Source organism: Onychomys torridus, chromosome 3 (assembly GCF_903995425.1).
Source record: "Onychomys torridus chromosome 3, mOncTor1.1, whole genome shotgun sequence".
Classification (NCBI taxonomy): Eukaryota; Metazoa; Chordata; class Mammalia; order Rodentia; family Cricetidae; genus Onychomys; species Onychomys torridus.
In genome coordinates this window covers 157129799-157201887 of record NC_050445.1, presented here as the reverse complement: position 1 = coordinate 157201887, position 72089 = coordinate 157129799, and the positions used below count along the sequence as shown (strand labels likewise).

Genomic DNA, 72089 nt, shown 5'->3' with positions numbered 1-72089 from the left:
AGGTTATTCCAGGCCCGCCTGGCCCCAAGGTCCCACAGCCACTTGTTAAATAATCATTCATAGGCTTAATATTAACTACCAATTGCATGGCCTATGGCAGGCTTCTTGCCAGCTAGCTCTTCTAACTTGACCCATTTCTATTTATCTCTAAGTTGCCACGTGGCTGTGGCTTACTGGTACTTTCACATTTTGCTTCTCCTGGTGGTGCTGGCATCTCTCTCCTCTCTGCCTTTCTTCTTCCTGTCTCTCTCTTCCATTTCCTGCCTAGCTATACCTGACTTGACACAGGCCAAAAGGCTTTATTTGTCAACCAGTCAGAGCAACACATATTCACAGCATACAGAAAGACATCCCACGGCAACACAGTCTAAAAGCAACTTAGGTAGAGGTTAGAGAGATCACTCAGTGGTGAAGGGCACAGACTGTTCTTCCAGAGGACCTGAGTTCGATTCCCCGTGCCCACATGATAGCCTACAACCATCTGTAACTTCTATTGCAAAGGCTCCAATGTGTTCTTATGGCCTCCATGAACAATGCAAGCAAGTGATGCACAGACATTCATGCAGACAAAACACCCATCTACATAAAATAATAAAATTAAAATTAAAAAAAGAAACCAAGATAGCTGGCCATGGGCAGAAACCTCTGAAGCCATGAACCAAAATGAAGCTTTTCTCCATCAACTTGTTTATAACATGTATTTTTATCACAATGACATAAAGCTAAAACAAGCAATTATAAAAACATATTTCCCCAACCTGTAGCTATATTTCTGGTTGCTGTACAAAATACTCAATAAAAGTGACTTAAGGGAAGAAGGGTTAGTTTTGGAATTTGGCTTAAGTGTATCATGATGAATCTACCGAGGCAGCAAGGGGTATTGGGAGGAGCAAGACTCACTAATCACACTGTGCCTGCAGGCACGAATCTAAGAAGATGGCGCTGGTACTCACTGCGCACACTTGCTCTCCTCCCCACTGTTATTCAGGCTGGCATGCTCCCTTCTCAGGCTGGATCTTCCCTTCCCAGTTAAACCTGTCCCGGATAACTTTACAGACATACCCAGAGGTGTGTCTGCCAGGTGATTCTGCGATCCAGCCAACTTGACAAAGAAGACAAACCACCCCATAACCCAAGCAGAGTATGCCTTCCCTGTGTCTGTGTGTAAGCATGCATGTGTCCTTTGCATGTGTGAATGGCACACAGAAGAACTCTATGCCACCCCACAGCTTACAGACACACCAACAGTGCCCAAACTACTGACCACAGCATACCAGTCCTTCCATGATCCCATCAGCATAGACTTCTGCATTCATATCTGGTAGCACCTACCCCTCTAACACAACACTGATTCAGGTACCTCATCATTTTTCTGCCCTTAACACCAACTTCCCAGTGTGTTTGCTGTTCCTTCTACCTGGAGCATGATCATCACAACTCATTGCCTGGCTCTCTTGTCAGCCAGGTTCTTGATGCAGTAACGTGCCTATCAAGGGGCCTCCCATTGCCAACCGACCTTTCGTTATTTGACATTCACCTCTCCCATGAGAAACTGTTCTGCACAAGCCTTGCCCACTGTGTGAAAGACTCTGCTTCTTGCTTTATTCTTCTCACTGTCTTGCCCACATCAGTGTGGGCCTATCTCTTGGGTAGACGTTGCGGCCTTGTGCTCCTAGGGTTAGGGGGGTCATGTGAACAGCATGACACAGGTTATGTGGTAAATACTACTGAGGTAGAACCTTTTACCTGCTCTTTCTCTCTTGCCTTTCTTTTTTTTAACCTTGTAACCAAGGTATCTTTTGGATAGGGGTATCCCCCAAAAGCTTAGACTGTTCAAAGATCAGTGCATCTTGTTACAGTAAAAGAAGCTCATGGAAGAACCTCAGGAAAGAGCTTGGAGTGCAAGAACAGCCTGAGAATGTGGGAATGTGAGCTGGCAGTTCCTCTCCCTGGCCTCCCTTCCACCTCAGTCTGACACAGCTAGGGTACATCTTTTGGGTCAGCTCTTCTCTCAGTGTATACTTGGAATGGCAAATACATGAATAATTGAACGGTCCAGGCACCACGGCTGCGTAATGAAAGTTGGGGGCAGTGTGACTAAGCACGCCATTACAGCGACATGGCACTCCCTCCTCCGAAGTGCGAGGGACTCCGTCAGTGAGTCACTCTGGGAAGGGGTGAGGCAAGGCCAGGCACACAGCAGTGGGGACAGCTCCCCCAGCTCTGGTTTTTCTGCCTCAGAGGCAGAGGGCTGAAATAGAAACCTTTAGCTAAGCAGGAAGGGAGGCAGGGAACAGCAGGAATGGGGGAGGCCCATTCTCAGCCCCAGGCTGAATTACTTCCATTATTTCTCAATTTGAGTTAGGGTAAAAGCAGTTAGATTGTCTTCTTTAGTCCTTTTCCTACTCAACTTTCAATAGATATCTGAAGTCCAGAAATTGATATAATTTAAGTTAATGAAAGGAAATCTCAACAGCTGCATTGAATTTCATGCCATTCTTTCCCTCTCCCTGGGTCCAGCCTCCCCCAGCTCCTGTGGCCTCCTGTCCTGTTGCCAAGGGCCCAGTGTGGAGCGGTGGAGACACTCTCAGGCCACCGCCAGCCGCCCAGCTGAGCCCACATGAGTCACTTGCTAAGATAAGCTGGAGCCAAGTCCTTTTTTAAAAAACTTCTTTATTTTTAAGTTGAACAGGTGAAGAATGTCCCTGGCCGTCCTGGAGGCACAGCCAATGACAGTAAGAAGGACCACTGACTGCGTTTGTTTCTCGCCTGCCTCCTGGTCCCAAAGCCTGGTGTTTTATCTTTAAATTGCTTGTTTGGCCCCTCTCTGGAAATAGTGGGGAGAGGGAGCTCTGATTTCTTTGTGCAATGAACACAGCCCTCCCTTCTCTGTCAGTGTATGTGTTGAATGTGCTGCATTCATGATTCTAAGACAGACAGACAAATAAAATCAGAACCAGAAGACAGTGGCCTGCAGCATGGATCATGGGCCCACTGGACCAGTTCCTTCTCCTTCCTGGCATTAAATGGCCTCCCAAATGTATCCATGGCAGACTAGTTGTCTGTCACTGAAAATTTTGTTTGGGTCCCCCTTCTGCTTTTGCATTGTCTTAAACTACAGGTGACCCCTCTGTGTGAGCAACACACTTCCGTAAAGGATGGCTTCAGCAGAGATGTCTCCTGCTTGCCCTCCTCACACAGCTGAGGAAGGCTGGAGTGGACCCCAGAACTCTTAGGAAGTCTGCAGGCATTGCTCTCTAGAGGATAGTTCAGCTTTGGCAAGGCCACCAGAGGCACAGTCAGGGGCCTGTGCCACAGGACCCAATGTCTGTCGGCAACATGAGAAGAGGCTGAAAGTGAACCCTGCTTCTGCAGATGAGTTGGAGTCACTGTCTTCTCTGGTCACAGTTCTGCACCACAGTGAGAAAGGCTGTACACACTGGCTGCAGACAAACTCATAAGGACAGCTGGGAAGTAGACTTACAAAGGATGATGTCATCCAGAGATGGCTCTGAGGCAGAGTGCTCTAGAAATTGCTATTTTATTTGTCTGTGCAGGCACACATGGATGTGTGTTTGCAGGTGCTTGTAGAGGCCAGAGGACAACTTCAGCTATTGCTCCTCGGGGAATGCCTATTTTGTTCTTTAAGACAGGGTCTCTCACTATTCTGATACGAGGCATGTTGATTAGACCAGGTTGGCTGGCAGGCAAGTGAACCCAAGGGTCTGCCTGCCTCGGTCTCCTCCCAGCATTGGGATTATAAGCGCACACCTCCAGCCTGGTTCTGGTTTGTTTATTTAAGCCATGGACTCCAGTGTATCAAACTCAAGGCCTTGTGCTTACAAGGCTGGTACTTTAATTACTGCATCATGTCTCCATCCCCGAAATTTCTCCGCATATTAAATGTAGCATGGGTGTCTTTGTTGCCTATGTGGGGTAGTAGGAGAGAAAGGACTCTGATCTCACACCAACCCGGAGTTGCCTCCTTTTCCTCGGTCCCCATCATCATCATAACAGAAGCCCTCTTCCTGCATTTCAAATTCAAAGGTGGGTGGGAACAAGACTAGTACGTTTCTGTTGCAGCACCTCCTCTGATGAGGAAGGGAATTCTGTAAGGTAGCTGGTGACTTTGTCTGAGTGAAGCCTGGACAAGGACTAGGCAGATGGGCTGATGCAGAGTCTGTGCTTTCAGCCATGGAACCACGGAACCACAGTGAGGCAGACAAGAAGCTTGCTCTGTGGAAGTCAGTCACCAACACAATGTGTTAGTGCCCATGTGAACACATTCCTGAAGAAGATGCTGCCTGGTTGCCTCCTAAAGGTCTCCAGTCACAGTTAGCCTCTCCTGATGGGTACTGTGGTGCTTTTCACTCTCCTTGACTTCCACTCTAAATCACTGAGCCTGGGACAAAACAGGTAGGTAACTTCTATTTAACTTTCCTTTTTTTTCCCCCCCAAGACAGGGTTTCTCTGTGTAGCTTTGCGCCTTTCCTGGAACTCACTCTGTAGCCCAGGTTGGCCTCGAACTCACAGAGATCCACCTGGCTCTGCCTCCTGAGTGCCACCATCGCCCAGCCTATTATAACTTTCTTATATTTTAAAAAAGAAAACATGACTTCCTGAGACTCAAAGACCAGCACCCAGCTCCCATCTGGCCAGCACTCCCATCTGGACCAGAGAAAGGCTCCCTAAATCTGTCAGCTATGTCTGGACCACATGTGCTGATAAGACCAAGAACGAATCCACAGGAGATGGGCAGACGTCAAGGCAGAAGTACATACAACAAAGTAAAGAGCAATACAGCATCACCAGAACCTAGCCCTCCTCCAACAGCTAGACCTGAACATCACAGAATGGAAGAAGAAGGAGAAGAAAACAACCTTATAAATAACATCATGAAGAGGCTAGAGCCTTATATAGAAGAAATCAAAAATGAAGTGGAGGAACAGACAAACAAAACTGGGAAGAAACTATAAAAACCTAGAGGAAAGGACAATTAAAGCAGAAGAAAACATTATGTCCTGAAAGAAAATCATGAAAAAGCAATGAAACAGATGAGGGAAATAGTCCAAGACCTGAAAAGGGAAATAGAAAAAAATGAAGAAGACACAAGCAGAGGGAATGTTGGAAATAGAAAATCTGAGTAAACAAACAGGAACTTCAGATGCAAGTATAACCAACAGAATGCAAGAGATGGAAGAGAAGATCTCTGGTGTTGAAGATACGGTAGAAGAACTAGATTCATCAGTCAAAGAAAACACTAAAGCCAACAAAGTCATGACCCAAAATGTCCAAGAAATTTGGGACACCATGAAAAGACCAAACCTACGAATAATAGGGATAGAGGAAGGAGAAGAATACCAACTCAAAGGCACAGAAAATATATTTAACAAGATCATAGAAGCAAACTTTCCCAACTTAAAGAAGGAAATACTTATGAAGATACAAGAAGCCTATAGAACACCAAACAGACTAGAACCCCCAAAAAAGTCCCCTCGCCACGTAATAATTAATCAACTAAACATACAGAATAAAGAAAGAATATTAAGAGCAGCAAAGGAAAAAGGCCAAGTGACTTAAAGGCAAACCCATCCAATTTCTCAATGGAGGCTTTGAAAGCCAGAAGGACCTGGACAGTTCAAATGCAGACACTAATATATCCAGCAAAACTTTCAATCACCATAGATGGAATGAACAAGACATTCCAAGACAAAACCAGATTTAAACAATACTTATCCACAAACCCAGCCCTACAGAAAGCACTAGAAGGAAAATTCCAACCTAAGGAAGTCAGATACACCCTTGAAAATACAGGCAATAGATAACACCACAGCAGTAAACCCCAAAGAAGAGAAGTACACACATACTACCACCAAAATAATAATAATAATAATAATAATAATAATAATAATAATAATAACAGGAATGAACAATCACTGGTCATTAATATCCCTTAATATCAATGGACTTAATTCACCTATAAAAAGACACAGACTAACAGAATGGATACAAAAACAGGACCCAACTTTCTGCTGCATACAAGAAACACACCTCAAATTCAAAGATAGATACTACCTAAGAATAAAAGGCTGGGGAAAGACTTTTCAAACAAATGGTTTAAGAAGCAAGCTGGTGTAGGAATCCTAATATCCAGCAAAATAGACTTCAAACTAAAATCAATCAAAAGAGATCAAGAAGGACATTACATACTCATTGCAGGAAAGATCCACCAAGATGAAGTTTCAGTTCTAAACATTTATGTCCCAAACACAAGGGCACCCACATATATAAAAGAAACATTACTAAATCTTAAATCACATATAAAACCCCACACATAATAGCGGGAGACTTCAATACCCCACTTTCACCTCTGGACTAATCTGCCAAATTGAAACTTAAAGAAATAAAGGACTTAACTGATGTTATGACTCAAATGGATTTAATCGATGTCTACAGAACATTCCACCCAAACAAAAAAGAATATACCTTCTTCTCAGCACCCCATGGAACCTTCTCTAAAATCGACCACATACTTGGCCACAAAGCAAATCTCAACAGATACAAAACAATTGGAATAACCTCCTGCATTCTATCAGACCACCATGCTTTAAAGTTAGATTTCAACAACAACAAAAAATACAAAAAGCCTTCAATCTCATGGAAACTGAATAATGCTCAACTGAATCACCAATGGGTTAAGGAAGGAATAAAGAAAGAAATTAAAGACTTCCTAGATATCAATGAAAATGAATACACCACATACCCAAACTTATGGGATACTATGAAAGCAGTGCTAAGAGGGAAGTTCATAGCACTAAATGCCCACCACATAAAGAAGTTGGAGAAATCTCACACTAGTGACTTAACAGCACACCTTAAAGCTCTAGAACAAGAAGAAGCAAAGTCTCCGAGGAAGAATAGATGCCAGGAAAGTACCAAATTGAGAGCTGAAATCAATAAAATAGAAACAAAGAGAACAATACAAAAATTAATGAAACTAAGAGTTGGTTCTTTGAGAAGATCAACAAGATAGACAAGCCCTTATCCAAACTGACCAAAAGACAGAGGGAGAGCATCCAAATCAACAAAATTAGAAATGAAAAGGGGGACATAACAACAGACAATGAGAAAATTCAGAGAATCATCAGGTCATACTTCAAAAACCTCTACTCCACAAAACTGGAAAATCTAAAAGAAACAGATAATTTTCTGGATAGGTACCACATACCTAAGTTAAATCAAGACCATATAAACCATTACATAGTCCAATAACCCCTAAAGAAATACAATCAGTCATTAAAAGTCTCCCAACCAAAAAAAAAAAAAATCCCAGAACCAGATGGTTTCAGTGCAGAATTCTACCAGATCTTCAAAGAAGACTTAATACCAATACTCTTTAAATTGTTCCATACAATAGAAGCAGAAGGAATATTACCAAACTCCTTCTATGAGGCTACAATTACCCTGATTCCTAAACCAAACAAAAATGCAACAAAGAAAGAGAACTACAGACTGATCTCCCTCGTGAACATTGATGCAAAAATACTCAATAAAATACTGGCAAACAGACTCCAAGAACACATCAAAACAATTATCTACCAAGATCAAGTAATCTTCATCCCAGGGATGCAAGGGTGGTTCAACATACAAAAGTCCGTCAATGTAATACACCATATAAACAAACTCAGAGAGAAAAAAAAAACAAACAAACAAACACATGATCATCTCACTAGACACAAGAAAAGGCATTTGACAAAATCCAACATCCCTTCATGATAAAGGACTTGGAGTGATCAGGAATACAGGGAACATGCCTAAACATAATAAAGGCAATTTACAGCAAGCCAACAGCCAACATCAAATTACATGGAGAGAAACTCAAAGCAATACCACTAAAATCAGGAACAAGGCAAGGCTGTCCCCTCTCCCCATACTTATTCGATATAGTACTTGAAGTTCTAGCCAGAGCAATAAGACAACATAATGAGATTAAGTGGATACAAATAGGAAAGGAAGAAGTCAAGCTTTCCCTATTTGCAGATGACATGAGAGTATACATGAGTGACCCCAAAAATTCAACCAAGGAACTAATACAGCTTATAAACACCTTCAGCAACATAGCAGAATACAAGATCAACTAAAAAAAATCAGTAGCCCTCCTATATACAATAGACAAACAGGCTGAGAAGGAAATCAGAGATACATCACCCTTTACAATAGCCACAAATGATATAAAATACCTTGGGGTTACTCTAACTAAGCATGTGAAGGACCTATATCACAAGAACTTTAAGTCCCTGAAAAAAGAAATTGAAGATGTCAGAAAATGGAAAGATCTCCCATGCTCATGGATAGGCAGGATTAACATAATAAAAATGGCAATCTTACCAAAAGCAATCTACAGATTCAATGCAGTCCCCATCAAAATACCAACACAATTCTTCACAGACCTGGAAAGAATAATACTCAACTTCATATGGAAAAACAAAAAACCCAGGATAGCCAAAAGAATCCTATACAATAAAACAACCTCTAGAGGAATCATGATCCCTGACCTCAAGCTCTACTATAGAGCTACCGTAATAAAAACAGCTTGGTACTGGCATAAAAACCAACATGTGGACCAATGGAATCAAATTGAAGACCCTGACATTAATCCATACACCTATAAACATATAATTTTTGACAAAGAAGCCAAAACTGTACAATGGAAAAAAGAAAGCATCTTCAACAAATGGTGCTAGCATAACTGGATGTCAACATGTAGAAGGCTGCAAATAGATCCATATCTGTCACCATGCACAAAACTTAAGTCCAAGTGGATCAAAGACCTCAACATAAATCCAGTTACTCTGAACCTGATAGTAGAGAAAGTAGGAAGTAGTCTTGAACGCATTGGCACCAGATATCACTTTCTAAATATAACACCAGTAGCACAGACCCTGAGAGAAACAATCAATCAATGGGACCTGTTGAAACTGAGAAGCTTTTGTAGAGCAAAGGACACGGTCAACAAGACAAAGCAACAGCCTACAGAATGGGAAAAGGTCTTCACCAACCCCACATCTGACAGAGGGCTGATATCCAGAATATATAAAAAACTCAAGAAATTAGACATCAAATTGCCCAACAGTCCAATTAAGAAATGGGCTATAGAACTAAACAGAATTCTCAACAGAGGAAGCTCAAATGGCTGAAAGACATTTAAAAGAATTGCTCAACATCCCTAATTATCCAGGAAATGCAAATCAAAATGACTCTGAGATACCACCTTATACCTGTCAGAATGGCTAAGATCAAAAACACAGAAGACAGCTTATGCTGGAGAGAATGTGGAACAAGGGGAACTCTCCTCCATTGCTGGTGGGAATGCAAGCTTGTACAGCCACTTTAGAAATCAATATGGTGCTTCCTTAGAAAATTGGGAATCCATCTCCCCAAGACCCAGCTATAGCGCTCTTGGGCATATACCCAAGGAATGCTCAAACATACCACAAGGGCATTTGCTCAGCTATGTTCATATCAGCATTGCTTGTAATAGCCAGAACCTGGAAACAACCTAGATGCCCTTCAACTGAAGAAAGAATAAAGAAAATGTGGTACATATACACAATGGAGTACTGCTCGGCAGAGAAAAACAATGATATCATGACGTTTGTAGGCAAATGGATGGATCTAGAAAAAAAATCATCCTGAGTGAGGTAACCCAGACTCGGAAAGACAAACAAGGTATGTACTCACTCATAGTAGGATACTAGATGTAAAACAAAGATGACTAGACTGCTACTCACAACTCCAGGGAGGCTACCTAGAAAACAGTACCCTACAAAAGACACAGGGATCACCCAATGACAGAGAAATGGATGAGATCTACATGAACAACCTAGATAAGTGTGGGGGTAATTAAGGGCAAGTTTCGAGGTAAAGAGAGCTTAGGGGAGCAGGACATCCCAGTTGGATCAAGAACAGAAAGGAAGAACAAGGAATAACAGACCATGATAAATGAAGACCACATGAGAACAGGAAGAAGCAAAATGCTAGAGAGGTCCCCAGAAATCCACAAAGATACCTCCACTGTAGACTACTGGCAATGGTCGAGAGAAAGCCTGAACTGACCTAGTCTGGTGATTGGATGGCCAAACACCCTAACTGTTGTGCTAGAACTTTCATCCAATAACTGGTGGAAGTGGATGCAGAGGTCCTCAGCCAGACCCCAGGTGGAGCTCCAGGAGTCCAATTGGCGAGAAAGAGGAGGGATTGTAAGAGTGTGAATTATTGAGACCAAGATTGGAAAAAGCACAGGGACAAATAGCCAAACAAATGGAAACACATGAATTATGAACCAAAAGCTGTGGAGCCCCCAACTGGATCAGGCCCTCTGAATAAGTGAGACAATTGAATAGCTTGAACTGTTTGGGAGGGACCCAGGCAGTGGGACCTGGACCTGTCCTTAGTGTATGAGCTGGCTGTTTGGAACCTGAGGCATATGTGGGGACACTTTGCTCAGCCTGGAAGGAGGGGACTGGACCTGCCTGTACTGAATCTACCAGGTTGAGCTGAATCCCCAGGGGAGTCTTTGCCCTGGAGTTGATGGGAATGGAGGGGAGGGGGGAGGACAGGGGAACCCATGGCTGATACATAAAATTAAATCAGAAATATAATTTTAAAATTTTAAAAAAGAAAACACATTAGGAGAAATGTACATGGATAAATAACTAAATAATTAGATAACTAAGTAATAGAATGTGGAGGAACCACTGAGTCCTTGGAAGGCAGGGGTGGGAGGGGGTGTTAGCCTGCATCCCAGAGAACACAAACCAGAGTTTTTGTGCTTACTCAGATTAGACCATGCACAATTTCAGGACCTAGACAAACAGAAAGACATTTTAAACTCCCAAGGTAAAAGAAAAATAAAGTATCTTGGTTAGCTAGGTTTTATGGCTGTGAATAGACTCCATGGCCACAGCAACTCTTATAAAGGAAAACATTTCATTGGGGCTGGCTCACAAGTGCAGGCAGAGGTGGTGCTGGAGAAGGAGCTGAGAGTTCTACATCCACATTGGCAGGCAGCAGGAAAAGAGTGACACTGGGCCTGCCTTGAGCTTCTGAAACCTCAAAACCCTCCCCCATGACACACTTCCTCCAACAAGGCCACACCCACTCCAACAAGGCCACACCTTCTATAATGCCTCTCCCTATGAGTCTATGGGATTCCATTTTCTTTTAAACCACCACATGCTACTCCAGGGCCTCCATAGACTTGTAGCCATATCATAATGCAAGATGCATTTAGTCCCCATAGTCTTTAACAGTCTCGAACCTGTTTGAAAGTCCAAAGTCTCCTTCCTCAGAGACTCATGGCAAACTCTTAATGACAAAAGGAAAGGAAAATAATGCCAGTCTTTAGCAAACACTGCATTGGGTGATGGGAGTGGTGGTGGATCTGATGACCCTGGGTCTCTGCTCTGTCCTGTTTGAGCTCATGGAAAATGATCATGTTGGGTTAGGAGTCTTCTTGCTTTACAGCCTGGATATTAGATTGAGAAGTATCTTTCTTCTGTTAAGAAAAACAGTGTAGGAATTAGCTAAAGGGATAATAATAATATATTCTTTTGTTTTTGTATTTTTTTCTCAAATCAAACAAGTCTAAAAACAACTGTTGACTGTTAGTAACAAGATCCAAACTTTTAACAGTCTCTTTTCTGCTTTATGTCAAGGTCCCCGCTGCACTCCTAGAGTATGAATGAAGGTGTAAAACAGAGAAAAGTTGTCTCTGAAATATATGTATTAAACAGTAATTTCATTAAGCCCTTCCAGGAGTCCAACTCTTACAAAGCAATGTGTGACCCCTTCAGAAATCCTGGGTGTCCTGTGGAAGTGTCACATGTTCTTTCATGTGACCTCTGTTACAGTGAGGCATCCCCATAGGCTCATGTCCTCAGGTTTGGTTGCTGACAGGCTTTGGGGGAGTGATTGGATCCTGGGGTCTCTGACCTAATGGTTGAATTGATGCCTTAATGGGTTCATAATGTGACATGTTACTGTAAGGGGTTGGAAAGAAGGAGGTGAGGCCCCATTGGAGGAAGTGGGTTGGTGAGGGGTGTGTTCTTGGGGACCAGACCCTGCCCTGGCCTGTTTTATACCTCACTTCCCTGTTTCTTGTCCATGATGAGGCAGCCAACCTCTGCCACACAATCCCACCATCATGGTGCTCTGCCTAATGCCAGGTTCACAGCTGGCAGAGCTGGCCATGACCATCTGATGTCTCTGAAATCAGTAACTAAAGCGGATCTTTCTTTCTTTATTTGAAGCTGTTGATGCAAGGCATGCTGTCACAGAAATGAGAAAAGAAAAAAAAAGAAAAACAGAAAAAACCCGACACCCCTTCCAATCTTTCTCAGTCAGGACCTGCTGCTGTGTTCTGGGAGAAACATGCATAAAATTCTGTGTGCAGGTCTCTCTGGGTTCCCATGCTGCAGTCTCCATGGACCCTCTTCAGTTTCTGGTTGTTTTTGCTTCACTTGAAAAGAAAAGCAAGGAAGCAAGCTCACTTGGGGTTGGAGGGGTTGGAGGTTTGGGTAGTAGTGGTGTGGACATGCCCTTTGCCTACTCATGGTTCAGTCAGCTCCCAGGACACTCCTGAAAGCAAGAGCTTCTTGTACAGAAAGGTCCTCTCATGGCTGGGTTCATGTCAATTTTTAATTTACAAGGATGCTCTCAATCTATAGCTGGTCTGTTTTAGCTCCTCATGGTCTACAGGGTAGAAACGTACAACACTGCACATTTAGGTTCAAACAGACAGGGCTGGTCTATTTTGCCCACTTCTGCTCCAACCCACAGGGCCTCAGGTAGGCAGTGTGGTCTGGTAAGCAATGCTTTGGAAAAGGTCTAGGTGGGAAACTGCAGAGCCCAAGGGTGCTGGTTTGCCCAGAAAGCTCCTTAGTAGGGCTTTCACAAAGTGCTGCCCCACTATGGGATCTGAGTTACAACTGCTGTGCAGGGTTCAGGGACAGAGATAATGATGAGTGAGAAGAAGGTGACTGTGTGTCTTAGTTACTTTCCTATTGCTATGAAAAAAGTGGACTATGGAAGGAAGTGTTTCCTCTGACTCATGGTTTCGGTAGGGATAGCATCATCATGGTGGGGAGGCAGGTAGCTGGAACATGAGGCAGCCAGCCACACTAACTCAGGAGTGGAGACTGAGATTGGACAGGAAAGTGGGCAGGGCTATGAACCCTTGAGGTCTCCCCACAGTGACATACTTCCTTCAGAGAGGCTCTACCTCCTACAGTTCTACAATCTCTCAAAACAGCATCATCAACTGGGGCCCAAGTGTTTAAACATCTGGGCCTGTGGGGAGGTTTCACATTCAAACCATAAAATACAGCTGGGTCTGAAGAAAAAGGCCTGTATGGATCTGTGCAAACACTTCTTAGACCTGCCAGGGCTCCAGAGCAAAGGTGGCAGGCCATCCTTCCAAGCAGTTACCGCTTCGCTCTCGGAAAGGCTTATGCTCGCTGTCATGACATTCATTCTCCAAGAGCACCAAGCCTTTGGGCTTCCAGCTGCCATGACTTGGAGGCTTTGGTTCATTTTCCTCACTGATTAGAAATCATGTCTGTGGAAGAACACAAGCAAACCTCAGTACTCCATGCAGTGTTTGCAGGGAGCCAAGAGAGGAGCTGCTATTCGGTGATCAGCTTCGGAAGACAGAAACTACTAACTGTGTTTCCGATGAGTACTTCACTAGAGGAACTGTGGGACCTAAGAGGATTCTCTGGATTCCTGCTATGTCTATGATTTCAACATGTGGATAGTTACCACTGTCTAATCACCACCGCCATCATCACTGTATTATTCAGGGCTCTCCAAGGGAACAGAACTAATAGAACCCACACACACCCCACAGGAGATTTAGTAGAGTTGCTCATATAATATGGTCCAGGAAGTCCAGCAATGGCTGTCTTACACTAGAGAGGCTAAGAACCCTGTAGTTGCTCAGTCTGAGACTGGATGCCTCAGAGGTCTCAGGCTGGTGCTGAAGGCCTAGAGGATTCCTAGAGAGCTGCTGATCTTCAGTCTGTATTGGAAGCCCAAAGAATTTGGCTCTAACTCTGGTGAAGGAATGCCTCAACAACAGGATAGATAAACTTGCCAATAAGGATGAGGGCAAGCAGGCAAAGAGCAAAGGTTCCTCCCTCCAAGTTCTTTTATCTAGGTGCCACTAGAAGGTGACACTCACATTTAGTGCAGGTCTTCCTACCTCAAATAATCTGATCCAGAAAACCCCTCATAGGAGTGAGTGCCCAGTGGCTTGTGTTTTAGTTGATTCCAGATGTGGTCAAGTTGACTGGTCATCACAGTCACTATCAGCAGCACCATCACCAACTTCATCATCATTGTCAATGTCCTTGACAAGGTGCTGACCAAGGGCACTATTCTAAGCCACCTTTTATCACCCTTCAGATGAGGCCCAAAGAGGAGATACAAAGAAATTAGTTGCTCTGCCCAAGCTAAGCCTGGAATTCAGATGCAGACAACTTGATTTCAGAATTATCACAGAGCATTTCTCAACTGTCAGGGATGGCCCTTCAAGTTCATATATAGAGAAGGGATCCTCCAAATCTCATGGGGCTTTATGAAGACTAGTTAAAGAGAAATATGCTTTTGTATATTATTTTCATGTGTTAAAATATGCAGACTATATTGGCAATGATGGTGTACACCTTTAATCCCAGAACTTGAGAGGCAGAGGCAGGTGGATTTCTGAGTTTGAGGCCAGCTTGGTCTGCAAAGCAAGTTCAAGAACAGTCAGGGCTACAGAGAGAAACTCTGTCTAAATATGTGTGTATGTGCGCACATGCAAACTATTATTAAGGACTTATTGCTTTAATTCATATTGTTCCATTGGAACAGCAGTTGGTGCTACAATGACAGTCTTTCCACAGTCCCTTAAATCCACGACTTTTGACCCTGTCTTCAACGTCCCCCAAGTCAAAGTGCTTTTGCAATAAGAAGAGGCTGTGGGACGACAAAGAAGGGACAGGGTCTGTAAAGATGGCTCCGAGGTTAAGAGCACTGGCTGCTGTTCCAGGGATCTGGGTTCAATTCCCAGCACCCACATGGTGGCTCATCACTGTCTGTAACTTTAGTTACAGGGCATCTGATACTGTTTTCTGGCTTCCTGGGGCACTATAGTCGCACTATGCACAGGTATACATGCAGACAGAACACCCACAAACATACAATAAAAGTAAATTTAAAAAGCAAGGACAGTGGGGCCATCTGGATCTCTGTTCATTAATTTCCTTGATTTTCAGTGGTAGATGTTTTAGAGCTCTAGGGTGGTGTGTGAATGAAGCAGTTGTGGAAGCTGCCTGTAGAGGGTTTTGTCTATTCAGACAGAAACATTCCCCAAGCCCCATTGATAGTTTCTCCAGGTTAGACCCTTCAGTCCAGGACTTCCCACCAAGGTCTGCTGACCCCCTTCCATGGCCAGACAACAGTGAATGAGGAACAGATCTCTAAGGGCACCTCCAGGAGCTTCATGGAGCTCTGACTTACCCATTTGGGAGTGCAAGTTGTAGTCAGATAAAATCGAAGCAACTCAGCTACCTCCTGGGAAGTGAACTTCAACTTGTCACCAGAAAAGAAGAAATCAAAAGCAGCAATTTCCCCCTGTATTTTATAGAGTGGGGAGTTTTAAATTGGACACTCTAAAATGTTGCCCTGTAAGTTATATGAGTAGTCCCTGTCAGAAGCTTTGGCCCAAAGACTGCACAGGTCTTTAACAATCCTTGAGAGAATCCCTATTTTATCATCCAAATGGGAAGGTTCTCTTAGCTCCCCCATTTAAAAAGTTTTTTGGTTTTTGTTTTTGTTTTTGTTTTTGTTTTTGTTTTTTTTAATTTAGGAGTGTGTCTGTCTGTGTGAGAATATGCCACTTGTATCTGGATGCCTATGGGGGACAGAAGAGGGCACCAGATCCCCTGGAGCTACCTGACATGGATGCTGGGGACCCAACTGGATACCTCTGGGGAAGCACCTAGCATCCTAATTGCTGAGCCATCTCTCTAGCCCCCAGGTCCCTGTTTTGAAGCCCAGTAAATAAATATGACAAGCTGAGGCACATTTGTCCCCCAAACTCAGCCCATTCCACCTTTCCTGGAAGCTTGGTTGAGGGTTCCATGTCACTAAGGAAAAAAGCACACTTCTGCCTAACCCAGTCCCACAGCTAGCTGGTCCCAGATGAGAAAGAAATAAGTGGAGGCCCGAGGGAAGATCACAGGTCTGTGGGGAAGAGAGAACAGCCTGCCCCCTTCCCTCGTGAGCCCCTCTTCCTAGGGCTGCCGAGGCAGCAGAACCACATGGAAACGTCACCTATGAGCAGTGTTTGATTTGTGCAGGTCCACATCCCGCCTGGTCTGTGAAAGCTCCTTGGTAACCACGCACAAAGTTCCCTTTAATTTTTAATTGAATCCTAAGAGGTCTATGTTTTTTTCTGGAGGTGCCAGCATAGAGTAATTACTAGAATCCCCAACAGGGCTAATCAGAGATCCATAGACAATGAAGATGGCTGAAGGGCCTCGGCCGACAGCCTGCTGTCACTTTGCTCTGAAGGCTCTGAAGATCCAGGGCAGAGGTCACAGTTCTTGCCACCCTGAGCTATTAATAGGACTCTTGAAATCAACCCCTGCCTGGTGAGATCAGAGAAACTGATTATACTGCTGCGGTGTCTCTTCTCCGTGGGCCAAGATGTCTCCCGTTTTCATCAGCTGTTTATCAAAATCAGATTAGTAAAGGAATAATCAGATCAGAATTGTTTACGCCTGCCTCAGTCTTGAGTTACAAATGGCTTTCTTGTGCAGCCTGAACTGAACGAACCACCCTGACCTACAGATGAACCTGCCTTTGTGTTCCCTGCACCTTGTACTGAACCTGTAATTCCCCAAAGACCACAAGCATTAAGCCAGGCTGTTGATTGCCGTAAGGCAGGTGAGGCCAGTTCCAAGGGGCTGAGGAGATGCAGGCAAGAGATTCTATCTTGGTGATAAGTCATAAGTCAGTAATAGGTTGTTCTGAATGCTCCCAAGCAGAAGACAATGGAGCATTTAGTAGGTTCTGGAGTTACGTAAGATGGCGCTTTCCAAACAAAGAGCGGGCAGGACACCCAGCCAAAGGGCTGAGCACAGGAGGTGGTGTGGGCTGGTGGTTCTAGGGAGAGATGTGGGGGCCAGGGCTTCCTGGGTTCAGCTACCAGCCGAGACTCTGACTCAGGGGGAAGCACAGCCAAGTCTCTTGGCTCAAGGTAGAGGCTGTAAAGCCTGGGAGACAAAACCACAGGTCTGTGCTCAGGGACTGGGGAAAACACATTTTGGGAATTAAAGAAAAAAAAAAAAAGATCACTCTGTTAAGTTACAATTTGGGAGATTTTTTTTCCTGCTTATTGGCTGGCATCCTCCTCTGGGCTGATGTGGTTCCAGGCCAGTGTCTGAGGGTGTTCTGTGAAAGATGACGAGAAGCCCTGGGTCTGAAGAAAGTCAGTCAACCTTGGTGTGCTGTCTGTAGTGCCCAGGGATCCAGACTGGGGGCCAGGAGCTGCTGCATGAATTCTCTCCTTCTGTTCATCCTCCCTTCACAGTAAAAGCCCTCTGGGCCTGTGTGAGGAAAAGTCCCCTCTCTGGAAATCTCCTTTCAATAGGTCTGAGCAGAGTAACACTTGTTATAACCAGCAGAGGCTTTAACTACAGGCTGACAGTACAGCCAAGGCTAACGGGAAATAGTCTCAGTGTCCCACCAACTCTGGAGCTCTGTCAAAATCTTGGTCAGACAGAGTAGGTGGCTACCTACACTTGGGTTTGAAGCAGTTGGCCAGCATCATGATTCGTTTCTCTAGATCACAGAATTTTGCTGGACCTTAGAAAGAACCTATTACTGTGTGGCTTGCATTTATGGGAATCACTATATTAGCCACTAACATATGAGTTCACAATACCTTAACAGAATCTCAGAGGAAGGGGAGGCAGGTTGGCTATGGAGTGTGTGTGTGTGTGTGGGGGGGGGGTGTTTGTGTATGTGTGTGATCTCAGGAAGACTGCAGAAAGCCCACAGAGAAGAGAGAATGCACAAGTGGAGAAACCACCTTGGTCACTTTCCCCAGAGTTACCTGGAGCAACTCTGAAACCGGGTAGTAGGTAGAAGGTTGTTCCAGGGCCATCATTCTTGCTCTAACTCAAGCCAGGCCAGACAGAACCCAGGTTTCTCTGTGGTTCCCTCAGCCAGCTCCCAAATATGCTCAGCGTCACTCCTCCACACTTTTCCCCCATTCCAGTGTTTGAAATCCTAAGCTCCCCTATAATGAAATGAAGGAAGCCCTCTCTCCTTTGAGAATGACTTAACACTTTATGTCATTTTGCTACAATCTAAACCAAACATGACTGCAAGACAAAGGATACAGGAAGTGACACTGTCTGAGAAGACACAGCCCCTTTGGTGAGAATATATGGATTCCACCCCAGTGGAAGAACTTCACTTCAGTCACACTTTCCAGTCAGGTTTTTCTGAGTTTGACAGTTCACCCCACCTGCTTCACCAACTTCAGGTCCTCCCTGGGCCACCCGTGGTCTAACAGACTCCTATATAGGAAGATGGAGGAAACAACTCGGTGGATTTCACAAGATTACAGTCATCTCTGGTCACAGAGCTGAGGCAGCCCTGGTCTAGAACCACACGTAGTCAGGCAAAGATGATACCATGAGCGTTTCTGGGAAGAAAAGTCTGGAAGAAAGTTCAACAGAGCAGATGGAACATCTCACCATGTCTCCAGGTCCCGGGCTCCAGGGACCTCTCATCTCTTATCCTCCAGTCTCCTACTTGGGCCTTAAGGACCAGCCCACATTGCACAGATAAGACTCTCCTACCGCAGTGACAGGGGATGGCCCCACCAAAACTTGGGGTCCCCGTAATCTTTGCATTTGGAGTGCTGATATAGCCTCTGCTTTCCCCAACAGTGGCGTGATTGCATGTCACAGCCCCTTGGGTTAATAATTCTTCTAATGCTCTTCCCCAACAAGAACAACTGCCTTTAAGTTCCCAGGCTTTGCAAGGGATCACTATACATGTATAAATATTTGCTGGAAAGACAGAATGAATGCATTGTTGTCTCAGAATAGTTTGACTTTTGCTTACACTTTGAATTTTTAAAAATGCATGATAATATACGTCTTATATTTCACAATGACTAGTCTATATCCAAGTTACTCCTGTGGCTAGATGTGGGGAACAGGCTCGTGTCTATGGAAAGTACCATAGGCTATACCAACCAGCCACAGAAGGAGGAAACCGTGTGCTGCAGTTTCTTGGGTAAATGCTACTTCATTTCACTTTCCCCTGTTACTGTGGGGCAGGTCGGATTCTTCCACAAATTGCATATGTGGAAAGTAAAACCCATGGCTTGTCCAGTGTCACAGCAATATGTGGTGGTCAGACTTCTAACCCTGGGGCCTTAACACTGAGTAACGAAATGCAGCTCAGGGCATGCATTGGTACTTATCTCCTGCTGTTTGCATTTTAGAAGCTTTCCTATGTAAACAGAAAGAGAGAGCACTCACAGCATGATGGACATTGCCTCAGAGTTGGTAAGAGGAGGTCCTTGATTCAGATCTGAGGGAGAAGGCCACCATGTATGTAATATTTATAACTGTGGAATATGAGGCCTGAGTATCCTATCTTAGGCTCAGTCAGCTTTATTTGACATTGATTGATAGACATTAGGACTTGACATTCCAGGCACCTCTCACAAGATTCCCTCCAGCTTGTATTCTACCTGGGGACCAATTACAACCTTGACCTTTACCCTAATGCAAAGTGCAAAATACAGACTGCCTGAGACTAAACCAGCATCACTGTCAAGCTGGTTCTTGTCTATTACCAACACAGGTTTGTTTGTTTCTTTTTTTTTTTTCATTCTTTTAATATTTTTCTAAATTACATTTTTTAAAGTTAGCATAGAAGGTAATCTGTTTCATTGTGACCTTTAAAAAGTATATACTTTTTTCTTATTCATATCAAACCACCATTGTCATTGCCCTGTCCCTGCCTGGCTCTCCCCACATGGCCGCTCTTCCATTTCAAGTCACTGTATTTCATCACCCTCCCTTCTCTCACCACACCTGCCTCCTTAAGATCTCTTCTTCCTCCATGATGGTCCTCTGTGAAGTTTAATGAGCTACACACACACACACACACACACACACACACACACACACACACACGCACACACACACGCAGCGGTGTGTGTGTGCGCGCGCGCGCGTGCGTGCTTGTGTGCCCGTGCGTGTGTGTGTGTGTGTGTGTGTGTGTGTGTGTGTGTGTGTAAGCTCTATTGTGGTATTGTGTTCCTCAATATATTGTGCACCCTAATAAACTTATCTGGGGTCAGAGGACAGAACAGCCACTATATTAAAACATAGGTTTAGGCAATGGCACACACGCCTTCAATCCGAGCATTCAGGAGGCAGAGATCCATCTGGATCTCTGTGAGTTCAAAGACACACTGAAAACAGCCAGGCATAGTGACACACGCCTTTAATCCCAGGAAGTGATGACAGGAAGCAGAAAGGTATATGAGGTGTGAGGACCAGGTACTAGAGTCTTTTTAAGCTTTTAGCTTTTAGCAGCAGTTCAGCTGAGATCCATTTGGGTGAGGACTCAGAGGCTTCCAGTTTGAGGAAACAAGACCAGCTGAGAAGTTGATGAGATGAGGTTAGCTGTGGCTTGTTCTATCTCTTTCATCTTTTAGTGTTCACCCCAATATCTAGATCCCATGGTTTTTATTAATAAGACCTTTTAAGATTCATGTAACACTCTAGTCTCTACATACATGAGGAATCAGGCAGAATTAATCTTTCTGAACCTGCCTTATTTCACTTAACACCATGACCTCCAGGTTCTAACAAGTTTCTGAAGCCAACACTGACCTGACCTGAACAATTTCACATATACCAATTCACATACATCACACGGTCACATTAAAACATACTCAATGTCATGTCTTTGTGGATTATGAAAAGTTTATTAATAATGGAAACACATGCACCCCCCTTAAAAAACAACCACCTCAAATGTATAGAAACACTTCATCTTCTGATCTGATCAAGGCCAGGAAAGGAAACTGCAGCACCAGAACACAGACCCACAGTTGTGAAAGGGACAGTGCTCATTTGAGATAAGAAATTAGAAGACACAAATTCCTTGCGGTGGCTTGGCCACTAAGCATTTGGCCATCAGACAGACAAAATTTACACTGTACTGCTAAAGCACATTGTAGGTTTTTTAACTGGAGTAAAATCCAGTGGCATATTTATACAAATATGATCATGCAGCAAGGATTCAGAGACAGTCACCAGGAAATATCAGGACACAGTTCATGTTTGCAAATGATGAACAGCTTTCGTGTTCCTTTCTGATGGTCTTTCGGTAACCACTCCTCAGCTGCTCCCTAATACCCCTGGCAGCTTCTCTCTAGTCTCTCCCACAGTCTCATAAAGAAGAGTATGCTGCACATAGAAGGCAAGCGAAGGAGTATCAGGAAACCACCTTGGACATGGATACAAAACATACACAGAACAGAATTTTGCTGTGGGAACACACTGGAAGGCACTCAGAAGAGAATATTTAAGCTCTCGATCCAAAGGAGGAGAAATGCGAGGCCTGCCACTTGACTACAGTTTCTAGGGCTTTGGAGTAGCTATGGTTTAGGCATGGCTCCAAGGTGCTGCCTACACCAATTTGGATGGAGCTTGGGAGCCACAGACGATGGTCACGTGAAGGCACAGACCCGTTGAGTGGGCTTGGTTACAGTCTGTACATTCGGATTGTTGTATTCCTATTCCAAGTACTGCCAAGTCCAGGCTGCTTCTCTTCTCTGCAAAATCTTGATTCATTTAATTCTCCCGAAAGAGGCTTGGGAGGGGGGCTGTGCAAAGCTTGCTGTTTCAGGGTTTGGGAGGCACAGTCAGCATCCTGGCTCTTCGACAGATTTGAAGTGTAACATTCTGCTAAGTGAGAAGCTCTGTGCCTGCTCCTTCTCTGTTGGCCTTACTTCAGCTTCAATATTTGCAAAACATAAAGTCAAAACACTTCAAACCCAACCCAATGCCATTTGTTATTCATGCAACACAGTTCTTACACATACCAGTGTACAGTGAGCCTTCAGCAACAGGGTCCCTTCATTTGGTTTGCTCCTTCTATGCACTTACAACTTTGTCCTCCTCTTCAGGGAGTTAAGAATAATTTGATCATATAATAGTAAAATCCCCATTCTATGCAGACAAAACATTATAACCTTAACCATGCCTACTCTTGATTGTGTTAGAAAATAAGAAACCTGCAGACTAAAACTATTGTACTCTTTAAAATGCCCCGTGAGTTGTTTGTAAAACACAGAGCAACCTAATTGTGTAGGGATCTTGATATTCTCTCTCTCTCTCTCTCTCTCTCTCTCTCTCTCTCTCTCTCTCTCTTCCCCCCCCCATGCAGGCACACACAAAACCTTTTGAGTGTGCTGGTCAAAGCTGTGGAAAGTGTTCTGCTGTTCTGTGTGCCTGTAGTGGTACCCAGTGCACAGCAACTGACATGAAAACAACCTCCCTTTAAACGCACAGTCTGTGACAGCCCCGACTGCCAATCCTTTCACTATTTCTACAGAAAACTATCTTAAATCAATGTGAATTTGGTTATTCCTCAAATGTGTTCAGGTGCAACTGTGTTTGTGATATATGTGGAGGCCAGAGGTCAGCTGTCCACTTTGGTTTCTTTTGTTTCTTGAGACAAACTCTCTCACCAGAGACCTAAAATTCAATCATTAATAAAGCTGGCTGGTCCAGGTGTCCCAGGGATCTACCTGTCTCTACATCCTCAGTGCCAGGATTACAAGCACATATCACTATACCTGGTCTTTTTACCTGGGTTCTAAGGATCAAGTTCCTACTGGGGTGGCAAGCACTTGACTAACTGAGCCATTTCCCTAGCCCAGAGTTGGTTATTCTTAACAAACACGGAAGGTTTTTCAGGTCAGTATCTGGAGGCTTAGTGTTGTGTTCATGCACAGCTGAGATCAGACCTTTGGTGGGATTTTATCCACTAGATACTCCGATGGGCCTTTCTGATCTGAGCTAGCAAGCAAGAGGGGGCAGACTTAGGGCAAGGCAGAACATAGTTTTACCTGGAGTGAACTACAGTGGCCAATCTGCCAGCCGACTAGCCTAATACGTTCCTTTAGTTGGGATGTGTGTGTCACACAGACTGACTCCACTGTCACCATCATGGAACTCTCCACTGACTCTCAAGGAGAACACATGTTCCCAGAGGGCAAATGCTGTGACTAGGAAAGTATATGGACAGTCAGGGTAGAGAGCAAACCTGGCTGAACCATGACCTGGAACTTCTACTTTTAAAAACACCAACTAGGAGAGACATTCATGGTGGCCTTTACACAGTGTAGATTTCCCAGGTGAGCACCTTCATCAATGCACAGATGCTCTTCTGAATTTAGTAATAACAATAACACAGCAAAGTCTATCCTAACAAAGTACCTGTGTCAAATCTAAACTGATAACAAACTAAATCAACCCTCTAACAGTGGACATACCTTCCAAATGATGGCATTGAGACATCTGTCTCTAGGTCAACTGTAAAAGTCATCATTAATAGGATTTCACAGAAAGCCCAAGTTTACGACAGGACTCAACAGTGGTACCCAATCACCATCAAAGGTACCTGGTTGTCAAGAGAGATACTCCTCAACACATCACACATCACAATTGTGCTATTAGTCTAAGTGCTTCCTATGACAAATGCTCTTGTTTTTTCTCTAAGAGTGTTTTAAACCTGAGTGTTAGTGTTTTACAAGTTCTTTTTTTGCAGTGGTTGGCTTCCAGGAGAGTGGATCTTAAGACATCTTCCCTTGTGGCTATAATTTTTCTCAACACCAACAGCACTGCCTAAGGACAGCCAGAGCTCATTAAACAGCATAATTATAATGAACAATTAACTGGAAATTAGTCTTAATGATTTGTTTTAGATGATAGACTAGAGGCATAATGTAATTATTTTTAAACTTTCTACATCGTTAAGAATGCAACAGCATTACCATTCAATTATGTGAAGCGGACAATCATGGAGGGAGGCTACAGCCCACTCATGGAGTGGAGTTAAGGCAGCCAGAAGGCTGCACCCCACCCAGGTGTTTGTTCTACTTGTTTTTTAAAGCTACTTCATGCCTTAAAGACATCTCTACTATGATAAATTAGAGCATTCAACACAGAGATTCATCTTTCCCTAGACTCTACCATTCTCCAAGATACCACATGGATAATGGCAGGTGGTAGAAGGAGCTAGAAGAATCTGGAGGCTAGGAAGTGGCCTTAGATGCCAGTTCACACCATCACACTGGACGGATAGGAAAGGAGGTTGCATAAGTCATGGATGAAAGAGTGTTAGAAGTAAGCACCAGGAAGCAATTGATCTAGGTCATTCATTCCTCATCTGTTATTCCTTGCCCTTTAGTGTTTGTGAAATCAATTTGAATCTTGTTTCTCATAAAAACTTTAAAAGCTTTTGTTTTGTTAAATTATGTACCTGTGTGCATATGTGTGGGCACCCAGTACCCCTGGAGCTAGGGGTACAGGTAGTTGTGATTCACCCAACTTGGGTTCTGGAACTGAACTTGAACTCTGTCCTCTGCAAGAGGACTTGTGAGCCATCTCTCTATCCCTGACCTCACAAGAATGTTTTTTTAATGTACAATAGATATCTACAAAAAGTTCTTTTGTTTCTGAAAAATCTAAAAATACTCACTTAGAGAATGAATAAGCATTTGTGTCAAAAGTTTGCCTTTAAAAAAATGTCTTTTTCACCTTGGCTAGCCAGGGTTCTGTTTCTGCCTCTACGCCTCAGCCAAACTATTAGGTCTTTTGCTGTTGTCCATCAGAAGTCATCAGGGAGCGTAGCCCCACACCCACATAAAAGACCTGGTACCTGTGTTTCCACATCACAAAGCAAGCCAGCAAGCACACAAGGCCACAGACCAGGTTTAGAACCATCTGGATAATTAAGAACAATTTGAAAGTGCCAGTGATGCTGGTACAGTCAGCCACATCCTGGTAAACAAAGGTCCTGCTGAGAGGCTCCAAGGAGGACGGCAGTTTGCACAGGCAAGAATCGAGGGAGGTCTCACAGGTAAACTGTGCAAGCAGGGAACAGTGGTGGGCTGCAAACGCCACAGCCAGCATGCAGACCATCAGGCCCAGGGCACTCAGCAGGAAGTAGAGCACCTGCAACAGAGAAGAAAAGCCTTCTGTTACAGAGAAGATGGGCTGACCACAAAGCAGGGTAGTGAACGGTTTTACTGAGTTCTCTCAAACCCTAATACCAAGACACAGATATACTTCATGCTGATTAGTTAGATGACTGATGGATTTTTGCAACAGGGTCTCATGTCCCCCAGGCTGAGGATGGGCTTTAATTCCCAGTCCTCCTCCCTCCTGTGCTCAAGTGCCAGCACCATAGGTGTGTGCCACTGTGGCCAGCTTTAGAGTTGTGTATGCTATTTGTCATGCAGACCTTGGCTTTTTCCATGACCTGCAATGACCTGTTGGCTTGACTGTGGGATGTTTATGTCTAGATTTAGCAGGTAACGTAAATGAATCACAAACAAGCCCTCTCTCCCAGATGACACATGACACTTATTTTTTAAATTGAGAATTGTCAATCACAGGATAGAAACAAGATTTGAAAGTAAAGGCCAGGTTTCTGTAATACGAGCACTGTGTTGGTCAAAATTATTATGAGTTGATCAACTAGTGATGAAGGTTAATGGAAAAAAGAATGCACTTGATATGGTAGTTATCATACTACAGCCATGACTGTCAAGACCACGAGCAAGAGGCCTCTGGGCAGAAAAATAAATGATGGCTATGGAAGGCAGGTGACTGAGCCTACATTGGAGCTCTGGGATTGGTCATACTGGTTAAAGTTCTAATTCTGCTGGGAAGGAATTGTGGACTCTCCATAAACGTCTCTGGTTTACTTTACTTACTTCTGGAACATTGTGTTCAAAAGTCGTGGGTTCTCACCAACAAGGCCACAATAAAATTCCCTGTGCAGCAAAAGAGATGCTCTTGTGACTAGAGTCACACACCAGACACAGCTCTCTTTGTGGTCCACCTGTGTGGGGTCCAGATAAAGACCGGACTTTGGGACTAGTGTCTACAGTTTGTAGGGCAAGATTTATGCTGCCACATAGACAAAAGCTACTCCTTACCAAGAGCAGTTCTGATGTGTGGCTGAGGCCAGCCTTGAACTCCTGTTCCTCCTGCCTCCTCCCATGAAGGGCTGGGATTTCAGGCAGCTATCACCGTGCCTGATAAAACATCTTGTATCTTAGAAACATAACAGGAATAATTTGTACTTGACATGTTTAGTATTCCTTGGAGAGGAAAAATCAGGAAAGTGCAAAGTGGCATCATTATAAAATTAGAAAAGATTTATTTAATTTGTGATATTAAAAGGACTGCTTTGGTCCTGTCCCCAGAATATTCGGTGACAATATGTTATGTAGACTTGGCGTGTTTAGACTTCAAAATATGGATTTATTGTGTAAGGCTAATGGTATAGAATATTGAAAATATTATGGATTATTTGAAATCTTTGGGCTCGGTGATTGAATTTAAATTCCTGGTATAGGGAGCCAGTTTATGCTGGCCATGAGCGACTGCTAGCAGGAGGGACCCCAGTTAAAATGGTCATTCCCCTTTGTAGAACAGCCCCAAATTGAAATTCTACCACACCATTTTATTTTTTTATTTTTGGCCACCAGCAGACAGATCCTACAGTTGCTCTTCTGTCTACTGCATACCCTGCCTTGTGCACACATTTACAATCATACCCAGATGCACATGCATGTCCTTAAACGGTAACTATTTATAACACTTACTATGGGAAAGTCCATTTGTTGACAATAAGAAGTTTGTATATTTTAAAGAAAATAGGGCTGGCAAGATGGCTTAGTGGGTAATGGCTCCTGCTACCAGGCCTGATGACCTGAGTTCAACACCTAGAACCCGCATGGCAGAAAGGAAAAGCAACACCCTGCAAGATGCACCCCGGCCTGTACACACTGCATAGCACACACAGAGAAAAGGAATAAATAAGATATAATTTTAAAAATTTTAAATGATACATTTTAGCTCAGATATTTATTTGCCAAAGGCCATTTAACAAGCACACAAACAGTGAAGGACATGAGCCAGCAGGCCAGAGCACCTAATTAAGGCTTTGCTCCGGAATGCTACCTTGGGGCTCATCTGTTGGACATATTAACCGTTATTTCTTTACCTGCAAATCTGTTTGGAGTGATACTTCTAACCTGACTTCACAGTATCACCGTAAGGATCAAGAGCAGATATCTCCCAAGGGCACAGGAGTTAAACCAGCAGAGACAGAAGGCTGCCATTTCCAGGAACCTCCCAGGACCAGCTCTACTACTATCTGTCTTGTTTTCTTTGCGTGGGAGGAACAACGTGGACTTGGCTTGTAGAAGGGTGTAAACATTGACACAAACACAGAGGTTGCTTAATTGTAATCTAGCTCCTTAAAAGTGCAAAATCCAGCAGCTCAAGGACAGGGGGAGAAAAGCCACATCCCTTAGTAAAGTGACATGGGCACACATCAGAGTCAGAAAGCCTCTTGTCTGAGGTCACAGATACTCAAGCCTGCTGGTGACATCTGCAAGGCACCTTCCTGACAGCCACAGGCTCCTGCATTAAAACCCACAATTTAAAACCAGGTGCCCTGTTTTGCCCACATGACAGAAATAAACTGTCAATGAAGGCAGGTGTGTGGAATGACCTTGGATATGACAGCAGCCTGTGTGGGTGTCCCAGCAGAATGTCCCTGGAGGCCAGCTCTGTAATCCCCAGGCTTGCTCCTGACCTGCTATCTCTGGAACCTGCTGAGGCTTTCCCAGTTGGCAGCTCTGGGAGGAGGGGAATTCTGGTTAGATTTAATGTCTCCCCCTTGGCCAGAAGGGTAAGGCCTTTCTGCTGCTGAGGAAGTATCTGCCACCAAGCAGCCTGAGGAACCGCCAGCAAGGTGTCTGCAGGCACATGACCTTCAAGGGTCCAGCAAATGCAGGGGAGCACTCAGAAAAGGGGGTACACCCAGAGAGAGGTGGGAGGGTACACACCCAGCGACCTGCCAGGCTCAGAGGCAGAGTCCAGGGGAAAAGCAGGGAAGTGCTAGTGGTCTCCAGGTCTAAGAGCAGGGGAGTGTGAGCATGTATGTGCGGGTGTGCTTGTGAGTGTGTATGTGTCTGTGTGTGTGATTTTGTGTGTTTGTGTGAGTTTATATATGTGTATGCTTGTGTGTGTGTTGTGTGTGTATGTGTTTGTGTGAGTATGAGTGTCTGTACGTGTTTGTGTGTGAGTTTGTATATGTGTTTGTATATGTGTGAGTGTGAGTGAGTGAGTGTTTGTGTGTGAATGTCTTAGGGTTTTTTTATTGATGTGAAGAGACACTATGACCACAGCAACTCTTATAAATAAAAACATTTAATTGAGATGCTTCCTTACAGTTTCAGAGGTCATCATGGCAGGGAGCACTGCAACATGCAGGCAGATGTGGTGCTGGAGCTCAGAGGCAACAGGAAGTCAACTCATTATCACACTGAATAAAGCTTGAGAAAAGAGACCTAAAGCCTGCCCCCACAGTTACATACTTCCTCCAACAAGGCCACACCTCCTCTTGATGCCACTCCCTTTGGGGGCCATTTTCTTACAGACCACCACAATGTGTGTGTGTGTGTGTGTGTGTGTGTGTGTGTGTGTGTGTGTGTGTGATGTGTGAGTTTGTGTGTGTTTGTACAAGAAGACTCCATCACCATAGCATGGTGACTTGTCCTGTCTATCTAGGTGCCCAATAAGAGAAAATAAACTAAAAAGCTTAGCCCAGGGAAAGAGGGCTAAAATGCAGCCATGCAGTGACCAGCCCCTCCTGAAAGCACATTTCATCCCCCCTACACCACCAGGAGATGCACCGCATCAGCTTGCCCTGTTGGAGCCTGGACAAAGCTCTTTCTGGAACAAAGATGCCACAGAGAGCATCTCAGATTGCTGGCAGCAGCCTGGCTGAAGGTCCCCTTCAGGGAGGAGGAAGACAGCCTGTCTGTCAGTGTCTGTCTTGCTGAAAAGAGGAAAGCGCTAAGGAGGCTTCCCCAGAGGGGGTCTGCAGCCTGCCCAGCACTGACAACAGCTCTTCTTCTTTCTTTCCCTCCCTGTCCCTGTTTTTCTTTTTCTTTTGTTGTCTTTTGTTAAGGGACAGATGTTGAGATGCCTGAGTGGGGACTCACTGAAAGGGAGGCTTCACCTGTGCTGTTTTCAGGAATCAGGAAGGGAGTGAGGAAGTCCAGGTGCTCTCCACGCCTGGATAAAATCCACATTAGAGTACTCCTACCTGCTGGATGAATTTCCTGGAACTTAGCAAGCTATTTCTTACTAGGTTTTTGACTTTCTTGTTCTTTTTTTCTTGTCTTTTGTTTTCTTTGCTTCTTCACATCACCGTGCCTTGTTATTTGGTCAGACTCATCAAAAAGAAGAGCCTGAACTCATGTCTGCCCTCTCTTTGCCTTCTTCTAAAACAACAACAACAAAAACCAAAACCAAAACCCCTCATATCAAGAAGGTTCATTTCAGGGCTGGAAACAGGATTTAGGGGTGAAGAACACTTGCTATTCTTACAGAGGACCCAGGTTCAGTTTCCAACACCCACATGGTGGCTCACAGCTGTCCTTCAAAGTGTGAGCACACTGCTTTTTATACCACCATCTTTGAGTATATGACATTCTCTTCCTCCTCCTCCTCCTCCTCCTCCTCCTCCTCCTCCTCCTTTTGAGACAGGATTCCATGTAGCTCAGCTGGTCTCCAACTCAGTACATGGCTGAGGCTGGCCTTGAACTTTTAAGCTTCTGATCCTCCTGTTTCTGCTTAATGAGTCAGTCATGAGCCATCATGCTCCATTTATTTGGTGCTGGGAGTCCATGCTAGGCAAGCACTGTACCAATTGAGCTCCATCCCCACATTTTAAACACATCCTATTTTTTATATTTGTGGTTTTTAAATGACATTGTTGACTTATTCTTGGGCTTCATGTTTCCTGACTGTAGCAAAGAACATGCCTAGAAGAAAAGTCAACTACAGATGGGCAAAGAGAAACATACAGAACATTCTTCATTCTTGGCTATGGCACTGAGTGAAATCCACCAGCCAAGCTGCTCAGTTTGTTTTATGTTCCTCACCTCTGAGGGAAGTGTTTAAGTCTCTGTTTAAGTTAAGTATAATCTGGAGATTATATTTGTGGAGTGAGGTGCTGTATACTTAAACAGACTGCAACCAAACGCACTGTCCACAACAGACAAAAAGTTGATAGTAATGAAAGACAGAATTGCCAAGCCATGCATAGCCTAGCCATTTCCCACAGACTATTGGCAGGACCCACTGGATTTGGCCAATGTTCCTTTTTCTGTCTTGGTGCTCCCACCTACAAGGGGAAACACTCAGATTGTTTCATTATTGAAATATTCCAAATAACCACAAGATACAGAAGCGGGCACCCAGAGAGACACCTTTCCCTGGCCAAGTGTTTCCTTGAACTGATGACTGTTCAATATTCCTTTTTGGGACATTAAAGGTCCCACTTCATGTGCTCTAGGAACAACCTAACTCATGGAAATTAATTAAAAGGACCAGCATTACTCTGTGTCTGGACCAATAAAACATGTTTGGACTGCCTGAAAACGAAGTTTCTAAACTCGTCAGATATGTAACATTTGAAAAGCATTCTTCATTTTGTGCTCACATTTCTTCCTATGTAATGATTCAGAAAAAAGGAGAAATGACTTACTTTCATCGAGAACTGGACACATGTTCTCTCATCAACTTGATATGAGACACAAAGCATGAACAGTCCAAGGTAGGCCACCACGCAGACCTGCAGCAGGGGACAAAGGACATCACTGGGGCACACATAACAGGACTCCAGAAACACTCAGCTCTGTGTCCTTCCCTGGGATCTATTTTGTCAAGCCCTTCAGTTCATTTTATTTACATCATGCAGGTTTTTCTCAATTTGTGAAAATCAATTTTAAAGATGTATCTTTGCTAATCTTTATTGAGTATGTGTTTGTGTATTTATGTGTAGGTATGTGAACATGAATGCAATGTCCTCAGAGGCCAGAAGAGGGTGTCAGATCCCTAGGCAGTTGTAAGCCATCTGTCTTGGGTGCTGGGAACTGAACTAAGGTAGGTAGGTTCTCTGCATGAGCAGTCTGCACTTTGAACCATGGAACCATCTATCCTGCCCAGTGGAACATGGTTGTAAAATAGCAAAAACATTATTTCAACTTAGCCAGTATTTATTAAGTTCCTCTGTGTTCCAGGTACTACAGAAGATGGTTCAGAATATATACAATGATAAATTAAATTTAATCTATTTGATTAGTGTATGTCCAGTAGAGTCCAAATAAACTCACTACATGCCATTCAGAGAACTATAAAAGGTTAAAGAAATTGAATCGAATAGGAAAATACAGAAGGCTTTGCTTAAAACTTAGGCTTGAAAAGGCCTAATAATAATGACAGCCACTAGCAGCCTGCTGGAGCTCATCTAAGGACTTTCTTCATGTCATCATCAAAGAACCCTATAAAGGAGGTGTTGGGGTGAGGGAGAGGAAGCCGGGGCGTGCAGCACACAGCAGTCAGCCGGGCTGAAAGCAGATGCAGGAGCCACAGCCCAGCAAGGGGACAATGTAGAGCAGGCCAGCAGAACAGACAGACCCACGCAGAATTGTGACAAAATGTAGAGTAGAAAAGGCAGGGGGACAGAATGGGGTGATAAGGAGGTGGCTTGGCTCTCCAGCAGAGGAGTGATATGGCTCTAGGTACACTTCAGGAAAATAAACAGAGATGTTCTGTGATGTGGCAAGGATTCTGAGATGCTATTTCAGCAATCCAAATAAGATTAGTCTATTGGGAAGCTGGGTGTGGTGGCCTCATGCCTGTCATCTCAGTGTGGTGGTATTGTGTTCCCCAAAACATTGTGTGTTCCCCGAAATAAACTTATCTGGGGTCAGAGAACAGGACGGCCACAATATTAAACATGAGGATAGGCAGTGGTAGCACACGCCTTTAATCCTAGCATTCCAGAGACAGAAATACCTCTGGATCTCTGAGTTCAAGGCCACATTAGAAATAGCCAGGCATGGTGACACACGCCTTTAATCCCAGAAACCCAGCCTTTAATCCCAGGGAATGATGGTACAAAATAGAAAGATATATAAGGCGTGAAGACCAGAAACTAGCAGCATTTGGCTGGTTTAGCATTTGGCTAGTTAAGCTTATAGGCTTTGGAGCAGCACAGTTCAGCTGAGAGCCATTGGGATGAGGACACAGAAGCATGCAATCTGAGGAAACAAGACCAGCTGAGGAACTGGCAAGGTGAGGAAGCTGTGGCTTGTTCTGCTTCTCTGATCTTCCAACGTTCACCCCAATAACTGGCCTCAGATTTGACTTCATTAATAAGAACTTTTAAGATTCCTACTACATCTCAGCATGCTGGAGGCTGAGGCAGGAGGACCACCGTGAGCTTCAGGTGATATATCTAGAAAGGTGCATCATTGGAATCATGAGCACGTTGGTCTGAAGAGTTGTGAATGGAAAACAAAGCAAGACTCAGGGAGGTGGTTCTACAGTGCAGGATGGGCAGGTACAGGTGGGGAGACAAGAGGCTGGGCAGTTCAGGTTTCTAAGTTGGGGAGCAAGTCCTGTGTGAAAGCACTTTCAAAATTTATTATATTATCAGCATGTATTAATAATGTGCAACAGATCTCATCATGACATTTTCCTACACGTGTATAATACATCTCAATCACATCATCCACTTCCTTTACTGCCCCCTCCCATTCCAATGACCCCCCCCCCTTTCTCTTTCCACCCAGCACCCTCTTCCATTTTCATGTCTTTAAAAACATTTTTAAACCCTCCAGTGTGGCACAAGTTTGGCGAGGCTGTCGGGTTCACTACCTCTCCTTACACCGAGGATCTGCAGAACTGAAGCAAAGGAGCAAAGGCCTTGGTTTGTTTTTTCTTATTTCTTTTTTCATCCACAGCAAGCCGGACAGAATGTTTCAAACTCACTTCTGTCACATCCTGAAGCACATGCCTGGGCTTCCTCCTCAGCTTTTGTCAGCAGGATCAAGATTTCTCCCACATAATGCCTTGGTCCCTGGAGGCTGCCAGGCTGAAATCTCAGTTGCCAAGCTCTCAGTCCTTCTCATGATGAGACATGTACATTCTAATGATCAAGACAGACTGACCAGGATCTTAAGAACAATCACAGTTCCCCCACAATAAAGAGCAGCCTCTCTTGGGTCACCTTCACTAGGCCTGACCTCCAGCAAGACACTGCATAGCATTGTAATGCCCAGCCACATTCAACAGCACACCACTTGTCCATCTACTGAACTTCATGGCGTACACAGTCTGTACTGTTCTATGGCCCTGGGAACTGAGAGACAAAAACCACAGTCTCACTCCGAGGCTGCCCCAGCCTGACAGAGGGAAGTGGCAATATAATGGAGGTGTGAACAGCATGTAAGTTGCAGGAATGCACAGATGGTGTAACTGATGGAGGCTTGGGGAAGCTCTCTGGAGGAAGATGGATGAGAATATGTTTGTCGTGTACCTATATGAAGCAGTTAAAATTGTATGAAATACTGGCCCAATTAGAGAGTCTTGTGAAAATAGATAACTGTCCAAGTTACCCACTTTGGACAGAAAGTAACTCAAATATACTTCTTTTAACTTTGGTACATTGTGTCATATTGTTATAGGGCTTGTGCTAGCCACACACTGGCTTTGCTTACTTGACCTAACTGACTACAGATACATCCCTTAAAGAAGTATGACCACATGGCAAGGAGATGCATAGATATAGATTATTTTTCATTTTGCCAAGGCAAGAAAGTAGCACCCAGAATACTCTGCAAAAATGAGAATTATCATTTACCTCTCCCTCAGTGTATATTTATATTCTGGACTTGTGATATTCTCACTGCCTTCAATGTATTTGTTTTCTTCTTTCAACACTATTGTCAGCATTGTTAGACAGGGTTGTTGGGGATACAAATGTCTGCTGAACACCTTCCATTATTTCTCTGCCCTTCTCAGTCCCATTGATCAACTGTAAATGTGAAACATGACTCTATTTCTGTACGTATTGGATGCAAAGTGCTTTCATCCAATAAGTATTGTAACAAGAGGAACTTAACCTCTCCCCATGGTCATGAAGTCAATGGACCACTCAGGAAAGCAGAATGATTGCATCTCACTGGTTTTTCTGAAGGGAATCCCCTTAGAAGTCACTTACATTATATAAGGAAAAGTAAACTATTAGGAGTCATTTTCAACAAATGATAAATGTATTGTAGTCTTTATGTGGTGTTGTCTTACTCAAGAGAACTGTTAACACATAATGTGCCAGGAGAATAAATAATAAGAAAAAACAAAAGAGCTATTAGAGATTGCTTATTGGATCAAGATTTTAAGACCAACAGGGATTCATAAGCATGGCTGGAGGGTTTTTTTTTTAAACTCTATTCTCATTGCTGCTTCCTTATTAAACAAGGCCAAGAAGCCTAGTTCAGAATTACCTGAAGAGCTTGGTCCATCCCATCCTTGCAATTTCTTACTCAGCAGGTCTAGGGTTGAGACCCAGAATCTGCATACTTAACAAATTCCAATACTGCTGCTGCTGGTCCTGGGGCCACACCCTGAGAAGCACAGGTCTAGGTGTAAACAGTCCCCTGAGTGCCTGTGTGGAGTCTATCAGAATGGCAGAGTGCTGTATAGAGTTATTTCTCATGAACAGTGAAAACAGTATGTATTATCCAGGACCACTTACAGTGTGCTCAGCCCTGTGTAGAATGTAGCAGGCTTTTTTGGACTGCCAGCCCCCCCCCCCCAAATTATGATACAGAGATTTATTTTTAATTATGAATGCTTGTCCTTACCTTATGCTTGTCCCACTAGCTCTCACAACTTATGTTACCCTGTTTCTCTTCATCTACATTTTACCTCAGGGCTTTTTACCTTTCTTTCATTCTGTATGTCCTACTCTGTGTCTGTCTGGTGGCTACCTGGCTGGCTGGCAGGCCCTGGGTATCTTCCTCTCTTTCTCCCTTGTTCTCTCTCTCTTTTATTTTTGAGCCTAATGGAGCAAACCTTTACATAGTTAAAGTAATATTCCACAACAGTAGAATTCTTCCCCTCATCTTCATAATGTAAAAAGTTAGGTGTATGTTCACTGCAAGATGAATTTTTAATATTCATAATATATACACAATTAAAGTGTTCGTACCATGAGACAACCTAATGCTCATAATGTAAGAATTCTTAAAATTGGAGACAAAACTCCTCTGTCTCTGAATTCTCAGCACATGGTACATACACGTCATCCTGATACACTGGATAGGTATCACCCACATCAACCCAAAGTAAAACCATCTTTGACAAAATTGGACCACGTCTTCAGGGACATAATAGTTAATGTTCAACAATGGCTCAGAGCTGTTTGCCATATCCAGTCACTCCCATGGAGTAAATTCTACCAGGACAGATTTAAAAGTACTAAAGAGATGTGTGCCATCAGCTTTCATGAGATGTACAGACTTCCCTCCCACACTCCATCCCACCACATCTTCTGCCTCTGCTTTGATGGAAGCATCTGCTCACTCAGTGAGGTTGGTTTATTTCTGTTTGGCAAATTAAGCTTTACTAACTGCTTAGAATCCCTACAATAAGCACAGAGACTCAGTACAAAGGGGCACAGGAGAGAGCCAAAGAGAAATCCCACAACACACTCTAGTCCACCTGTATCTATGAGAAACATATTCTAAGGACTCCATCAGATGCTCAAGAAAGCAGGTAGTATATCTATCTAGCTATCTAGCTATCTAGCTATCTAGCTATCCATCTATGGAAAATATATCAAATCATAGCATCATATTAATCACAAAATATAACACATAATAATATACTATAATAAAGTTATCAGCATCAATACTCTAGTATGTGAAGACCATTAGTAAATAAAATGGAATTATTTGAATGTAAGCACTATACTTAGAATGACAGTTGATTTGGTAGTCTGTATATCAGCTAAATGGGTAATAGGTGGGTAGTGTATACAACATGGAAACACTGAACAAATGGATGATTCCTATCCCCTTGTGAAATAAGCAGTCAACACAATGCTCCCTTCCAATTATTATCAAATCCTTTATCCATTTCACAGGGTTGTCATCATTGAGACAGCTATATCTCTTTTTGTTGTGTACTGTTTGTTAAAGGTACAGCTTTTAGGGTTAATCAAATAGAATTTAAGCACAATGGAATTGTGAAAGACATCCTCTGCATTTGTTATCATATTAACACTTTTCATTATAGATTTAGGCAAAAGCAAAATAATCAGACACAGAAATGTGTCCTTCCCATTAGACTTTACACACAGACACACACACACACACACACACACACACACACACACACACACACCCCGAAAAAGAAAAAAGAACATTCAAAACACCACAAAACACTAGGTCACAGTTCCTTTAACAAATGAAAACGAGTGGGGCGGTAGTGGTGCACCCCTTTAATCCGAGCACTCGGGAGGCAGAGCCAGGTAAATCTCTGTGAGTTCAAGGCCAGCCTGGTCTACAGAGTGAGTTTCAGGACAGACGTCAAAACTACACAGAGAAACCCTGCCTCAAAAAGACCAAAAAAGGGGGGCCAGGGGAGAAGAAGAACAAATGGAAACGAATTGCGTGGTTTGTTTGAAAATCAAGTATGAACCTGTACATGTTGTTAGAGCTGCGTGGTGGGAAAATGTGGGTTTTATAGCTTGAATTTTGATTCCATTTCTTTTTTCTTTTCTTTTCTTTTTTTTTTTTTTTTTCTGAGACAGTGTTTCTATGTGTAGTTTTGGAGCCTGTCCTGGATTTCACTCTGTAGACCAAGCTGGCCTCAAACTCACAGAGATCCACCTGGCTCTGCCTCCTGAATGCTGGGATTAAAAGCGTGTGCCACCACTGCCCAGCTTGATTCCATTACTTTACTCATGAAGTGTCTTAGATTAAAGTCTTCTCCCTCTGATCCTCTACATTCGACAGAATCTCATGAGATCCAGGCTGGCTTGGAAGTCACTCTGTAGCTGGGACCAGCCTTGAATTCGGACCTTCCTGTCTCTACCTCCTGAGTACCAGGGTTGTAGGCATGTACCACCACGCCTGGCTTTAACTGATTCTCTGTGTTCTCAGTTCCCCCATCTGCAAAAAGAAGCAATAATGCTTTGTTGTTATAGTTAAGCTGATGACTGAAATGTAAAGAAAGTAGCTGGGATAATCCTTTCATAGATCCAGAGCACACCATTGATTGTGGAAATATTGTTACCTAGTGATTACTACTGCATAGTTATTGTGGCTGTCAGCGATGAAGTTTAAAATCTATTTAAAGGCCGGGCGGTGGTGGTGCACGCCTGCAATCCCAGCACTTGGGAGGCAGAGGCAGGCAGATCTCTGTGAGTTCGAGGCCAGCCTGGTCTACAGAGCTAGTCCAGGACAGACTCCAAAGCTACAGAGAAACCCTGTCTCAAAAAAACAAAAACAAAAACAAAAACAAAACAAAAAAATCTATTAAAAGGTCTTGAATGTACTGTCAACTTAGCCAGGCTCACAACTGAGACCATAGGTCACACTTACTGCATCTTCTAATTAGTATTTGTGTAAGTGGTCACTGGGCATGCTCTTGATATTTATGTAGGAAAAGCCTGTATCTAGATGATTTGACATCATGCTAACAATGAGCGATTTTCCATGCTCAGTACCTCAGTAAGCTCACTGTGAGAGTCATCCCATTTCCTTTGTTGGTTTTGTTGTTATTGTCATTTTTAAGACAGTTTCGCATAATCCAGGCTGGCCTCAAACACACTATGCCGCTGAACTCCTGACCCTCCTGACTCTACTTCCTAAGTGGTGGGTTCACCAGTGTGTGCCACACCTGGCTTCTACTTCACACTCACAAGTGTCCTAGGAAGTCACTGTTACTAGTTCTGTTTTATAGACAAGGAACAGAAAACTCAGTGACGGGCTTGATGATCACCGTGGTGGAGTCGAACATCACAGAGTTAATAGTGTACTTGTCAGAGTAGGGCATGGTGTCTCCCTGGAGGAATCCTGGCAGCAAGTGGCAGAGATCTGTGGCGGCCACCAGCTCCTGCTCCTGCCCCTGTCCTCAGTGGCTGAGTCATGGCTGGGTTCAACTCAGTCAGGGACACTCACGTATCTAATACTCAGTGGAGAAAGTAATACTGGCTAATTTATAAGTTGTTTTAAAGACTTTGAAGTAATGTGCCTGGAACAGCAGCAGGTATTATTTTCCATCTCACATGAGCTCAATTTCTGCCAGTAACTCACTCTGAAATCTGAGCTGAAAATGAATAATATATGTAAATGAAAGCACCCTGTCACATCTTAGACATAATCTCACTCTGCTGTTTTAACAAATATTCATTGTACTCCACCTTGTACCACGGACTCTCGGAGGCTTGCAGACCTTACAGTGCCCTGCCTCAATGGCCTTGAGTAGAGTGGTGTCCTTGAACAAATAAGTAAGGGGGCTGTAATGCAGCAGTGGCTAGGAGCCACCTCAGCGCTCTTCTCTAGCAGGGCAAAGTGATGCAAAAAGAGCCAGACATTCTTAGGTGATAGCTTTGCCTGAAGAACAAGAACTGATCATTCTCAACAATTCCAATATGCAATCTTGCACATGCACATTTGAGAGTTCGAGTGCACACACAGGCGCACACACACACACACACACACACACACACACACACACACACACACAGAGTGAATTTGCAGTTGCTTCTCATGTGAATCTTGCTAGCTCCCTTTCTTCAGCATCACAGACCCACTGTACATTACCCAAGACTGAGGCTATATGTGTGACATGCACGGACCCAGGGAACAGAAATGTAACTGTCTGCCAGGCAGTGGTGGCGCACGCCTTTACTCCCAGCACTTGGGAGTCAGAGCCAGGTGGATCTCTGTGAGTTTGAGGCCAGCCTGGGATACTGAGTCAGTTCCAGGAAAGGCACGAAAGCTACACAGAGAAACCCTGTCTCAAAAAACCAAAAACCAAAAAGAGAGAGAGATAAAGGAAGGAAGAAATGTAACTGTCCACGGTTTCATTGTGAGATGGGCAGCACAGCTTACAATGGAAACTTAGCACTGGATCTGGTAGTCCCAGCATGTCTAGGACCTCAGAGACGTCTGCTTCCTACACTGCTGAAGGAGTTAATGGGACAGCATATGGAAAGGGCTTAGTCTAACACCTCACAAGGCAGCTGATAAACACCATCAAATGGGTAAAAGAATTCATTCATGTAGCGGCCTGGCCTGCAAGGGCCACTTGTCAGGTGCCCCTGGGTAATGCTGGCATGAACAGTTAGCAAATATCTGGGAGATAGAAACCTCTTTTTCTGCTTCGTTCTGTTCTGCTGTAGGCCAATTACCAAATGCCCCAGAGATGCCACTCTCAGGACACAGTGTGCTCTGTATGTTTCTGATCACCCTGTCCTGTGATAATATATAGAGGCAAGCATTTAGAAATGCTGGGGGTGGGGACCTGTTCATTGAAAAAATAGTTCCTGGCCATAACAGATCCAAAATTAGTATTATTTTTAAAATCCACAATAGTTGCAGCTGAACCTAGTGCACAAGACATCAGCAGAGTACAGAAGAGGCAGGAACAAACAGAAAGACCGAGAACCAGGCTGAAGAGCGGGCTGAAGCGAACAGGAAGGATGGGGAGCAGCAGTCTCAGGCATCACACTTATGGCTTTAACTGTAATCTTTAAAAATAAATCTTGGTTTCATAAATCAGACTCAGAATAGTGGCTTCTTTTCTACTACACTCAAAGGTATGTTATAGTGATATTTTATTTGTATTGAAATGTGATTTTATTTGTATGTCAATAAAGTTGCCTTGAGGTCAGAGCAAGCCAGAGCAGAAGCTGAGCAGTAGTGGGGCACGCCTTTAATCCCAGCACTTGGGAGGCAGAGCTAGGCGGATCTCTGTGTGTTCAAGGACACAGCCAGCATGGCAAACACACGCCTTTAATCTCAATACCAACCATAGAAGACCTGGAGGTCTGTACAAACAGGCAGTGATGAGGAGGTCATGTGGCTGGGTTTACAACCAATGAGAGAGGAGAACAGAAAGTTTTTAAATAGACAGGACGCAGAGAAGTAGGTCTCTTGCAGAGAGGAGGAACCACAGAAGCAGTGAAGGGTAAGGTTTTCCGCTCTTGCTCTGACCTCGTGGTTTTTAACTCTGCAATCGGTTCTGTGTTTCTTATTTAACAAGCTGGATACATCTACAGTATGTAAGTGAAAGAATTATATACCTAGGAACTATTGCCATGGGGCATCTCATTTACCTGTGACATGGCAGTGCCTTGTCATTTGCCTTCATAAACTACAGTCCTAGAGGACCACCCTCTTTACTCCTTATTTTTACTTACTTTAAAAAAAAAAAAAAATCTTTCACCAGAGCAGAGATTGTTGATGGAAAAGTCCAGCAGAGAAACCACTTTGCCTGCCCATGAAGATGAGGTCTGAGTTGTGACTCACAATCTAGGCTTTGTATTTCCACATCTTCTAGGGAAGTTGGGGAAACCTTTAATATTTGATTTGTAAAGATAACACTGTTTCTTGAAGCACAGGCTGGCAGGGAACTCACTATGCAGTGGGGACAGTCTCGAACTCCTTCTTGCCCCTCTTGCTTCTGTCTCCTGACTGCTAAGACCAGAGGTATGTGCTACCACACCCACATGTTTCATTACTTTTAAAATAAGTAAATATTAGAGATATAGGTCAAAATTTCTCTATTAGAAGGGAAGTGTAAATAATAAATAATTCTTTTGCATAAAGTGTGCCCTCTCAGGGTTTCGAAAGAAATGAGATCCATTAAGATTTTTCTCCCATTTTCTTCTTAGTTCTTGTCCTTTTGCCTGAAAAATTTCTCTGTGGCAAGTACCTGTCTGAACTACAATAACTGTATACACTTTTCATATGTAAGTGTGTAAAAACATTGAAATTAAACCATTAATAATATGGCAATTACCTTAAAACACAGAAGCCAACCTAGTCCAGCCCACAGATGTGTTATACACATACATCTCTTTACAAAATAAATTGTGAAACAAAATTTCTGAGATTCTTTTTTAAAACCCAGTGGTTCTCAAGGCAAGTATTGCCCACAGCACTGGCAGCAACAACCTGCTCAGCTATGGCCAAAGCTCTGATTGGTGGGATGGGTAGAGGGCCTCAGGAGAACTTCTAAAACCAGTGATGTCCCTGCCGTGCGTGTGGTTCAGTGCCTTCTGTCCAGCTCAAAGTGATGGGCTTCATCATGATTTGACACTTCTAATAAGCACAACTATTTTCTCTTTAGTGTTTTCCACCAGTGAGGCTTTGGAACTTGCCCTGCTGTGTTTAGCCAGATCTCTTTCGCAAGCAATCAAGTGGGAAAGAAGATGGTACTCCTCAGATCACTGCCCTGCTTCCCAGCACACAGCACTGTGCGGCACCAACTTGCCACCTTGTACCACGTACACATGATTCTCACAGAACTGATGAAGACAAGTTGAACGTGCAAACAGAGGCTGAATCAGCAAGCGTGAATTCCCTGAGCCCCGTGGATACTGCACATTTTCCTTGATGCTTCTGCCAAAGCAAGATTTCTGCTGGAAAACTGGGAAGATGCATGGGAAGCATGCCAGCACTCAGGAGCCGCAACTTGGATGTTCCAAAGCCTCTTTTGAAAACCATTTTAATCGAGTCATGACTGTAAGCCACCAGGCTCTCTGCCTGGGTGTTTCACCCACTCTTGGAAACCCACATCTAACCCAGTGTGTTCTCTATGGTGTCTTTTCACAATGTAACACAGATCTATGCATTTGGGTGAAAGTTAATTCTTTGCAGGAACTGCTGAGGTATTTCACAATTACATCCTCAAAAGATTGAATAAATACAGACAACAGAACCTTGAAGCAACAAAGTAAGTGATGGATGAAAACTAAGCTAAATACCAACAGGACAGAAATTGGGTCTTTGACTGAAAATGTCCTTTACTTTCTTTGTCTGCCTGGGGTACCACCACTCCTCTGTCTAAAATTCAGCCATATTCATTATTCTTTAAGCCATGTTCAAGTATGTCCCTCATACTTGAACTCAAACAAAGCGATCTGATCTTGTATATATTAGCTCATTTACTTATAAATACAGTACGTAAAAAAGTATTATATTTCTTTACAAAAAAGTGTGACTCCAGAAGGTTAAGAAAATTGTAAGTTGATCCAAAAAGAGATTTTAAAAGCATCAAGAAGTTTTATTTTGTATACTATCAAGGACTAAATTACATGAAAACATCTTATAAAACACTTTAAAATACTTGAATAAATGTAGTAAATATCCTTTATATTAACTAGCAAGGAAATAAAAGGAGCTGATGCAGCAAAGATCCTAAAGAGAAATTGCACAGTGCGGGAGGCCGCGGCCGTTTGCGAGTGAGAGGAGATTCTGGGTTTTAAGAGTTACACAGGCCATGGCACTTTGAACATCTCTATAGGCATCAGCATGGAGCCAAGGAACCAAGTCTGTGCCTTTAGCCTGGCTACACCCTGACAAGTCTAGAAAGCAGTCAACCTCCAGCCCTGGATGGCTTCTGAACTGTCTCGTCCAATGGGGCCTGGGTTGGGGTGAGTTTAAACTATCTGCATGATTCTGGAACCTAATAAGATGGACATAAAAATGACATTGACTAACGATTGGTTATTTCAATAAACAAATAATGGGGGTATGGGAAATAAAAGGCAAATCTTTTAGTAAAGGAAATATAAAAATCATAATAACTAATTACAACTGGATCTTGATTTTTAACAAACTGTGAAGAAATATTCATAAATTAATTATGGATGTTTGAACACTGATTTGTTCCTAGTAAGAAATTAATTTATGTGTAATACTAGAATTTGATTATGTTATAAATTTTACCATTTGACTTAACTAGCAAAATATCTATGGATAAAATGACATCAAGACTGGGTTTGCTTCAGAATAACTACAAGTGGTTATACAGTGAATTGTGAGAACATACAGGACAAAGCTGGGTGACAGGGACATAAGATGTCCAACCACGTCAGTAAAGTGTCTAAACTGTAAGCACGAGGACCTGAGTTCAATTCCTCCCAAACTCACAAGAAAAGAGTCGGATGTGGTGGTGCATCCTTGACATCTCAGTGAGGAGGTGTGGAGATGGGTGAATCCCTGGGGCTTGTGGGTAGGCCAGCCTAGAATTTGGTGAGCTGCAGGCCAACAAGACCCTATCTTGAAAAAGAGGGAGGAGGAGGAGGAGGGGGAGGGATGGAGGTGGGGGAGGGGAGGAGAGGGGAGGGGAAAGAAGGAAAGAAAGAAATGACTGCAGAATTTGATGTCCCCAGGCTCAGACATGAGAATAGCACTCTTGAGAGAAAGTTACTCACTGTACAACACAGGACAAGCAGAGCAAATCAATATGAGCCATCTTGTTTGAACCTTACAACATTATCAAGCGGCTTCTCAAACTGACAATGTTTTAAAAGTATAAGCTGGCTACAAGGGAACATTAAGCAATTAATGTTAGTATAAGCTTATGTCTGAGAATCTTTCTGTCCTTTTGAACACAAGGAGGTCAATGTCCCCGAGCAGCCTGAAGTCTGTCCTGTGTGCCTCTCCACAACTTGGCTAGCCAGACACAGGGCTTTTTGTGAGGTGTGTGTGAGGACAGGAGAAGGGGAGTGAAGCTTCTGGAGGTCTCGTTATGGAAAAACCTGTGGCGAACCAGATTTGATGACTGAATGAGAATTATTTATTGAGGATTGCAGGACACAATCGTTTTGGTCACCCACGTTCATTTTTAAAATCATAGTTGGTCTTAGAATCCTGAACAAAGATCAAAAGCCTTCAATAAACCTCCAATAAACTACCTTTTCAGGAGTGTTTGGACCCTCTGTTTCAGAATCAGGCTGGACAAGAGCCAGCATGGGAACAGAGCATGGCTCACCTGAGAAGGGGCTCCTGAGGATAATGGTAGAACTCAGCCTTTCATGCAGAGTAAAGTTTTCCTTTGTTCTCCTGAATTGTTTGCCTTGACACCTTTCTTGTCCTTTCATGGCCTTGGGTACCCTTCCCAAGGTAACATTGTTCTCACTCTTCCCTAAGTGTAGGGCAGACCTGCCTTTGCCTGCCTCTCTTCAGATTCTCCTGGGACCACAGACGCCTCAGCTTTCACAGCTTTCCCTACACAGCTGAACAGGAGATAAGGTACAGCTGGGCCTAGTGGTCTGACCAGGGCCCCCCTTCTGACACTGTAGAAAAGCTAGGGTGTCATTCTCCACAGTTATCGGTAACATGGCCTCCGGAGTAGCTTACACATCAGCAATTCACCCTTTTTTCCATTTCTCCTGCTGTTATCCCTCCACTCTAGAGAAGGGGCCTTGATAATAGCTTATCATAAAAAGGTCTGTAAGGGCGGTGTGACAATGACTGCTAAGTCAAACATCTTCAAGGCAACACCTGAGTGAGATGTCACTGAGAGGACCCCTCCAGGGCTCTCGAATCCTCTCTCAGGAGGACAGTCCCAGCCAGGGGGCAGCTGCTCATTTCTACACTGACAGACACCAGAGTCCTTCTTCACAGGAGCCCAGCAGATAAGCAGTCACCACTGGCCTTTTGCCACCCTCCGGAAAAGGTAACACGGGAGTATTCCTGTCGATGCTTATGAGGCAGAGGCTGTGGTTTTGAAGATGTTAGATGGGCAAACATCAAGATTATGGTAAAAAATCAGAGGACAGGGTAGGGAGGTGGCTCAGTGAATAGGGCACTTGCCATGCAAGCCTGAGAACCCACATGACAAAGCCCAGCAAGGGCATGTCCAGCCAGTCTAACCTATTTGGTGAGCTCCAGCTTCAGTGAAAGATCCTGTCTCACATGTGCACACACATGTTCATGCACACACATACACACACAGACCAGAGGAGACATAGGAAGGTCCCTGAACCTCCTGTTGGCAACTGGTTTTGGAATGAAGCTGGGGCTGACTGCCCTGAATGGCTTTGTGTTTGGGTCTGTAAGCTGCCTTCCCAGCTTTCTCTGTGGGATGGCTCAGACCTGTGTGGAACTTGGCAAAGGAAAAGCAAAGCCTGGTAGGGATTTTCATGATTGACAAACAGAATCCCACAAGGTGTCCTTGAACTATCTAAGTGGGGGCTAGCTTTCTCCATGTCCTACAGCTCAGGATCCCTGCTAGGGAATGGTGCCGGCCACAGTGGGCCCTTCTTCCCACTCAACTCAGGAAAGTAAGATGAGCCCCCACCCAGGCACACATGGAGGCCCATACCCAAGTTGATCCTGTCAAGTTGACAACTAACACAAACCATTACAATAAACATGAATCAATCTTCCTCATGGGAGAGAGAGCAGGTTCCTGTGGTGTGAGCAACTTCCCACAACAACACTGCTCAGCCAAACACTGACCTAGCCAAGATGTAAGTTAGTGACACTTTAGCATCAAGGTTATCACTGGAGCAGGGAAGGGAGGCAGGAATTGACCAAAGCCCCCACCCCACACAAGTGCTTGTAAGAGTTAATGCAGCCAGTGACATTCTTCAGTCACTCTTATAACCAATTTTACTAACTGGGTATGCTTGATTTATAAATTAATAGAAACTTGTCAAAAGAAGCGATTAGTGACTGCAATGAAAGCAACCTCTCCACAAACCTACAAAACCACCACGTTACCAGACCAGCATAAGCCCCAAGTTCATTCTGAGCACTTATCCTTATGCTCACAGTAGCTCCTACCTCCTACCAAAGCTTCGTGCAACATACAGATCATTTCAGAAAACCACAACTGAGAACAACTGACCCTGGGGTGCTCAGACCCTGGGATAAATCTACAACACAGTCTCTGCACCCAAGGCTCAGGGAACATTGAGGAAAAACTGTAAGAGGCAGAGGACTAGGAAATCTGTTGTGATCTATTGTGACTTCTAGAGGTAACAAGGAAGCGACACCCATAATACTTCAACAACATGGCTTCCCAAACAAGACTTGAACAAGGACAATACCAACAGACACGCTGTATTTATATATGTATGTACATTATGGTGCTATGAAAGAAAATGGCCCCCAAAGGGAATGGCACTATTAGGAGGTATGGCCTTGTTGGAGGAAGTGTGTCACTGTGGAGGTGAGATTTAAGGTCTCTTGCTCAAGCTTCCCTCAGTGTGACAGTCAGTCAACTTCCTGTTACCTGAAGATGTAGGACTCTCAGCTCCAGCACCACATTTGCCTGCATACCACCATGCTTGTTGCCATGATGATAATGGACTGAACCTCTGAAACTGTAAGTGAGCCCCCTCAATTAAATGTTTTGATTTATAAGAGTTGCCATGGTTATGGTATCTCTTCACAGCAATAAAAATCCAAACTAAGACAGAAGTTGGTTCCAGGGACTAGGATATTGCGGTGATAAGCCTGACCATGCTTTTGTTTGAAGGAGTGTGGACCTTGGGACTATGGATTAGAAAAGCAGTTAAAGGCATTAACTGCTGCTTAATGGGCATTCCTAGTAGGAGCATGGAAGACAGTGGTGCTGGGTGTGATATGATGAACTGTGGTGGCCTGCTCAAGAGGTTTCAGAGGAGAAGAATTTTAGAGATCATTCTTGTGATATTTTGGTGAGGGAAGTGGCTGCCTTTTGCCCTTGTCTGAAAAGTCTGCCTGAGACTAAAGTGAAGAATTTTGGATTAATTCCAATGACAGAAGAAATCTCTAGACAACCTAGTATAGATCTGTCATATGGCTTTGGCAGTAACTCTAATTAAGATTTATAATGAAAAGGAACTAAAGAAAAGCTTAGAGCCTGGTATGGTGGTACATGCCTTTTATCCCACTGGGAATGTAGAGGCTCGTGGATCTCTGAGGTTGAGGCCAGCCTGGTCTACAGAGTGATGGTTACATGATACTTTGATCACATTCTGATGCTCTCAAAACTGACAATAAAGCCAGGCAGTGGTGGCACATGCCTTTAATCCCAGCACTTGGGAGGTACAGCCAGGTAGATCTCTGTGAGTTCAAGGCCAGCCTGGTCTACAGAGTGAGATCCAGGACAGGCACCAAAAACTACATGGAGAAACCCTGTCTTGAAAAACAAAAACAAAAACAAAACCTGACAACAAAGTTTGTTTTGAATCAGAGTGGCTACAAGCTACTAGCTGACCTAAATTAACTATAGATGTTTTGGAGAACTGAGGACAGATAGACACAGGAAATAGTAGAGCAGGTTTGAGACAGGGTCTTGGTCCTTTCGGGTGGAGGAATGAAGAGATAGGAGGTCACTAGTCACTTCTCCATCACTTCTCTGATCACTCAAGTTCTTACCCCAGTATCTGACTTCTGAGTTTTTATCGATACAGAATAATTAGATAAACACATCATCTGGTGTCCAATTCAGGGCATGAAATCACAAAGCAGTCACTCACCTGGCTTTGCAGCCTCTGGAGCTGCTGGCTTTTCCTCCCTTGCCCCAGGCCCTCTGAGCAAGTCTGGGATTTTCCTGTTGCAGCCTCTCTACAACAGACTCCACTTGCACCCATTCCTGGCCCCAAACTCCACAGACCCCAAACCCCACAGATGCTGGGGCCCCAAATGCCCCGAGTGAGCCACCCATAGCTGGCTGGCTCTGCCGTCAGGCACCCTGTGCCCTCACTTCCCACCACACGTGCTTCTTCCACAAGTTCCCATGTCTGCTTTCAGGCAGTTGGCTCTCTCTCTCCCAGTGGACTGCAGGCTTGCCATGGAACCCTCCTGTGCCACTGTCACCTCAGATCAGCGGCCTCGACACCCTCAGCCAGGCTGTGCACCACCTGTGTCTCTGCCCAGTGACAGCCAGCCTCGCTTGTCAGCTGATCTGGTGAGACACCTGGGAATTTGTAAGGGGGTGGTCAGTTGTTGTTGTTGTTGTTGTTGTTTTAATTTTTCCCCATGTTAAAAATGGGAGACAATGCCATGATGCAGGGAGTAAGGTCTCTGTATGGTTTCACAAGATGGGTTGAAAATGGAACAGTTAAATGAAAGGATGAGATTAGGTGAGATTGAAATAATATCAATTATAATTACTATCAGTTTGGTATTTCATGTTTTATCTCTAAAAAGGTTGTTTGATATTGGTGCCAAATACAAAATTGACTGATAACATACAATCCTTTAAAAAACTTATTAGTAAAACTAAGAAAAATATTCACACACAGACAGAGTTTAGAGCAGAAGCTACTGCACCATTGCATTATAAAATTCAAAAGGAACAGCCCAAGGTTATTAGAAAACTAACCTTAATTTGTTCAGTTACCATTCAAGAATGACCACCAAGTATAGGCATCCCCAAGGCTATTTAAAAGTTAACTGGGATCCTATAGAAATGTTAGATTTGAAGAGATTTAAGGAAGCATAGTTTCCTATGGTATGCATTCACCTTTTGTGAAACAAATGTTAAATTCATGGGCCACTCAGAACAGAATCATGCCACAAGACTGGAAAGATTTAGTTACAGCAGTATTGGAAACTGGTCCTTAGTTATAGTGGAAAATATAGTGGAGAGAGGAAGCTGGGGTCATAGAACAATAAGGTAGGGCTAGAGATTATGAGATTTCCAAAGATCAAATTCTTGGTGTGAGTCATTATGCTGATTTGCAAAGACATATTACATTTGATGATCACACCTTGGCTCTATGCCATACAGCAGCTTTGAATGCTTGAGACAGGGCTGAAGAATCAGGAAGGAGGACTAAGTAGTTTACTAAAATTATACAAGTCCAAAAGAAACCTTCACAAATTCCTTACAAAGATTGACTTCAGCTGTAAATAGAATGATATCAAATCCAGAAGTTAGACAAAAATTAATTGAATCTTTGGTTTTTAAAAATTCTAACTCAGAATACAAAAGGGTGATTAGGCCTTTAAAGACCAGATCAGGACCCACAGATGAAAGGATTGGAAATATATCTGATATAGGATCTCATGCTTATGATAATACTTGGATAGGAGTAAAATTCTAAAAATTTTAAGAAAAATTAAGATTAGATGTTTTAATTGTGGTAAACCAGGTCATCTGAAAAAGGGATTGTAGACAAGGTGTTCCTAGGAACAATGTTTTGTTTTTTCCATAGATAATCCCAATAGAAGGCCTCAAATTTCTGGAAAATTCAGGAGATATGGCAAAGGCTGACATTAAACTAATGAATGCAGATGAACAAGGGAGAGGCAAGGTAATCCTTTGCCATCAGGCCCCTGTATCAAATTTGGTTCAGTCATTCCCTGTGAGCATTGAAGAAATTCTTCCACAGAACAATTAAAAGACTTAATGCATGTTGTGAAAAACCACCCTGCTCAAGATGACAGAACAGCTTTAGAAGATAAAACAAAATTTTCAGGAGAAAGCATAAAGCAACTATTTTGGCAAACTTCTATAAAAGATCAAACACCAAAGTTAAAAATACAAATAAATGGAATTGAAATTGAGGGTTTGGTAGACATAGGGGCAGATATAATAATAATTGCACCAAAATCTTGGCATCCAAATTGGCCTCTTGGGGAGGTAAATTTTAAGCTTCTAGGGTTTAGCACTTTATCTCAGGTAAAACAAAGTGTAAGATGGGTTGATTTTATAGGGCCAGAAGGACAGAGAAGAAAATTAAAGCCATATGTGCCTAACATAGCAATCAATTTATGGGGATGTAATTGTTACAGCAATGGAATACTCATATTAACATTCCTCCAGTCTCAGAAACAAACCATAAACTGTTCTATGTTTCTGATAAAAATATTAAAAGGTATTGTCAAGAACAGTCACCAAACATTCAGGTTGTACATAAACATCAGGGCACAAGAGCTGATGATTTTTTAAAGGTACCAACAACCCTACCTTTAAAATGGTCAAATGACAAACCTATCTGGGTAGAACAATGGCCTTTGACATCAGAGAAATTACAGGCATTAGAAAAGCTGGTACAGGAGCAGCTAGATGCTCAACATATTGAAAATTCGACCAGTCATTGGAACTCTTCTGTATTTGTTATTAAGAATAAATCTGGAAAGTGGAGAATGGTAACAAATCTAAGAAATGTTAATAAGGTGATTCAGCCAATGGGCTCTGTACAGCCTGGAGTTACTCACCTTCTCTATTACCTAAATGATGATCTATTATAGTGATTGATTTAAAAACTTCTTTTTAATATAACTTTATAAGAACAAGATAGAGAAAAATTGGCCTTCACAGTGGCTACTTATAATAATTCTTAGCCTGTTAAAAGATATCAGTGGAAAATTCTTCCACAAGGGATGTTAAATAGCCCTACCTTGTGTCAATATTTTGTACAAGAGACATTGGAAATAATTCTTAACAGTTTCCTCAATCTATAATTTATCACTATATGGATGAAATCTTACTAGCTGATTCTGATGCAGATACCTTAGAGAAAATGTTTGAATAAGTAAAGAAAATATTGCATTGTTGGGGATCACAAATTGCCCCTGAAAAATATAGAGAGGAGATTTTTATTAATTACCTAGGATATAAGATATGTTCATAAAAATTCAACCACAGAAAGTATAAATCAGGATAAATCTATTATAAACACTTAATGATTTCCAAAAATTGCTGAGAGATATTAACTGGATATAGCCCACAATTGGATTGACAACTCAAGAACTAAGTAATTTATTTTCAAACCTTACAAGGTGATAAGAACTTATATAGTATAAGAAAATTGTCAGCTGAGGATGAGAGAGAATTGGCTTTGGTAGAAAAGAAATTACAGGATACACATGTGGATCGCTTGGATCCAGAGCTTGATTGCATTCTGGTTATTTTACCTTGTATGCCCTCTCCTACAGAAATTCTAATACAGAGAGAAGAAAATATCTTAGAATGGATATTTTTGCCACACAAACAGAGTTTAAAATTAAAGACCTACATAAAAAATTTTCTGAATTGATTCTGAAAGGAAAATTAAGACTGTGGCAATTAGCAGGAATAGACCCAGTTGAAATTATAGTACCTTTTACTAATGCTGGAATTTCCTCATATGGGCAGAAAATGAACATTGGCAAAAAGGTTGCAATTTTTTTTGGAGAGATTATCTACAAATGTCACAAAAGCAAGAAACTTCAGTTTATAAAAAGAACTACTTGGATTCTTCCTCGTATTGTAAAGGGAACACCAATTTCTGGAGCAGCTACATTCTATAGTGATACAAACAAATCAGAAAATGCAGATTATAAGTCAGGAAATGTAAGTGGCTCAAAGCCCTTATGATTCTGTTCAAAAATCAGAATTATATGCTATTCTAATGGTATTATTAGATATCCCCAAACCTCTTAATATAGTTACTGACTCTCAATATGCAGAAAGAGTTGTTTTGCATATTGAAATGGCTGAACTTAACCCAGATGATTCAGAATTAACTTTGTTATTTATGAAACTACAAGAAATAATCAGAAAAAGAAATAATCCCTTGTATATAACACATATCAGATCCCATACAGGTTTAACAGGCCCTCTAGCATAAGGTAAGGATGAAATTGATCAGCTATTGGTAGAAAATGTGCTAGAAGCCTCAGAATTTCATTAGAAACACCACATTAATAGCAAATGTTTGAACCAAGTTGACACACATGCATGGCATGTACACACACACACACACACACACACACACACACACATTTTAAAATATATCAGAATCTGCTCTGTCTCCTTATTAAAGGGAGTTTCTAGAAATCTGGGCTATTCTGGGGTTAGATGCAGAGGTAACACTTCCCACACACAATTTTGGGCATCTTATGATTTTGTTCAATCCTAACCTTTGTTGTGGGTAGCTGTTCCAACTTTGACCTAGAAGTACTACCCTCAGTGAGGCTTCCAGTAATGGTCACATCTACCTATGACCTGCCCCTGAGGCAGGGCAAGACAGGAGCTCTTAAGACCCAAGATCTGGATGTGCCAGCTTTCTTGGTTCCTGGTGATCCTGGATGCTGGATAGTAGACCAAGCAGAGTTCTCCAGAGAACTCAGCTGGACTGCACTTCACCTCTCTTGGATCCTGTAACCAACCCCTTTACTAGCTGCAAGTTACATCCCCAAATAAACCTCCTTTTCAACTATGTGGAGTTGCCTTAATAAATTCCTCAATAAACCTTCCTCTTCTCTCCTGAAATTCTCAAATATTCCATGCTATTTTCATAAACTCATTAAAATTTTTATATTTGATGTGAGAATTTCACATGGCTATCAAGTTATTTTCTTGGTATCTCTTATATATGCTCCACAGGGACTGAATCGGCCCTGTAATTATTATTCCTTGGTTCTAGCAACCCTGTGAAAACCACATAATAAAAACTATCACCCAGTGATACTGCAGGTGCTAGACTGGGTTTGAGAACACATATTAAAGTCCCAATATGAAAAATAATGAATTACACAATGTACCTCTAAAAATAATATTCCAGATCTAATTTTTCAAATCTCAAGACTCCTATGTAGAGACTGACAGTGCCTTTGGCTTCCTGACTTGATAAAACGTCTATGAAAACCAACACCATACCTTCTGCTCTTCTGGCCTTTCCTCATGACCATGGTGGAGCTCCTTAGCTAGATCAGGCGTCTAGCTTCCTCTAGCTGTAAATCATAAGTAATAACTAAACTTCAGTCTGACTTGTGATGTGTTCTAGATCTACTTGCAAATTTCATGGTAAATTCTCACAAAGCAGGTGCTTGCAATTCTCTCTTAAAATAACTAGTCATCTTTCTCTTCAGTTATGTCAAGTCTTAGCCAGTTTTGAAACATCCAAATACACCTGCATTTCTAATCCCTTGGAGAAATTTGAACTTGAAATACTGAAATTTCTTTGTGTGTGCAGATGTTTTGAGACAGGTCGTCACTATGTTGTCTAGATTAGCATGAAACTTGCAATCCTCCTGCTTCAACCTCCTGAGTGCTGGGATTACTGCCATGTACCACCATTGCTTGTTCTTGAATACCCAATAGGACTTATAAACATGGTTCCCTTTCTTTTAAGCCCTTGTCTTAAACTCTCTGATATGGTTAATAATATGACATGAATCTCAGAGTTTGGATTCCAGTGGGCAGGATATGGGGATGATGGAGGGGTGGCAAGCAGGAAACTAAAGAACAGAGCAGGAGGCAGGGCAGGGCGTGCTGCACCCACCCTCAGTTCCAGCCCTCAGGAGGCAGAGGCAGGAAACTCAGAGTAAGTTCTCATCAGCCCAGCCTACTTGGTGACTACAAGCCAGCTGGGTCCTAGATACAAGAACATCTAGACACAAGAACATCTCGCTGCCCTCGGGGAGGTGAGAAGGGAGAGCAGGTGCTGAAATTGCCTTTAGGACTGAGATGCCAAAGGAAATAAATCACGGCTGGGGACTCTCTGAGAGGTAATGGCTTTGGAAACACTGGTGTGGGTTAATTTTCTAATGGGCACTATTCATTACTGTCAGGTGTGGTAAGTGCTCAGTCCATCAGCAGTTGGTGATATCCCCCAGCTGCAGGAACGCCATTTTAGACTCATTCAGACACCCTAACAAATGTTACTGAACAGAGAAAAGTAAGCCCAAGTTTAAACACACATGACATCTCAGTTAGAACTGCACTCACTGAATTCCCAGTCATGGATACCTTCTCTGGCATAAGAACTGAAATGGCTTGGGATGTGGAGGCTGGAAGATCGGGAGTTCAAGGCCAGCTACATAAAGTTAGCTACATAAAGTTCCTACATGAGACCCTGTCTTGAAAACCAAACATAAAATTAAAATCTGCACCCACCCTCAATTCAAACAATAAATAGGAAAAGAACACACCGAGAATGAATGTCTCTCTCCTAGGTGCTTCGCCCGCAGCCCCATTTGTCCTCAGAGAGACTGTTTCTCTTCCTATTGCCACTGTGATTTACAACCTCTGCCATCTACAAGGACTCTGAGCTGATGTCACGGTCTCCACTGCAGCTCCATTCAACATCCCTTCCCTTCCTAAATCTCAGGCCATTGAAGTATGAAGAGTGGTGTCACATTTATGGCCAGTCACGGTGGAGGAGAGGTAAGAGATAGCCTAGCTGGTCTCCACCACCCACTGGACTGAAATCTCTGAACATAAATTACCCAGGGCCTCTTTAGTCTCTAAGTAAAAGGTCTGAGCAAGTCACACAGGCACTGGTCAAAGAGAAGCCACCCAGACATCCAAGTTGTACTGAGAAAATGCTAACACCCAAACCTCAAGTTAATAGGACAGCAGATTCTGAAAACTGAAGCCAATCCTTATGCCAAGAGGCAGCCTGAATAAATAAAAGAACGCAGCACACTCAGCTGTGGACGGTGGGGGAGCTGCATTCCGGAAGTGGGTGTGGCTCTGTTCAGCCTTGGGTTTGGTGGTAGTGAGCCTTCTACACAGGGCAACTTTTCAGGATCCCCCAGGATATGCCAGACTAGACTCACTGCACATCCTAGAGGAAAATGACCCAGGGAGGTGCCCCCTTTCACACTAATTTTTATTAACCTGCAGAGAGATGCAGAACGTTCTGGGCTAATGTCATATTGGTAAGATTGCTAAACAGTGACTCAACTGGGAACAGAGAAAGGTGACATGGTCAAACTGATCTGTGAAACATAGCAATTCAGGACTCTTCTGCCACCCTGGGGATGAACCTTGAAGACTGCCACCATCGGCGACTGTTCCCAAAAGCTGAAGCATGGTGCATTACCACCTGTTAGCTATGAGCTGGTGCTGTGCTGAAGGTTTCACTGATCTGTTGATTCCTCAGGGCGACCCTAACGGGTAAGACTGACTTACTATCGATAAAGAAGTAGAAACCAGGGCTGGGGAGATGCTCTGGGTAAAGTACCTAGTACACACACATGTGGACCTGAGTTCAGAGCCCCAGCACCCAAATAAAAAGATAGGTGTGGCTCCAACTGTCTGTGACCTCACCATGGCCCGAGCAGAGACGGGAGATCCAGGGGGGCTCCTTGGGCAGGCAATCTTCCCCAGTTGGTAAGTTTGGGGGTCAGTGAGAGACACTGTCTCAAAAAAGAGGTGGGGAGTGATTGAGGAAGGCATCACAATGTTGCTCCCTGACCTCCACAGGTCTATGTGCATGCCTGCATGCCCTCCCTGACACATATGTATGTTCACATGAACATCACACACACAGACACACACACACACACACACACACACACACACACACACACACACACAATTCCCAAACCCCAAAAATTGAAACCTAGAGACAGATATTAACTAACTTGCCCACAGTCATTCAGCAAATAATGTTTGAGCCGGGATTCAACATCAGGTGTGGTGTTTACACACCTGCCCTTCACCATCTGCCTCCTGTCTCTCCCTTCCTGACAGCCTGGAAGAATGCCCTGAGACCAACCACAGACAGTGTGGTCAGGCAAGCACAGGGTCCCTGTGTCTGGGAGACAGTGACACACTGCCCACAGCCCTCATCCTGCTGAGATGAGACACGCCCCCACCTGACTTCTCAGAGACCCCATCAGTAGGCTGTGGACATGTGTGCTAGATGCTCTGACTCTACCCAGATTCTCTGTTGAAAGAAAACTCAAGCAGTGCCACATGCTTTGGGTGGACTTCAAATGAATCCTAGGCTATAGAGAAGAAACGAGAAAAGAGAGTCCCCTGCTGTGCATAAGGCTCTCCATACCACACCCAGGAAGCCATCAGGAACAGCAAACCTCACAGGATCTTTTGATTCCTGAAGTTTCAGGATTTCTGTATCATGCCTTGAACATTAAAACATGGTTTGTCCCCCAGTCTAATTCATTTCTTTGGAACTGGTCTTCTTGAAGTTGAAATAAAAGCTGGTCCTCAAAACCAGCTTCATTGCTTACTCTCCCTTTCACCTAACCTTCAAGGACAGATATTCCCCCCCCCCCAGTATGTCGACAGCCATCGAGGAGACTAAAATATACAGTATGTCTAAGTGAGAAGTTATTTTTAAAATCATTTGGCTTAGAAAACTCCAATCATGATAATTTCAAGGGAATTCTCAGGACACAAATTAAACGTTTTAAATTACTCTTCAAAGATTTGTGAGTTCGAATAATCTTAATTTAAAAATATCATGCATATGTATCAGGTGTCTCTAAGTTCTGTACCATACATTATGTTGGGATTTCCTTGTGTGGTCAGCAACGACACCGACTTACAACGCACGACCCTGGAGGTGGACTGCAGAAGGCCCCTGACTGCCACCTTCACCTTCTGGGCTTGAGGGTGTTATTTACCTTGTTAGTGGGCTTCCTCGTGTCCAGAGAGGCGTAACAATCCTCACTGTTTCATGCATCAACTGAAACACCTTGTCTGGGAGTTTAGTACTGGCTTTAGATAATGTGGTATTAAAATAGCAAGCCAGAATCCGACTACAGAGATGCCAGCCTGGCTGTCTCGTGACCTTGGGCGGGGCCAGCCTGGCTTCTCTAACTTGAGGTCCCTAAGAGTGTACGTACAAATTCAAGTAAAATCTCCGGCAGGGCAGGCACATAGTAGGTATTCAGTAAGCTGCATCTGTTTTACCTTAAAGAATTCACACACCAATCCCACTAGTACAGTCCCAAACACATTTCTGCCGCAGCCAGAAGAGCTTCAACCCGCCTTACACTGTGCGGATTGGGGCAACACTTGGCTGTATTCTCTGGCCCTGCCTGTGAACACGATTTCAGGAAGTCTACAGGGCACTGTAGCTTAACAAAACCAGCGTGTTTGCTCCAAGTTCAGGTTTTCCTACCCTGACTTTCCCAAGATGAGCTTCACTTTGTGCTTCTTAGGCAGACAGGCCTGGACAATGAGACAAGGACCAAGCCACACAGGGTGCCTCCGCAGTTATTTTTGAGGCTGTCTGTGCAAGATGACCACAGGGCCTCTGGAGCTCCAGCAGATTGAGAATCAGGGGCCAGGGAGGAGAGAGAAGCCTCAGGCAGGAGAAGGCCAGAATCCTGCATCCAGCCTCGCTTCGGGGAGCCCAAGTGTGCCCACAGTCGGTCTCCAAGCAGTTAGGGGTGCAGCTGGGGTGGGGGTGGGGGCGCATGCAGCTGGGTTAGTCTCCACTCAGCTACGCGGCTTGGCATGCCCGCTTGCGCTTAGGCAGAACAGACTCGATGCTTACAATGATCCCAGCCCAGAACGGAGTGTCTCTGACTAGCAGGGAGGGGCTGATGCTCGCCATGAGGAAGCCCAGCACGGTCACCGCGATGCCCAGCGCCAGCTGCAGCAGCGCCAGCAGCAGCGGGAAGCGGCAGCCGCAGCAGGTCCGTGCCTCCTCGTCCATGCGCTCCTGTGCCCCTGGGCTGGGCTTGCGCCCCATGTTCAGGCTGGTGGTGGCTGCGGTGGTGGCTGCGCCTGGGCCTCTGCTGGGCCTGCCTTGTCTGCAGCCTGGGCTGAGGAACTGTGGAAAACACTCTCAGGCCACCAGTGGCCGAGGGGGACTCGAGGGGGGTCGCCAACTGCCAACGCTTAGGGATCCGGAGCCCAGGGCTCCTGTGATAGGAATGCCAGCCTGCTATGCTTTTTGGTTTCCAGGACCTGCAAGACAAAGTGATGAATGCTGAAACCGCTGGTGTTTAATCAATAGATCATTGAACACAAAAATGGGCTCGGCTGCACTAACATCTGTGAGTGAAGTCACTGCCAAAAGTTAAATTACGTTTTTTTCTAAATCTGTAGTCCAGCTAACAAGGGAGGGAAGGAGGGAGGGAGGGAGGGAGGGAAGGAGGGAGGGAGGGAGGAGCAGAGGAAGAAAAATTAAGAAAATGGTAAAGAAAAAAAGGAAGAGAAGAGAAAAGAAAAACAAACCTTTTCCCCCTCTCACTTAGGTACTTTTTATTGCTGGTGGATGAGATGATCTGAGTTTGCTCTCCAGACCCACAGAAAGAGAAAACTGTTTCTGAAAAGTTGAATCCCTGACCTCTCACACATGTGACTCACACATCATACACATGCTCACACACCATAATGATAACAATTGATTAAAATTTAACAATGGGATAATTGTTCATTGGGCTAATGGTGACACCTCTCACATGTGTTTGTTTTCAAAAGCTCTTCGTCCTCATTTGTATGTTGTGACAGTCTCCTGCAGCCCAGGCTGGGTTCAAACTTGCTGGACATCCAGAGATGACCTTGAATTCTTACTCCTCCTACCTCTACCTCTCAAATGTTGGGGTTACAGGTGTGCACCACCACACCCAGCTCCTGGACTTAAAAGCTATTATAATAGTGTCTATGAGGTCCCCAGTGAGTCTTCACATTTTAGCTAAAAGTCTAGGATTGTTGACGACTCTTGGTAGAGATGCAAAGTTGCACCCAGGCAACATTTAAGAACGACTTCTAGCACCTGCAATGTGCCAGGACAGGTAGCTACCGATCTGACCCCCAGTAGAAGGCACAGAACAGATGGGTAATTCTGGTTACTCCTATTTATGCATCCTTCATGCAGCAGCACTTGGGACAAACTACAGTATGAAACCACTAAGAAATAGTTCCTCTTTGGGGGTGGGAATTTAGACTTCCTTTTGTATGGTCACTTTAACATTCGGAAACTTTATTCAAAAGGAAATTATGTTTCCAAGATGTTAATAAATAAATGATGCCTACTCCTAGGTTGGTTAAGATGGCCAAGCCTAGCTTCCTGCTGCCCCCTCAGAATTCCAAGCTAATTGCTGCCTGCTGCTTACATACAGAGGTGCTTACTCAGTGAGACTCAGCACTTGCCTTATACCTTTTCTATACACCAGTGAGAAAAATATGGTTCATAGATTAAGTCAGTCAATTAGAATCAGAACCCAAAACACACATTCAGTCCCCGCTCAGATGGCCTGATCACTGCCACACTTTCTACCATCAGAACCATGAGGATTTCCAGAAGGAACGGACAAAAGCTGCTGTTAATACAGAACATGATTCCCACTGACAAGGACAGCCCAGCAGGTAAAAAACAAAACAAAACAAAACAAAACAAAAAAAACCACTTGGTCTTTCTATGTAAATCTAATAAAAATCACAGGGAGCCAACAAACTATCTGTGACTAGTTATTTGTTCCTATAGCATAGCTCCTAGCTGGGCCTGGTGGCACAGGCCCATATTCCCAGATACTGCAGAGACAGAGCAGATGGGTTGTAAGGTGCAGGCTAGGATTAAGGGAGTATGGAGAACCCTGCAGAGAAGAGTCAAGCATTGTCACTGTGCTGTGATAAGACACCATGGCCAAAAGCAATTTGGGGAGGAAAGAGTTTATTTCATCTTACTACTTTCAGGTCACAGTGTAAGAACTATGTCCTTAATTACATCATCAGCCTGCGATGGTGTTCCAGCCTAAAAAGCAGGCGGGCTCTATGTGGATTCCTTTTCCCTTTCCTTCTCTTCCCTCCATGTGGTCTCTCTGTTTCTCTGGTTCTCTCTCTCTCTCTCTCTCTCTCTCTCTCCTCCTCTCTCTCTCCTCCTTCTTCCCTCTCTCCCTCCCTCCTCTCTCCCTCTCTCTCTCAAGCTCTAAAAAGGTAACTATGGCTCATGACTCTCCTCCAGCACTCTCTTCTGTCGGCATGGCCACTGCGGGCGGCAGCCAGCCACGAGCAGTGCTGATTTAACCAACGTTTGGTGCTGTTCAGACTCGGATACACCAACCAAGACCTACTGACTGCTGCCACTTGCCGCTTCCTCTCCCATCCAGACCGAGAGATTGCAAGCTCATGCGTCCCTTGCCTCCACTGAACCCCTATACAGCTACTGCCATGATTCTTCACAGTGAGTCTGCCATTCTCGAGGCTGTAGTCTAAGCTATATTCTTTGCGACAGACACCCTGGGGGTTGTCCTCGGGCTGTGCTGGCAATGGCAGGCAAATTTTCACTCCTGACGAAGAGAAAAATGTCATCTTGGGTCTACTGGGTAGACCAACTGCAGCGCATCCATAGCCCTTCCCATCACTTGACGCAGAGGATGGCGAATTTGAGCTGATTCATAGATCCCTCTTCACTCTCAAGGATGCCCGAGACTGGAGTCTGATCCCAGTTTGTTATTTTAATTTTTTATTTCTCTCAGCTGCAGCCAGGAGACAAAGGGGTGGATACCACCCACTTACATTGGCAGATAGGGGAGGGCACCAGTAAACCTGGCCACGTAACAGAGTCACGGGAACTTCTGCCAGCGAACAGGCAAATAAGAGTTACTTTATCTCCAAGCTTTCTGCTAATGCTCTAAACCCTTCTCTCTCCCCACTTCTGTGTCGACCACATGAAACCTTTTCTGTCTCTGACTTCCACCGGCAGTGGGCAGGCTCAAATGGGCGGGCTTGGGTGGCTTCTAAGACTCTCGCCCTAACTCACCTTAACTCCACCCACTCATTCTCAAACTGCCTTGAGAAGCACAGACAGGTCTGAAAGCACCTGAGATCCAAACAATTAAGTTTACAGTAGTCAGGATGGCTCCTAAGCCAAAAAAAAATCAGCTTATAGCCTCAGAGAAGTCTTCCAAAAGGATCGGTTTACAGTCTGCCTCCTGGCAGATCTTCCAAAAGCTGCCCTTAAGCTAGCAATCATCAGAAAAAAAATATTCAGGACACAAAGTAAAATCCATCTCTTGTTCCCCAGACCTCCCCAACTAAAACTTAAGCATCTGGAGAGCAAGGCTCCTGACCCCATGGGCAAAAGAGTCATCTGTGGCATTTAAGAAAATGTGCCAGGAAAGAAATATAAGCCCAAAAACAAAATTGCCAATTGCTGGCACTCGCAAAAGCTGTTGGGTCCCTGTTTTAAGTGAAAAAGGCTACGGGCTAACAAATGCCCTGCCAGGCCATCAACAGCCTTGTTAAAAGTGCCACCTAGAAAGACAACCAGTCAGCTGACTGCCCCCAGGTGCCAAGATGCATGGGTACACCAAGCTAAGACCTCCAACAAACTTAGGCTTGGCTACAGACATGGCAGGAACCCAGAACGCAGCAGAGAAGTGATCTGTTTCTTTCCTTCTGGACACCAGAGCCACTGACTTAGTCCTAGGAGTTTTAGGATGTCACTTCTCCTTTTTATTGTCAGGTACAGAGGACAGACTTATTTACCTCACCAGATTTAATTGCACTTTCAGAGTTATTTAATGAAAAAAGATTTCCAACTAAGATAAGAGCTCATTGTCTCACTTCAAAGTTACTGCCTGTGTTTCTCACGTGCACACAGACAGGGCCATGATCTTTGCTTTGTCCCTAATTCCAAAAAATAAATTCTCATGTACCATAAGCTTTTCTCTTCCCAGTTCCCTGTTCTAACTCACTGTTCAGCTAATGGTACAGGACTACCACAGAGCCAGAGTCCAAAGATCATCAAGTAAGAAACTGTAACAGCTAAAAGGTATTTACAGGCCCAGACCCAAAAGTGTCTGGGCACTACAAAAAAGATTTTAATGTAACATCTATTACCATGAGATGCTTTAAAATAATCTGTCTCTGATAAAGCTTAACATGTTTCAAAATCCATCTGGACAGACTGGATCTACCAACATAAAATAATAATGATTGTTTTCTCTCTAATCTTTTTTTCTATGTCCCCAGTATCTTGTCAGAAGGTTCCCAGTCACAGCCAAGAGGGATACATGTCTCCAAAGCAAAGGGATGACAGACAGCATCCCACAACACCTGTCTACCTCGGAAGACTCCCCTTTTCCATTCCCCCAAGAGCCAACCGATGCCCAAAAGTCAGCTGGAAGCAGTTTTTGAGAGGAACGATGCCCCTATTCCCATCTACCTGCTTTTTTTTTTAATAAGTGGAAGTCTGGGATGTAAGGACTATGTCCTTAATTATATCATCAGCCTGCGATGGTGTCCCAGCCTAAAAAGCAGGCAGGCCCTCTGCGTTCCTTTTCTCTTTCCACTCTCTTCCCTTCTCGTGGTCTCTCTCTCTCCCTCTCCCTCTCTCCCTCTCTCCCTCTCTCTCTCTATCTCTCAATATAGCTCTAAAAAGGTAACTATGGCTCATGACTCTCCTCCAGCACTCTCTTCTGTCAGCATGGCCACTGTGGGTGGTGGCCAGCCACAAGCAGCACCACTTTAACCAAGACACAGTTCATCACAAGGGCAGTCAGGGCAGCAGCTGAAGCAGAAGCCATAGACAGATGCTGCTTCCAGCTTGCTCCCCATGGCTTGCTCAGCTTGCACTTTTTTTAAGAGCACTCAGGACCACCTGCCCAGTGAGCTGCCCCACCCCACATCAGTCATTAATCAAGAAATGCCCCCACAGGCTTGCCTACAGGCCAATCTATGGAGGCATTTTCTCAACTGTGGCTCCCTCTTCACAGATGACCCTAGCTTGAGTCAAGTTGACAAAAAACTAAGCAACACATCCCTGGGGCTAAAGAAATGGCTCAGAGGTTGAAAGCATTTGCCGCTCTTGCAGAAGACTTGGGTTCAATCCCAACACCCATATTGAGCATCTCACACCCATTTTTAACTCCAGCTCCAGGATTGGGTGCCCATTTCTGGCCCCCATGGGCACTGCACACACAAGGTACACACACATACATGCAGGCAAAACACTCATGCATATGACATAAAAGTAAATAAATGTGTGGAGCCACCTCTCTCTGAAGGGACAGCATCAAAAAAGAAAATAACCAATGATTAATAGAAGTATAAAGCTGTAGTAAGTTTCTCTCTTGTTATGGCTTGAATCTAAATATCCCTCAAGTGTCCATGTGCCAAAGACATTATCATTTACCTCAGGCACTACTAAAAACTTTAGGAAGGGGGTGGAGCGGAAGGAAGTCGTGTCCCTGGGGCATGCATGCCCTTGGAGTAGATAATGGGACCCTGCCCCTTCCTCTCTTTCTGTCATGAGGGAAACTGTTTCTGCCATCAGGAGTTCTTATGGTATAGACAATGTCACCACAGACTCACAGACCCAAAGCCATGGGGCCAAGTGACCATGGACTGTGGCCTCTAACATTGTGAGCAAGATTAAAGCTTGGCTCCTTTTCAGTTGGTTTTCTTGCCTTTTTCCCTTTTCGGGGAGATGTTTCTGTATGTTTGTGTGCTGAGGAGGAAGCTGATAAAGATGTCACTGGGTGTGTGCACAGGGGATGGTAATGATCAGGAAAGTTGTCTGAAGTAGGAGAATTTCTGCAGGGGAGAGATCCCTCACTGACTGAGACAAGAGGAAGACACTAAGGCAGAATGCCACTGAGTCTATAGAGGTGGCAGGAAGGCTGTTGAGAAAACTCTTGGCTTTGAGAATCTTCTAGAATGTGTATATAATCAATGCAGCATCAATATTTTCCTTTAAATAATATAGACTTTAAATATAGGACAGCTGTATTTCCATGCTCTAGCCTAATATCATTTATCTTGTAATCATGTGAGTACTAATGTATAATAATACATCATTTTCTCAAATATTTCTCTAGAAACAAAACTCCACTAATAGTCACAGCAGCAGTAATGCTTGGGAGATACACATGCCAGTTGAGGCTAGAAACTGTCTTATAATATGTATTTAAGTGGGAATTTCCCAGGATAGGGTAAGTGGATTTCTCTAGTCCTTTTTCCTTTTAACTTATGACTAAAACCTGCAACTTTTAAGCTAAATTTCTCTTCCTTTCCACTTATATTTTGAGCTGAAAGACTTGGAGGTTTGATTGCACAGATTTAATTTATATGTACCTGTAGCACGAATCTTGTCAGTTCCTCAGCTGATCCTGTTTCCTCAGACTGGAAGTTTCTGAGTCCTCATCCGAATGGGTCTCAGCTGAACTGTGCTACTCAAAAGCCTAAAAGCTTAACCAGCTAGTTCCTGGTTTTCATGCCTTGTATACCTTTCTGCTTTCTGACATCACTTCCTGGGATTAAAGACGTGTGTCACCATGCCTGGCTGTATCCTTGAACAGATGGATTTCTGCCTCTGGAATGCTAGGATTAAAAGCATGTGCTACCACTGCCTAACCTCTATGTTTAATATTATGGCTGTTCTGTCTCTGACCCCAGATAAGTTTATTAGGGTGCACAATATTTCAGGGAACACAATACCACCACATGTACCTAAGCAGTTGTTCATGCCAAGGAAATGTTCCTCTGTGTATAGACTTCCTGTCATTGTATTAGGGTGGTGAGATAAGCTGTGATGTGGGATATCAGCCATGAGTCCCTCTTAGTGTTATTTGGCTCCATATTACCCACCTCAGTGTGAGAGAAATTGTATGTTCTTTTTTTATTTTTTTGTATGTGTACATGTACATGTGTGTGCACAGCTGCAAGTGCAGTTGCACTAGTAGATTCACATGCGTGTGGAGGCCAGACTTCCATGTTGGGTGCTCCCTCAGTCACTTTTTGGGACAGGATCTCTCACTGACCCTGGAGCTCCCAGGCTCAACCAGGATTCTAGGCACACCAAGTTGTGTCTGGTGCTTAAATGTGGGTGCTGGGGACTGAACTCAGGTCCTCATGCTTGCATGGCAAGCACTTTACCAACTGAGCCATCTTCCTAGCCGATCAAAACATATTTATAAATCCTAACTGTAATCTGGATTCTAATATTGCCAAAATAAACATTTCTTGAAAATCTTTGAACTGCATATTTTTTCTGTTGGCTATTGCCTTTAGGAACCATTTGACCACTACAATTTGGATGGATGATAATCAGGTTTTCTAAGCAAAGACATTAAAAATATCATAAAATCATTGTAAACACTCTATGTGCTGTACACAAACTATGAGGTTCTCATTTTGATAACTAATTCTCCTTCCCAGCTGAACAGTCAAGTCACCTGCTGCCTTTAAGCCAGACTGGCATCTCTGGTCATCTTTAATATTCACGCTTCCATGGACTCAGTCCCCTGCCTTAATTCCACATCTAGTCACCACCACTCTTCATGGTTAACTTAGGATGCACAACTAACCATGATAGGTCTAGCTCCTTCTGTCCTCCACATCTGTGAACTGCCAACCTCAACTGCATCCCCATAACTGTGTCCATGAGTGGAGCAGCTCCTTGACCAGCTCAGTCTGTTTTCTTGCATGAAATGTGAAGACTGACAATACTCCCCTCAGAAGGTTGGCTTGAAGTTTAAGTGATGACATATCCTAGTATTAATAGTTGATCAATTTTAAGTGATCAGTAATTATTAGCTGTCATCTTGATGCTGTCTCCCCAACCCTCTGCTTTTTTATTTATAATATTCTTCAGTGTGCCTTGTGAAGTTTATATCAAAATAGAAAGGGTTCTCCATATACGATTTGCATAGTTTATTTCAAACTATTTTGTGGGAGTTATTGAATTCTGGCACTTCAGAAACGTGTTTGGCATGGTGGCACACTCCCATAATTCTAGAACTTGGAAGGTGGAGGCATGAGAATAAGGGGTTCAAGGCCAGCCTCTGCTACATAGCAAGTTCCTGGCCAGTCTGAGCTATATGAAACCCTACCTCAAAACCAAACAGATAACAAAAGAAACGTTTTGATAACCTAATATTGATAGTTAATCTTCATTGTCAAGCTAACTAAATTTGGAGTCCCTAGGACACACAGCTTTCGGTACGTCTGGAGGGGGGGTGGTATTGAGTAGCAAGGATCAACCCTGAGTGTGGAATCCTGCATTCCATGGACTGGGGTCTCAGATGGAATAAAAAAGAAGAAAGGGGCTGAGCGCAAGCATCTGCTCTGCCTCCTGACTGGACACAGTGTGACCAGCTGCACCACACTCCTGCCTCCACAGTTTCCCGCCATGACGGACCACACCCCCAAACAACAGAAACTAAACGCATCTTCCTGTTGTCAGACACTTTGACACACAATTGAAAAAGAACTAACATGCTAACAGTGAACCAGATATAGCCAAATTCAGTAGGAGAAAATTCACATTTCTCTAACATTTTACCCCTAAAATATTATTCACAGTGTGTTAGAGACATCACTGTTTTGAGACCTAAGATCTTTCCTATGTTTCTTCATGTCAAGAAACAACCTACCCCATCTTGGCATCATCTTGAGGAACACTCATGGCCCAAAAACTGGGGTCTTAGCTTGATAAACCACAAATTGGGATACCCTGCTCACTACCCTGGGATCAAGGAGTGGGTATGAAGGACCATGCCGGAGTAGGTGGTATAAGAATTCCCTCTTTAGATATAATGAATGGATGCTACAGTGGAGAAGGGTCTCTTCCTCTTGGAAGCCAGTTGCCCACGACTGGTGTTCTCTTCCATAGTTTAAAGCGAGTCACTCTGAGAGGTGAGAATAAGGTCAATGGGAAATAAGAGACAGACTAATAGAGGGGGAAAAGTGGTGTGTGTGGCAGGGGAGGGGCTGGTGACAGCATTTAAGCATCAGAAATTAATTGTGCCTGAAGCCAGAACCCTCTGGAGTATCCCTTGGGAGACTATCTTATATCATTGCCTCCCCACAGCATTTGCAATTTGTAATTTCAGGTCCTATTTAATAATCAGCACACTGTTATCTGGGGTGTATTTGTGTCTACAAAGCAGCCTGGCTGGCTTACTAAACGAACTTCAGCCCAAATCAGAGCTCAAGTGTTGTGTACACAGACGCTCACTTCTCACACAGCAGGTACCAAAAACAAACAAACAAACAAAAATAAAATACAGAAACAATGTAAGGAACAAAAGGCTTATTTTGGCTCATGGCTTTGGAGGGTTTCTCTCCTTCACAGTGAGAAGTCACACAAAGTAGCTCAGATCATGGTGGCAGGGGTGTGGTGGAGATGGTCCCCCTGAATGCCAGCTCTGGCAGCTTTCTCCTCCCCCCTTTTCTAGGCCTACAGTCCATGGGTTTAGGTCAAACTATGCTCAGAATGGGTCTCTCTTGGTCAGTTAATCCTCTCTGGAAATGGTCCCATGGGCACACATAGGGGTGTGCTCCCATGGTCCCCTGGGCCATTCTAAATCTAGTCAAGATGACAGTGAAGGTGAACCATCACACTGGAGCACCATGGCTGGTTCTGACCTAGCTGGGCTGAGACATAGCTTGGTGACCAAGGCCTGCTAAGCACATTACAGTCTGGACCCCACAAAGGCAGTGGGACATGCCCCTTTTCTAAGTCCTCTGCCTTTTCTTTGCTCCTTCTTTCTTTCTTTGTAGTCCTCACACTTGAGAGGCACTGGCAGTGGCCCTTAGGGTTCCCACTGGACTGCAGGAGGTAGCTGGGCATGTGTAAGGCATGATAAGACACAAGAGCCTGCTGCTAAGGGGGTGTTTTTCACCAGGAAACTTCATGAGAGGAGATAGACTTCTCTGCAGGTACACACAGGACACTGAGCTCAGACTGATCCTGGTTTCGGCTTGGGGCACCAGGCTCTTCAGTGCCTGTGTTTGTGACTGGGACCCTTCCCTGGTGATCCTGACTCAGAAAGGGGACTGGAAAGCCTGTACTTTCCGAAGAACTCCTGAATAATTCTGATACATAGTTAGGCCTACAGGTCACCCTCAGTCACAGAGGAGAGAAAAGAAGGGAGTGGGTGAGGGAGTGAGGAGAGGGAGGGAGAGAAGGGAGGGGGAGGGAAGGAGAGAAGGAAGGGAGGAGGGAGAGAAGGGAGGGGGAGGGAGGGAGGCAGGGAGGGAGGGAGGGAGAGAGGAAGGGAGGAGGAAGAGGAGGAAGAGAAGGAAGGGAGGAGGGAGAGAAGGAAGGGAGGAGGGAGAGAAGGAAGGGAGGAGGGAGAGAAGGGAGGGAGAGAAAGAAAGGAGGAGGGAGAGAAGGGAGGGAGGAGGGAGAGAAGGGAGGGAGAAGGGAGGGAGGAGAGAGAGAAGGGAGGGAGGAGGGAGAGAAGGAAGGAAGGGAGGGAAGGGAGGAGGGAGAGAGGGAAGGGAGGAGGGAGAGAAGGAAGGGAGGAGGGAGAGAAGGGAGGGAGGAGGGAGAGAAGGGAGGGAGGAGGGAGAGAAGGGAGGGAGGAGGGAGAGAAGGGAGGGAGGAGGGAGAGAAGGGAGGGAGGGAGGGAGAGAAGGAAGGAAGGGAGGGAAGGGAGGAGGGAGAGAGGGAAGGGAGGAGGGAGAGAAGGGAGGGAGGAGGGAGAGAGGGAAGGGAAGGAAAGAAGGAGGGAGGGAGAGAGAGAAAGAGGGAGAGAGGGGACTAACCAAGCCAGGTACCAAACACATGCCTCTAAAATGGAAGACTCTTCATCTCTGCCCATGTTTAAGACAAATGTTTACTTGCTGAGACTATAGGTATTCAAAAACCTTCAGAATTTCTCTTGGGGAACTTTGATAATTATAAATGTGGCTTTTTGTTTGTAAAAATGGTGACCATTAACCTAAAGCAGAGATTTAAAGTAAAGATGCTGATTTCATCCCCGATGCCTAAATGCTCTCATCACAAATTCTCAGGAAGCCTTTACACTGTGACTGATCAAATGACTGACAGCTGGAATGAATGAATGACTAAATGAATGAATGAATGAATGAATGAATGAATGATTCAATGCTTCAGATCATCAACTTCCCATGACCTCACCTACTGGCAAACATCGGTGCTGGCTGCTGATAAGCTCAGCCTACACCCAGTACCCTCGGCCTCTCCTACTTACCGCTACCGCCAGTCACCCCTGGTGCTAAGCCCATCCTTTGAAGACATTAGAAATAATGGGGGACTGGAGAGATGGCTTGGTGCTTAGGAGCACTTACTGTTCTTACAGAAGACCAGAGGTTGGTTCCTAGCAATCAAACAGTGCTCACAACTGTTAACTGCAGTTCCAGGGGATCTGACATGCTCTTCAGGCCTCTGCAGACAACAGGCACATGCATGGTATACAGATATACATGCAAACACTCAGCTACATTCAATTTTTAAAAATTAGTACAAATGCAGGGTTGGGGATTTAGCTCAGTGGTAGAGTGCTTGCCTAGCAAGTGCAAGGCCCTGGGTTTGATCCTCAGCTCAAAAAAAAAAGTCAAAAATTAGTACAAATGCATTTTAAAAATAGAGAAAGAAAAACAATAGGGCTGTTGGCATTTAAATGCAATTCTTAAAAAATGATCTAAAAAATTCTTTGAGCAACAGCCACACTGTACCAGAGGCGTCTTTCAAAGCGACTGCCGTGAAGAAGATGGGCAGTTTGGGACATCGGCATTCAATGTTTTTGTAGGAATCAATCTTTGAGTCTGTTTCCCAATCACCTTGTGCTACCCTCTCAAAACTGTCCCAGTGGCAGACACCAGTGCTCTGGATTTACAAGTTTCTATCAGGTGATTGATTTTCTAGACAAAGGTGATTACTTCGCTGGACAAGTTGGACTCAACTGCCCTGCGGAGTACAAAAGCAACTCAACTTTGCTCTACAATTAGTGTCTCCACTTTCACAATCAAATGCTGTTAGATAACGTTGCCCATCTGACGGCCTTTTATAAACTGACTTGCATTTCCCAAAGAAACTGTGTTTTCTAATGTGTTCTCACAGCACTCCCTATTTTAGGCCACCAGTGAGAAAACACTACTATAGTATTACCTGGTCTTAAAAACAAGACTGAATGAAGGGGCCACAGCCGTCAACCAATCCCCCATAGCAATGAGAAAGTCCTCAACCTTGGCCCTCAGTAAGGATCTTCCAAGATGCTTGCTGCTATCACGGCTCCAAGCAGAAGATAACACGGAGTTCTGATAGAGCAGACCAAAGAAGAGTTCCCCAGTGGCGGGAGAGCTGCTATTCAGAGCAGCTTTTTAGACAAGAGAGTGAAGCCAGTGGCTTTCAAGGGAGAGAGCGCTCCAGACCATGGCTTCTTCACTGGAGGACTCATGAGAATGAGTGTTAGGTCAGCACAAGTGTGAACCTCACCAAAGACTCTGTGCCATGACTGACTCATTTGCTCTACCCCCAGTACTGGCTGTGGAGTGTTCTAGAGGGTCCAGCTGAGCACAGTGCTGGGGAAACTGGCAGATAGCAAGAGGTGTTTTGCTTTGTTTTGTTTTTTGAGACAGGAGCTCACTCTCTAGACCAAACTGGTCTCTACTCATGGTCACTCTGCCTCTACCTCTGGGATGATGGGTTACAGGTGTCTACCACTGTAGCAGTCCTAAGCCTAGCTTAGAACTCACTGTGAAGCATATAGGCTGATCTAGAACTCATAGAAACTATCCTGGTTCAACCTCTCAAGTGCTGAGGTTTCAGACAGGCATGTGTTATCATGTGTGGCTCTCTTGGAAATGTTATGACTTTCTTTCCAGAGGGACAAACACTTATGTAGCTCGCCAGCTTGTTGTTTTCATTGGTGTCCAATTGCTGTGTCCATGCAAACACCTGCTGAACACTTGCACACAGAGCAGTACTTGGGTTCTTTGGTGACTCTTGAGTCCCTACCTGTGTGGGAGATGCTGGGGTAGTCAGAAGGAACTAAAGTATAAATGTTTATTTTTTCCCTCTTCCTTCCCCAGGGGCCTCACGAACCTTTCAAGTTTCTGTGCATCTTAAAATAACATTGCCAGTATCCTGGGAAATATAGCTGGACGTAACTACTTAAACTTAAGCCATCATTTGCATCTACTTTCACTTGGAGAGGAGGTGCATTTCCTACTTGCCCACTGAGCTCACACCTTGGAGCATAAGCTCTGTGTGTCTTTTTGTAGGACAGAGCTTCTGGGGGCAGCGTGGGAGGTGGCATGAAGTCCCATTCCTGATTGTTGCTCCTGGCGAGGCCCTGTAAGCACCCTAATGTCTAGAGGTGTCAGGACACTCTGTTCATTGTTTCAAGAAAAGAAATCTCGCTGTGATGTGCCCAATTGTGTGAACAATGTTCAGCACCTCCTGCTTGGATTCACTGCTAATGGTCTAGATTCTGAGTCTCCCAGCACCCATTGTGTGGCCTCCTTTGTTCACACTGCCTTTCTTTTTAGCAGTTTCATGATTTGTTCACACCTCCAGGAAGAACTTGGAGAAGGAAAGGAAACACAAGTTCATCAACTTGTCCCAACGCCAGTTTTCCTGGTTCTCTTGTTCCAAACCAGGCTATAGGAGAGTCAGGTGGTCTCTGGGGAGACCAGACAACTATGCAGCACACAGCCTCTAGCTGGGACCCACAGGGCCTGACCCAGTGATAACAGCAGAAGCAGGTATTTTACTAAAGGTACACATGCATACATACCTGCTAAAACAAGCCAGTGTTTAGGGGTTTCAATGCCTAGGCTGTGAGCATCATCAGGGAAACACACAACACTGTACATGTCTGTGTGACTGAATTAGCTCTGATACCTCCTTCAATAAGCATAGCCTTTTACAGCTGTTTTTAATGACCACTGACCACTGTACTAGCACCATTTTGCAAGGTGCCTTTGGAGGCATTTGAACCCAAGGCTGCACAATAAAATCAACATTTCTGATCCTGGGTCTGTATAGCTACTGGCGACACACTGGCAGGACTTTAGTTGACCAATGTGTTAGGAAAAAGGTCCCCTAAGCACACGTGGGCAACAGCAGGCCTCTGCGGAAACAGACCTGCCTTGCTCTGGACTCCTCTTCGGCCAGCTGGCCACTGCACCATGAGCTATGGGTCCTTACTCTGTATTCAGAAGGAGCCAACTGATCACTGTAGAAGAGATCCGGCCATAGGGAGAAAGTGAATCCTTTTCACCCCACCTCCACTGTCTGGTCACTGATGGTACCTGTCACCTGGAAGAGCTGTGAGTCTCCTATGGGCCAGTGGTTTAAACTGGCCCAGATAGTTACACCACTGCCAGGTCTTTACAGGGCTGTGTCTTCAAGCTCCTCAGAAGACATTCAGGTTTTTAACCCACACCAGACCCAGGGAGAATGCAGCAGGGGCC

General features: G+C 44.1%; 1 protein-coding gene across 3 annotated transcripts; it reads right to left on the bottom strand.

Moving 5' to 3' along the window:
• Positions 1–21049: 21049 nt before the first annotated feature.
• Sspn (sarcospan) lies at positions 21050–58205 on the bottom strand. Of its 3 annotated transcripts, XM_036182107.1 has the most exons (4): positions 58152–58205; positions 57466–57881; positions 30958–31044; positions 21050–25334 (listed from the first exon to the last, which is right to left on the bottom strand). In XM_036182107.1, exons 2-4 carry the CDS (start codon positions 57661–57663, stop codon positions 24966–24968), a joined length of 654 nt encoding a protein of 217 aa, XP_036038000.1. In that variant the 5' UTR covers positions 57664–57881; positions 58152–58205; the 3' UTR covers positions 21050–24965. The 3 variants fall into 3 exon arrangements, with proteins under 3 accessions (XP_036038000.1, XP_036038001.1, XP_036038002.1); XM_036182108.1 differs by lacking the exon at positions 58152–58205 and having other exon boundaries at positions 57088–57533; XM_036182109.1 differs by lacking the exons at positions 57466–57881; positions 58152–58205 and adding an exon at positions 56588–57073.
• Positions 58206–72089: the final 13884 nt, after the last annotated feature.

Bases quoted from the DNA above. Each gene is read 5' to 3' on its own strand.
- Sspn (XM_036182107.1), bottom strand. From the start codon at position 57,663: ATGGGGCGCAAGCCCAGCCCAGGGGCACAGGAGCGCATGGACGAGGAG. The intron at 31,045-57,465 runs GTAAGCATCGAG...CCCCTGCTGCAG, and splicing joins CGTTCTGGGCTGGGATCATT to GTCTGCGTGGTGGCCTACCT. The intron at 25,335-30,957 runs GTAAGTCATTTC...TCTCTGTTGCAG, and splicing joins GTGTCCAGTTCTCGATGAAA to GTGCTCTACTTCCTGCTGAG.